Source organism: Corapipo altera, unplaced genomic scaffold (genome assembly GCF_003945725.1).
Source record: "Corapipo altera isolate COAL_440 unplaced genomic scaffold, ASM394572v1 61281, whole genome shotgun sequence".
In the NCBI taxonomy this organism is placed as follows: Eukaryota; Metazoa; Chordata; class Aves; order Passeriformes; family Pipridae; genus Corapipo; species Corapipo altera.
This window is the reverse complement of record NW_020884921.1, coordinates 42,568-114,656: the sequence shown is the minus strand read 5'-3', so window position 1 is coordinate 114,656 and position 72,089 is coordinate 42,568. Positions and strand designations below refer to the sequence as shown.

The following is a 72,089-nucleotide window of genomic DNA, read 5'->3' as shown; positions in this document are numbered from 1 at the left end:
GAGCAAGAGGGAGGCGGTGGTCCTTCATCCTGGAGACGTGCCCTGCCCAGCGCAGTTGTGTTCTCAGTAACATGGCCACAGTACTTGTGACTGCTGCTTGTTCTAGAACAGGTGTATTGGTCACATAATCTGACCAGTGGATGTTTAGGATTGTTTAGAGACAGCATTGATGGAAGCGTTCTAGGAGACAGGTCACCACCTGTGCGGTAAATGACCCATGATTTGGACCCATATAAGAGAGTAGACAGCACAATGGTTTTGTAAACACTGATCTTTGTACTTTTCTTCAAGTGTTTATTTTGCCAGACTCTTTTGTGGAGTCTTCCAAAAGCTCTATATGCCTTTGCTAACCTGTTGTCTATCTCTCCGTCAATCTTACCATCCAAGGAGATGAGGCTACCTAGGTAATTAAACTGCTGGCCCGATTTAAGCTCTGATTTGCCAATGGTGATATGAGGATGATGGAAGACTTCCTGAGGTGCAGGTTGATAGAGAACTTCTGTCTTCTTTAAGCTGACTTCCAGCCCAAAAAGCTCAGCAGCATCTGCAAAGCAGGATGTTAAACGCTGCAGAGCTGCTTCTGTGTGAGCGACAAGGGTGTTGTCGTTGGCGTAAAGCAGCTTCTGGATAAGATGATTTAAGGTCTTAGTGTGGGCCTTCAGTCACCTTAGGTTGAATAGGCTTCCATCAGAACAATATCGAACGTAGATACCATCTTCTTCATCGAGGTCTGCCGTGGCCCTTTGGAGTATCATGCTGAAAAAGATTGTGAATAAGGTTGGAGCAAGAACGCAACCTTGTTTCACACCACTGGATATTAGAAAGGGCTCAGAAAGTGCATCACCATATCTGACTTGGCCGTGCTGATCCTCATGGAGTAAGATGATCGTTTTAAGGAACTCAGGAGGACATCCTAAATGTTCCAGAATCTGCCACAGACCTTTTCTGTTCACAGTATTGAAAGCCTTTGTAAGACCAACAAAGGTTATATAGAGACCTTTGTTCTGTTCCCTTACACTTCTCTTTCAGTTGTCTAAGAACAAATACCATGTCTGTGGTACTCCTGTTGGCTCTGAAACCACATTGGCTTTCAGGAAGAAGTTCTTCTGCTATAGTGGGTATTAGTCTGTTTAAAAGTATTCTTGCCAGGATCTTGCCAGCAATGGAGAGCAGAGTAATACCTCGGTAGTTTAAGCAGTCTGATTTATCTCCCTTCTTCTTATACAAGGTGATGATGACTGCATCACAAAGGTCTGATGGTAGTTTGCCTAGTTCCCAACCTCGCACCACAAACTCGTGGAATTTAGCATGGAGTGCTAGGCCCCCTGAGGTGGTGAATAAGGCATGAACGTCGCTCAGACACGAACGAGTGCCAGAGCAGAATTAAGGTTTATTACAAAACACTTTGGTTTAAATACAGCACTTAAACATGTCACATGATCTTCCAACCAATGACAATCAAGTATTGATTGAGCATGTGTGAGAATGCAGAAAACTACAACTCCCATGATTCCTTGCTACAGCCCCCATGCTTTCAGGCTTCAGGTGGAGTTTCATCAACCCCAGCTGTCTTGCCAGTTTTCACCTGCTGTATGGCCTTAAGAGTTTCTTCCGTAGTAGGGGCAGTATCCAATTCATTCTTCAGTGGTTGTTCTGTAATGTACTGAATTGCTGAGTCTTGGACTACACAGTTGGTAATCTGAAAAGAGTCTGAAAGTGTTCAGACCATCGATTCAGAATGGAGGTTTTATCTGTCAGAAGCATTTGACCATCTGCACTGAATAGAGGGCTTTGGACCTGGTATGTAGGCCCGTATGCTGTTTTCAGGGCCTCATAGAATCCTCTGTAATCACTCGTATCTGTGCATAGTTGAACTTTTCCTGCTAGACTGATCCACCACTTGTTCTGTATGTCACAGAGTTTCTGTTGGAGCTTGCTGCACGCGAGATGAAAGGCTGCCTTTCTTACAGGACAAGATGGCTGAGCAAGGTGTGCTTGGTGAGCAGTTCTCTTCTTCCTCAACAATTCCTGGATCTCTTGATTGTTTTCATCAAACCAGCCCTTGTTCTTCTTGAAGGACAACCCTAAGGATTCTTCAGAGGATTGCAGTATGCTATTTTTAATATGCTGCCAAAGCGATCCAGGAGAGGGATCTATGGAATGATCCTCAAGCCTAGTTTGAAGGTTTGCCTAAAAGCTGTCTCTCACTTTAGCTGATTTAAGATCGTTCAGTTGGAGTCTCCTCCTTGGGATACTGCCCCTTTTAGGTTTGAACTTAAGGCTGAAGTTAAGTTTACAGCGCACAAGCCGATGGTCTGTTTGGCATTCTGCACCAGGCATCACGCGGGTATGGTGGACATCGCGAACATCTGTTGCACCAAGACGTAATCAATGAGGTGCCAGTGCTTGGATCTAGGATGCATCCAGGTTGTTTTCAAGCTATTTTTCTGCTGAAAGACAGTGTTAGTGATGTTTAGCTGATGCTCCGCACAAAACTCTAGCAGACGGGGACCATTATTGTTGCAGTTTCCAACACCATGCTTGCCTCCTTTCCAGGCTTCAAAGTTCTTTCCTACTCAGGTGTTGAAATCGCCAGGGATAATGATCTTATACTGCATTATGAATACCAAGTCCAGTTCTTGTTCCCTCATCTGAAAAAAACAGACAGATGGGAAAAGAAAAGATGATAGAGTCTCTGTAAAAGAAGCTCTTCCACCACCAAGATACAACTGTGGATGTATCCAAGGGACGGGCAAAGGGGTGACTAGGGAATTTTTACTTATGACAAAAGGCACATGACACTCTCAGGCATCAGATTTAACACAGAAAATGGAAGCGTTTTTCTAGTCAAACCGTAGTCAACCTCTGGCATAAATCACCTTAGGAGGCATGAAAATGAAGGAATGGAATCAGGCAGGGCTTAGAGCAGGTCCGCTGAGGGCTATTAAACGTCACTAACTGAAAGCTGTCCCTGGCTGAGGAAGTCCTTGAACCACTGATGTCAGAAACTGGGTTAGTAAGCCAAGGCAGCATCCATTTTCTACACAACCTGTTTCTAGTACTCTTTTCCAAAGTATTAATCACTTGAGACAGGATAATAGAATAATTGCAGCATTATGGACCTTGATCTTGATCTTCTGTTCGTCTGGGTCTGTTTCAGGCCCATGCTGACCCAAAGCAGAGATTAGGTTTGGTCTTGGCCCCTTTGCTACCCCTCATCAAATGTGGGAGGCTGCCAGTGAGTCTTTTGACAGTTTAGCTCATGATAGATGTAGTGGGATTATTTCTGGGGATCTTATTTCTGTCCTTCCACCTCCACAACTTCTCTGGAGCTCTTCTCATTACAGGAATTTTCCCTCCCCAGCTTCTCCAGCTTGGCAGGTATATGTCTTTTCTAAGTCAGGACCAGGCAATCTATACTCTCCAAATGTTCAAGAATCCCAGGACTTTTCACCAGGAAGCACAAAGCCTGGCTTTGTGCCTTTACAAAGTAAAGGCTTTAAGCCTTTACTTTGAGTAAGTGTGTACAACCCAAGGAACACATTCCTGAAATGGGGGTTTTCCCTGCTACACCAAGTAAACTCTCAAAGGGATGAGACGACACACAAAAGGGTTAATCCAAGAAAGAAGCAAAGCAGCTCTTGGGAATAAGCTCAGAATTCAGTCATTCATTCCCAAGCAGCTCTTGGGAATAAGCTCAGCCATATAAATTCAGTCCATTCCCTAAGCATGCTATAGAACATGATTTAAAAGTGTATAATCATAACTTAGGAATGTCAACATCATAGAACATCATTTTCACACATAACTTCTCTTGAACATTCACTTCACACACTCCTTACTGTTTGAGTCTTGTATTTCTAAGCATTATGTTTCTTCTCAGACTCTTTGAGGACATTCATAAATTTGCCTTTCTTGTCAATTCTTCTTAAACTTTCAGTTTAATTATGTAATTATTTTAATTTTGAAGACTAAAATGTCAAATCAAGCACCCATTTTGAAAATCATAGAATGATAGAACTGTTTAGGTTGGAAAAGACCTCTAAGAACATCAAGTCCAACCATTAACCTAACAGTGCCAAGTCCACCTTTAAACCATGTCCCTGGTACCACATCTACAAGGTTTCTGAACACTTCCAAGGACAGTGATTCCAGCACTTCCTAGGCAGTCTGTTCCCAAACTAAATATCCCCTCATGCAACTTGAGGCCATTCCCTCTTGTCTTATCACTTGTTATCTGGGAGAAGAGACTGACACCTGCCTTACTACAACCTCCTTTTAGGTAGTTGTAGAGAGCAATAAGGTCACTCCCAGGACTCCATTTCTCCAATCTGAAAACCCCGAGCTCCCTCAGCTCCTCACAGGACTTGTGCTCCAGACCCTTCCTCAGATCCATCACCCTTCTCTGGGCATGCTCCAGAGAAAAACAGGAGAAAACCCCCCCAAGATTTAGGTGGGGATAATGTGGATAATTTCTAAAACAAAGAGAATAAATGTTTATGAAATCCCCAAAATTTATTTCTTTTTTTTCTAAGGAATTGTAACAGCTGTCCTCTAACATCCTTGGCATTGGAGGGAAGGAAAGTAATAAATAAAATATTCGCTTTTAAAGAACTCTCCAAATTAAACATCTAGCCATAGTTCAACTTTCTGGTTTTAGGACTGAAGCAAAAAATGCTATTAAAACTGAACATGACTCACCAATGTAAGATAAGGAAAAAGAAAAAGCAAATATCATAATGCAATTTAACCTCAGATGTCATTTTCAACAACAAGACTCATAATCTCTCAGCTGCAGAGTTGAGTCTAGTTTCTGTTGAAAAAAAAATGTTGACCAGGACTGATCAGAAGTCTAACTGACCTTTAAAAGTAGTTTGAACAAATTTTAGTTGTTCAATTCAAGGACAAGTACCCTGAGAGAAAATAACATCCCTCAAGAGTACAAAAAACATCTGCAAAGAGCAAAGTGTTTAGTTCTTTTTCTCCCAGGTGGGAAAGATATTGACTAATGGCCTTAAGATCTGTTATGGGTGGTATAGCACGGACACGAGTAAACACTGTTTGAATAGTAGCACTACAGAAACTTGTCTAGAGCAGTCATGTTATTTTCATAGCTTGATGTGATCAAGCACATGGTGACAGGCCCTCTGTCAGATACAGGGTAGATACAGATGATTGTGCCTTGAGGAATGGTGTAAATTATCATCTCTTGACAGCTGTTCTACCTCTGTGTATTTTTATTAATAAAGAAATATTGTCATTATTTATATTCCCTCCTGAAGTACTAAGTAAGTGTTTCCTTCCCTCATTCACTAACTGCTAATAGATTCATAGAAAGAGCTCCATTGCCCTGTCATAATCCCTGCCAGTTGGAATTAATTTGGAACCTTACATATTATTTTTTTTTTTAAGTTATCTTATTCCTTTATACTTAACCTTAGTCATGGTAAGTATTGGCTTCAGGGAGACCAGGGTAGAGTTCTTGCTATAAGTAGTACCATCAAAAAGAGGGAAGATAACCACATTACTGTCTTTACTCATCATTGACTTTTCCAGTCCAAACAGCTTCTATCCCAGCTCCCATATTAAAATCTTCCTTGACAAAAATTAACTGTCTTTTTTCTGGGAAAATATTTTATTCTCTATCAGGATTCATCAATGAAGTAAAAGGCTTTCTCAGAGTAGGATACTATTCTTTTTGGATTTTCCTGAAAATCACTCTTCTAATAGGATAAATACTCACAGAGGAAGAATATCATAAGCCAATTATCTAATTCCTTTTGGGATTTGATTATGTTTTTTGGATGCTGAAGATCACATTGGTTTAATCATGAGCAGATAGCTCATGTCAATGCTGTGTTAAATACGGCTTTGGATCTAGGCCTGTCCATAGATTTCCTCTGTTCCCAATAAATGTGGTCATTCCCCACCAGAAAACAGGATTCTCCACAGGTGAGGTGGTGTTGCCTTGGGGAGGTACATAAAATGACATTTATTGGGAAATCTGTGCCATTTGCTTTGTGATCTCCTCTTTGTTGGTCATCTTTCCTTAACATGTCATTGATAATGACCTCAGAGGCTTGTGGGGTAGACTGTCTTCTCTCCTCTTGGTACTCATCCACCATTACATAAAAAAACTGGGAGATTAGGGTAGAATAAACAAATCTGAGAATGTGGGGCTCGAGCTTTTATGACGTTTCTGTTTGTGGGCTAAAATGTTTACGCAGAAGTTAACCTGTGGTTAGAGAATGGAGAACTTTATCTCCAGGAGCAATAGTTCTTAAGCACTGCTATTTGTAATCTCAGTTATTTTAGAAGCCATCTAGTTTCCACTCCCCAAAAATACTGGAGTTTAAATGGCATGCTTTCTGGGTTTTTTTTTAATTTCTCTGCAATAGTCTATGGAATATCAGAGTATCAGTATCTGGATTCATTAGGGGCTAGTTTCACTTCTATTCCTAACAAATGACAGCTTGGGAATTGTATGCTTTCTTTTGTAATGCCTTATCTAGAAATTTTTTAAGAGTCTCTTTCCAAATATCTGATTTATTTGTTGTGTAGTGTTACCAAGTGGAGTTGAACACAGTGGAGTTGAACACAGTTGTTTGAGTGATTTAGCGGTTGGATTGTAAAATACCATGTGATTTCTATATGTATGGTGTCATCAATATTTACTTTTCCCTTCTGTGCAACTACAAAGTAACAATGTAAAAACTCCAGCTTCTTATCTGGAGTTACTCGTAAAAATGTAATTAAGTTGTCTTCACTGAAGTACATTAGTTCTCTGTTAGATTTGATCCTTAAAAATAAGAATATACAAGACTTCCTCAGAAATTGTTAACCCAACACATAGGATGCAGAATTGAAACATTAAATGTAGGAGGTTCAAACTTCTCATCCCAATTACTTTGAAAAATGGCCTCGAGTAACATTTTGTCATGGACTTATCAAGTTCACAGATGAGCTTTCTTGCCTAGGTCCAAGAGTTGTGATACTCATGATCTTATTTCCCATAAAAGCAGCCATATCTGGAAACTGATGAAAGGCAGTGTCCAGACTTTATAACTTCCTATTTATTTGTAGTATTTGGCATGATACACTTGGATGTCTGTCCCAACGGAGGAATGGAAGAATGTCTAAAAAGTTTGCCATGTGGGCTTTCTGCCCCAAATAGCTGCATTCAAGCCAGTGGTTTCTCAGGCACACCCTTTTTTCTTCAAATTTAAAAGCTAAAGGAAGATTGAGAAATTTTACTTTCAGTTAACTGCTCTTCATTCTAAAATCCAAGTAGGGAAAAGTGTCCTGGAAAATATTTTTACATCCTATCTTATCTGAAACATTCTGTGGTGAGTTACACACTAAGTGTATTTACCTACTTTCTCACAGACTCTAATTAGTGTTTCAGTATATAAACATAATCTGCACACACTTAAAGTGGTTTTGTCAACTTTTATGAAACTTGACAAAGCATTTACCAAAACCACAAAAATACTCTGTCAGAAAGGTATAATCTATAATGGAGTTCTTTCTAGAGACCAATAGAGGGTTTTAGCCATTGGAAACAGACTGGTACCTCTGATACCAGGGATTTTACCTAGTAAAATTATCATAATTTTACCTTCTAATTTCCTGCTTTACTTGTGAATTCTTGACCCGATTTATTTTAAAATGTTTGGAGTCTCAAAAACCCAAGGTTAGAAAGTTTAGCTTCATGTGATCAGATGCTCAGTTTTGGTAGCACTTACATGCTGTCCCCCCCACTCACCAGGAGAACAATTTGACTGCCTGACATTAAGTACTTTCTGAAAGCAGACCACGAAATCAGTCAAGCTCACAGTCTTGTAGCTCACATTCCCTTAGATATTTAATGCTGACTTGAAGTTGTGTTCAGCAGCACAATGCTGTGGAAGCTGTGACTAGAACCTGCCACCAGTCCAATACCAGAATTACTCAAAATGTGGTTAAATCCAACTTGCTAATCAGGCCAGCATCCAGAGCAAACAAACACGGTGGGATGACTCACCCAACTGAAGTGTTGCAATGGATGACTGAAAACTCTTCAGAAAGGATAGGCAAGAAAGGAGAGGCGGTGGGGTAGACCTATCAGTTAGTGAGGGTTTTTACTGTCTATAGCTTGGCAATGGTGATGAAGGGGTCAGTTGTCTATGGAATTCTCTAGACCTGCTCCAGCACCTCAATATCCTTCCTGAACTGAGAGGCCCAGAGCTGGACAAGGTGGCCTCATCAGCACTGAGTACAGGGGAAGAATCACTTCCCTGGTCCTGCTGGCCACATTGTTCCTGATCCAGGCCAGGATGCCATTGGCCTTCTTGGCCACCTGGGCACACTGCTGGCTCATGTTCAGCTTCCTGTCAATCCAAACTCCCGGGTCTCTTTCTGCCTGGCTGCTCTCCAGCCACTCTGTGCCCAGTCTGTAGCACTGCATGGGGTTGTTGTGGCCAAAGTGGAGGACCTGGCATTTGGCCTTGTTGAACTTCATCCTGTTGGAATCAGCCCATCTCTCCAGTCTGTCCAGGTCCCTCTGCAGAGCCCTCCTGCCTTCCAGCTGATCGACACTCCCCCCAAACTTGGTGTCATCTGCAAATTTGCTGATGGTGGACTCAATCCCCTCATCCAGATCATTAATAAAGATATTAAGCAGAACTGGGCCCAACACTGATCCCTGGGGGACATCGCTAGTGACCAGCTGCCAACTGGATGCAGCACCGTTCACCAGCACTCTCCGGGCTCAGCCCTCCAGCCAGTTCTTAACCCAGCAGAAAGTGCCTCTGTCCAAGCCATGGGCTGCCAGCTTTTTCAGGAGAATGCTGTGGGACACGGTGTCAAAGGCTTTGCTGAAGTCAAGACACACATATCCACAGCCTTCCCCTCATCCATCAGGTGGGTCACCAAATCATAAAAGGAGATCACGTTGGTCAGGCAGGACCTGTCCTTCCTAAACCTGTGCTGGATGAGTCTGATCCCTTGTTCATCCTGTAGATGTTGTGTGATTGCACCCAGGATGATCTGCTCCATAACCTTGCCAGGCACTGAGGTCAGGTTGATGGGCCTGCAGTTTCCCAGGTCCTCCTTGCTGCCCTTTTTGTGGATGGGTGTGATATTCGCCAACTTCCAATCATCTGGGACCTCCCCAGTGAGCCAGGACTGTTGGTAAATGATAGAGAGCAGCTTGATGAGCTCTTCCTCCAGCTCCCTCATCGCCCTAGGATGGATCCCATCTGGTCCCATAGACTTGTGAGGATCCAAGTGGCTCAGCAGGCCGTAACTGTTTCCCCCTGGATTACAGGGGGGCTATTCGGCTTCCTGTCTTTGTCTATCAGCTCCAGAAGCCAGTTGTCATGAGGACAACCTGTCTTTCTGTTGAAAACTGAGGCAAAGAAGGTGTTAAGTACCTCAGCCTTCTCCTCATCTTTGGTGACTATGTTCCCCCCCCCAAGTCCAACAAACAATGGAGGTTTTCCTTGCTCCTCCTTTTGCTATTGATGTATTTGGAGAAGTACTTCTTGTTATCCCTAACAGAAGTGGCTAGATTTGAGTTCAAGTTGTGCCTTTGTCTCTCTAATTTTCTTTCTATGTGACCTAACTATATTCCTAAACTCTTACTGAGTAGCCAGCCCTTTTTTCCATAGTCGATAAACTGTCTTTTTTCCATAGTCGATAAACTCTCTTTTTTCCTCTAATTTCCTTCAAAATCTCCCTGTTTAGCCAAACTGGTCGTCTTCCCCGCCAGCTCGCCTTTTGGCACACTGGGATAGCCTGCTCCTGTGCTTTCAAGACTTGCTTCTTGAAGCACGTCCATCCCTCCTGGACCCCTTTGTTTTCAGGGGCTGTTTCCCAAGGTACCCTCTGAACCAGTCCTCTGCATAGGCTGAAGTCTGCCCTGGGGAAGTCCAGGGTAGAAGTTTTTTTGATGGCCCTCTTCATGTCCCTGAGTATTGAAAACTCTATCATTTCATGGTCACTGTGCCCCAGACAGCCTCCGACCACCACATCTCCCACCAGCCCCTCTCTGTTTGTGAATAGCAGGTCTAGCAGGGCCCCACTCTGGTAGGTCCATTTAGCAGCTGGAGCAGGAAATTGTCCTCTATACACTCTAGGAATCTCCTAGACTGCCTTTTCTCTGCTGTGTTGAGTTTCCAGCAGACATCCAGTACGTTAAAGTCTCCCACAAGGACAAGGGCTGGTGATTTTGAGACATCTGCCAGCTGCTTGTAGAATAATTCATCACCCTCATCATCCTCATTAGGTGGTCTGTAACAGACTCCCACCAGGATGTCAGCCTTGTTGGCCTTCCCCTTCATTCTGATCCACAGGCACTCAACCTTATTGTTAGTGACTTCAAGTTCTACAGAGTTAAGAGATTCTCTAACATATAGAGCCACCCCTCTACCTCTCCTACCTTGTCTGTCCCTTCTGAAGAGCTTGTAGTCATCCATGACAACATTCCACTCATGACACTCATCCCACCACATTTCCATGATGGTGACTACAGCTGTGCAAGTTTCGAGCTGGCTTCCTGCCAAGTCTCCGAAAACTTGACAACAGAGTCTGCTTCCCAGACAGGGAAGAAAAAAATCAAGCAGCCAAAACTATAGCAAAAATATATATATATTAGATATAAAACAGATATATATTGTGAGAATATTATATACCTATAACCCCCGAAACCCTAAATAGCTTCAGGAAGGGAGAAGGGAAAAGGACAAAATAGGACGAAAAGGGACAAAAACAAAACAAGTCTACACAACCTAAAAACCCGGTAACCAGCAAACTGAAGAACTGGCAAAATCTCACCACTTCCCTTGAGAGAAGCAGGATGGCTGGACACGGCCCAGCACTCTCCCCTCACGCGTGGCAGATAACAGCAGTCACTGCAGGCCTCAGCTCCAGATAAGCCAGACCGAGACAGGGACCCACCGTTCTCGAACCTCGCCAGAAAGGAAGAGAGAGAGGTCCCTCCCACTGGCTTTATTTATACCTCAAGTATAAAGGAATAGCATGGAATACTTCTGTGGTCACCTTCCTAGTTCCTTCCTGGTTACAAGCTGGTCTCCAGGAAGGCCTAGAGTGAAACCATCACAACAGCACAGCTTTCCGGCTGCACGATGGCTTCCAGCTCCTTTTGTTTGTCACCCACACTGCGTGCATTGGTGTACAGTCACCTCAGCCGGGCTGCTGGTTTCACATCTAACTCTGGCTTTCCACCCTTAGGCTCATCTCTGGAGAGCCTGGTTTCAACTCCTTCCCCCTTCAAACCTAGTTTAAAGCCCTCTTGATCAGCCCTGACAACTTATGAGCTAGAGTCCTTTTGCCCTTGCTAGATAGATGAAGCCCATCTCTAGCAGGCTAGGTACCATAGAATTTGCTCCATGGTTAAAAAAACAAAAATTCTGCTGGTGGTATCAATCCTTTAGCCACCTATTGATAAGATGGGTTTTCCTACTCCTCATTCATCCCCGCTACTGTAGGAACTCACGTGAACACCACTTGTGCTCCTGTCCCATTAACTAATCGACCCAGTGCCTTGAAGTTCTTTTCAGTTAGCCTGGTACCTCTTTCATTAATGTCATCACTGCCAGCCTGGACCACCAGCAGTGGATAATAATCTGAGGGCCAGATTAGCTCAGATTACTAATGTCCCTCACCTGGACCCCGGGAAGGCAGCAGACCTCACTGTGGGATGGGTCCAGTTGGCACATAGAGCCTTCAGTTCCCCTCAGAAGGGAGTCACCTACTACAACTACCCTTCTTTTCTTCTATATAGCTGTGGTTGTAATCCATCTGGTAGATAGGGTGCAACCTGCAGACCCTCCAGACAAATCCTCTTCTTGACTGCCCTCTGCCTGACTCTCTGTGTCCAGGGCTTCATACCTGTTCTTTAAGGGCACTGTGGGAGGTGATGGGGGGGCAGGAGGGGATTCTTTTACCTTACCGGTCAGGGACCTGTCTCCATTCCTCCCCATCTACTTGGTTTGCTCCATCTGCCCGATGACAGGAGGAGCAGGGCTTCACCATCTCCTGCTAGACTTCTTTGGGGGGAAGGGGTGTGACTCCAACAGTCTATTTCCCTTTCATGCTCCCTAATACTTTTTAGCCTCTCCACCTCTTCCCTCAGCTCTGCCACCATTCACAGCAAATCATTCACCTGCTCACATCGTACACAGGCGTCTCTCACTCTATCCTCTGGTACTAATGCCAGGCTCAGACAGCCGGTGCAGCCACTGACCTGAACAGCCCCGTCCTTCCTGGGGCGTTCTGTCTGGGTTAGCACACTCCCCCTGAGAGCAGCAGCAACGGCTTTCGCTCGTTTGGAAACCATTGCTAGGTCGAGCTGACTTACAGGAAAAAAAACCAAAAAACAAACAAACAAAAAACCCCACGAAAACAAAACAACAACAAACCACAGCCACACACCTACCTCACAACCCACCACAGAGAGCTGGGAGGGGGGCTGTGCCCTTCCTGCTCCCCCTGACTGCGCGAACTGCCGTGCCACGCTCCAGGTCGCTTGCGCTCCCTGGAGCAGTTTAAATCTTCCGGCAACGACCTCGGCTCCACCTCCCGGTCAGCTGATTAGGCCGGCAGGGCAGTTGGGCTAAGCTGGTCAATGCTCTTAAGGGTCCTTTTCAACCTGTATGGTTCTGTGTTTCTGTGATTCTATGTTATTACCATTAACATATAGTAATTTCTACCACAGAGCTGGTTCTTAGTGCAAAACCAGGAGGAGACCTGCTAGAGCATCTTTCTCTGAGATTCAAGAGAAATAAAAGGAAGTTCTGAAACAGATGGAAATATAGGCTTATGCTCTGAACCCTATCATGAGATAAGAGCATTGGCACAAGCACTTATTTCCTTCATTCTGCACCACCTTTCACAGCCTCCAGGAAAATGAGATTGTATATACATTCCTTGGAATTAAATAGAACTGCACAGAAGGAGTAATTAATTCATACTGCCTGTGTTTTGTCTCCTAAGAGAAACAAATCTTGCCATTCAGGCAACTGTTAATATATAAATGAGAAATATTGAATTACAATATGCAAAGTATCTGTTTTAAACATTTCTTCACAATGAACACCTAAATATTTTCATCTAAATAGTATGGATTTCTGAGCCACCTGGTCTGGTAAAAGTTGCCCTTACCCACAGTATGGGGGTTGAAACTAGATAATGTTTAAAGTCCCATCTAACCCAGGCCATTCTATGATTCTGTGATGATTCCATACACTGTTCAGCTCCAGCACAAAGATAATAACTTGTAAACTGAGAAATTAGAAAATACTCATAGATAATGACGGTTTGTCCTTCAAAGAAAACTTTTTAAAAAATATATTTATCTGAAAAGATTGCCACATCTAAACTCCCTAATGTCTCCTAGTTGTTGGGGTTTTTCCTTGTAATTATATATATAATTTTATTTTACTGGAAACAGTGTATTTACATTTATACTCTGCAGTCTATTCTTCTTAGCAAAACATGTTACTTACTAGACAACATTTGTTAACATTTCTAGTTTCTCTTGCCTTTAAGTAATTTTATTAAATCTATATGCTATACTTCTATTTATTAATGTTTCCCTTAAGTTATTTCACCCTTTACAACATGATGCTAAACTTTGCATTAATCTTCCCAAAGACCATAGTCACAAATACTTCTGCCAGTTTTTCAGTAGCTCTTTATTTCAAGGCCATGTGTGCACATAAAATATAACAAGATCAGAGTGAATTTAAAATTCCATGATCTTTTTTTCAGATTGCTTCTTTTTTCCTTTGTACTAGCTACTTTTAACAGAGGGGAAAAAATTAGGAAAATAGTATTTAGAACTTAAAAAGCAAAATCCTGTTCTCAACCAATCTCTGACCAAGCTATTTTTGTGTGAATGCTTGTGTGGCAAACACTGAAGACTTGCACACGGCGTGTGAAGGACATGCTTGATGTGGAGTCTTAGGCTGCAGGGTTTCCTCCAGTTCCACAAACCATGGCTTCGCTTCTTTTCTTTCTTCTTCCTACAATTAGAAAATCAGGGTGTGGCTGTCTTTAAACAGTGCTGGAATTGAAAGCAAAAGCTTTGATTTCTTTCACACTGCATAACATACAGTGAATCAAGATCCACAAAACTGGGAAATAGGTTAGCAATCCCTAAACTCATAAGCCACCAAAATGTCTGGTTTTACACAAACATCAGTGCCAGAAGGCTTTAAATTCTTTAGGGAACAGTCCTCAAATGCATGGTGAAGATACTAGTTTCCAACATATAAACAGTTATAACTTAAAAAATCCAGAGTGAGTTACCTCCAGCTGTTCATAATTTTCATCAGGAGACATTAAACAGAGATGGACTTGCATGAGTAAGAAGACATTTCCAGTCACAACGCTTTTGAACCTGGTCATCCAGGCTGTAAGAACAACGTCTCCTAGTTCAGTTTAACCTACCAGACCGCACTTCCATTTGCAGCAGCAACTGGCTCCCAGTTTCCTCTAAATTCCCACTGCCTATGAAAGGACACAGAGCAGCTGCAGTTGAGCAAATATTTGGGTTTTAATTCCCTGCAGGTCATGACCCTACTGTCCAAGTGCAATTCCCAGTAAGGCATTCCACATCTCCTGTGCCACAGGGAAGGAGATGGAAAAAATCCCCATGATTTACATTTCCTCTCCCTATGACCTTCCTCTTTCCTGCTTAATGTTGAGTGAAACAGGCACCTTGCTTTGATATCAGAGGATATAGGTTTACTCACTGTTACATTTTTGTTATGTGGCCACCTGTCAGGCTGTGTGCAGTCAGTCATGCTGCTACGTGGCTCCTGTCATGCTGCTACGTGGCTCCTGTCATGCTTCACATGACAGGACATTCTGGGGGCATGGACATAAGATTTCTGTCTCTCTATAGGGGAGAACTGCTTAAGTACATATCTAAATTCAAACTCTTATTTTCTTGTCCATCCACTTACTTCACACCCTGCTTTGAATGTCAGACAGCTCCACCTTGCAGCTGTCAAGACTATGCACAGACTTGAGCTCTTCATTCCCTGAGCTCAGGGTACACCCCCTCCGGAAAATTAAATTCATCATGGTTCAAACTCTATACTGATGCCTCTACCACATACACTTGTGGGAAACATTTTGCTCCAGTCAAGTCGTGATTTCAACCAACACCAACAGCAGGTCTGAACTTGTGCTTCCTACTTGGGAATGGGTGCCAAGAGACACAGCATTCCCTACCCTCTGCCCTTCACCCAGCCTGGCTGCTAATAAGAGGCATTAGCATGTAAGAGGGAAATTAAAGACAGATACATAGGTGGCATTTGGGTTATCTGAAAGCAGACTTCTGGAGGGAGCAAGAAGGGGTGGCAGCAAGGTTGAGAGAGCATGTGGCTGCCTGCAGCCAGGCTGGGGCAGAGAGCGTAGCTCAGGGACTGCAGCCAGGGACTGTGCAGAGGTATGATGTGTACACAGCAATTGAAAGGACACGAAACTTGGAACGGGACATAATATGTGAACGAGATGAAATGGATATGCACATTTTACCTGAACTTCAGCTTTGTTAGTCTCACACAAGCTGCAGATTACCTTATCCAACGGAATCCAGTGGCTTTTGGCAATAGATGTATCTTGAAGCACAGCATCAGGCCAACTAGTGAAAAAAGTATCAGCAGGAGGGAGGGTCCTGCCGGGAGGTAAAATCCCCATTTTCAGGCTCCAGTCCCCCCAGGAGTGATGCCAAAGAAGCTGCAATCTCTAGAGGGGAAGCAGCAGCTCCTTGCATTGCTGGTCTGGGCTCTAGAGTGAGTGGGAAATACCACTGTCCTCCCCATGCACAGGACAGGCAGAGACAGCCTGTCTCTGCTGTTGGGCTGGCAAGGGTGGGAGCCATGAATGTAGGAACAAAAGCGAACTACTGTGCTGTCAGTGCAGATTTTCCTCCAGCTCTCTCAGGCTGACAAGCAGGACAGTCCAAAGCAGTGATCTATAAGGTGCTGCCATGTGCTGTATCTTCCCTGGCCTGTCTTGAAACTCTGGGTCATTTGCAGTGATGCAAACCCAAGACCATGAGACGTGTCCTTGAGGGGTCCATATTGGAAGCAGAGCTATTCAGTGTCTTTATTAATGACACAGATGAAGGGATCAAGTGAACCCTGAGCAAATTTGCGATGACTCTCTACGCTGAGTGGTGCTATTGACACACCTGAAGGATGGATGCCATCCAGAGGGACCTGGACAAGCTCAGGAAATGGGCCCATGGAAGTCCCATGAGGTTTTACAAGACCAAGTGCAAGGAGCTGCACCTGGGTCTGGGCAACCCCCCCTGTATCAGCACAGGCTGGATGATGAATAGATCAAGAGCAGCCCTGTTGAGAAGGACTTGGGGGAGCAGGTGGGTGAGAGGCTGGACATGAGCCATCAGTGTGCACTCACAGCCCAGAAAGCCAAACATATCCTGGGCTACATCCAAAGCAGTGGGGGCAGCAGGTTGAGGGAGAGGATTCTGCCCCTCTGCTCTGCTCTGCTGAGACCCACCTGCAGTGCTGCAGTGAGACCCAGCTCTGGAATTCCCAGCACAGGGAGGACATAGACCTGTTAGAGTGAGTTCAGAGAAGGCCACCAAAATGATTAGGAGGATGGGGCTCCTTTCCTACAAGGAAAGGCTGAGGAAGTTGGAATTGCTGAGACTGGGAAAGAGAAGGCTCTTAGGGTGACCTAACTGTAGCCTTCCAGTACCTGAAGAGAGCCCACAGAAAAGATGGAGAGGGACTTTTTACATGAACATGTAGTGACAGGACAAGGGGGAATGGCTTCAAATTGAAAGAAGGTAGGTTTAGATTAAATATTGGAAAAAATTCTTTACTGTGAGGGTGGTGAGGCACTGGAACAAGCTGCCCAGAGAAGCTGTGGATGTCCCACCCCTGGAAGTGTTCAAGGCTAAGTTGGATGGGGTTTGGAGGAAGCTGGTCTAGTAAAAGGTTTCCTTGCCCACCGTAGGGGGGTTGGAACCAAATGATCTTTAAGGTCCCGTCCAACCAAAGCCATTCTATAATTCTGTAACTATTCAGAATGTCATTAAGGAAGAGTTAAAAAGCCTGGGTAGAGGGTTTCCTATAGGGAGTATTGCTGGGATATTCAACAGCTGAGAATCATAGCTCTGAGTGAAGATACTTTAAACCAGGAGTAGAGTGAGAGTTGGATGTCCTCTTGGTTCCAGTTACCAGGAATCTCCATTTGCTTTCTCTGGGGCTGCACTACATCTGTGTCTTACTCTACTTGGTAGACTTTCTTGGCTAGATATAATTCTGCATTATTTACATACAGCAGATTTCTGTCGTATTGCCTTTTTTGAGATCAGAAGGAGAGAAAATTCACCTAATGCCATGTTCCTTTAATGAAAAATAAAGCATGTTGTGGTTGGATCATGTGAAATGGATCCAGTGATTATGAAGAAGCTTAATTATAATTATTTCTGCAGCCCTAGAAATACAACAGCATAATCCCTTTTTTGATCTGAACCTTCCAGTATTGGCTAGACTCCCTTCAAATTTTTACTGAATTAGTACAAAGGCACAAGCTTATCAACACTGAGCTTCAGTCAGGAATGGCAAGATAAGAAGCTGTTTGGTTGCAAGTTGTTTGTAATATTAAGGTTGTGTTGCCCTCCATAGTGAACGATGTATCAGTAGTATTAACACTTAATGTAGAATTTATCCTCTCATTCAGCCATGTGTCAGTTAAATAATTTACTCACTTTACTAATACCTGTGAGAAAAAACATTATTTCAAATCTTTCTTTTCTTTACAGTACTCTTCCATTACACTGATAATATTAAAGCAGTGCTAGTCTAATTATATTTCTTTTGAACAGTGGGTAACCAAAAGGTTCAGAAACATTTTATAAAATCATCATTGTTCAAAGTTAAAGTAAGCAACAAATTGTATAGAAGAGCAAATATAGGAGAAGGAACAAGCTACTGTTGAGTTTTAAATATTTTGTATCAGAAAAATGAAATGTTATTTAGCAATCAACATTTCCAGTTGTATATAGGTCATTCCTCCACTTCTCTAGAAGTTGTAGATCCTGTGACTGATCGAAGTAATGATGTCCTTTCAGTTTCAGTGCTCTCAATAACACCGAGTTTGGCTTTGTCAAGACTTCAGAGTCTTTAATTCACCTTGCTGAATAAGTGCCTCAGGGTTTCTCCCTTGACAAACCACATCAATAGTTCAGCTGGATTTCTACTGAAATAATTCTTGGATGAAACAAACCCCACATATTTGGTGAAATATTTCAAACGTAGGAAACTGATTTTTCCTTATCTTTGCTAGCTTGAAAATCTTTGATCCACCTAGCTAAATGTGGTGGCTTCAAAGCTAGGAAAAACTGAAACAGAATTCTTTTAACAAAAACTTAGGAAAAAGTGTAAGGCCATTGAACTTTTTACTCCCATGGTCTAGGCGTGAAGGTTATCTGTAGGATTATCATTGTAGTCTTTCTCCCCACCTCTCCTTTCCAAGTACATAATTTCATAATTTAAATAATTCCCAAATCCTACATGTCCTAAGCATAATATGTTAAGCATCCTGGATACAATGGCATTTCTGCAGCAGTGCGATACTTTAGGAAACAATATATTGCTCATGTTTACAAAAAAGAAAAAAAAATACACACACGCACACACACATATATATATATACACATATACATACATGGAAGTGTCTACCAAAGTCAAAAACTCTGTGTTGGCTTTGAATGCTTCTTTTCCTGGTGAGGGCTGGCAGCAGTCCCTCCCACACAGATAACCACCTCAACCTGCAGTAAAATAGCAAAAGCTATTTCTTAATCCCATCTTCCAGATGCTCAAGTACCATCACAAATGTGAGATGTTCAGTGCAATCAGGAAACAGGAATTAAGGAACAAAGTAGGTGTACTGTAAGTATAAGGCCCATCAAAAGAAATGCCTCTTGTTACAACTTATTAGTCTTAATGTAAACCACTTACAAGTCCCTTGAATTTGGCCAACTGCTCAGGTCAAAAGCTGCTGTCAGAAGTATGGGTGCAGCATTCTTATGGCTGGAGTGAGTAAAAGTTTTGACTTGCTATAGTAATACAAATGAACTGATTTTTTCTAAATTTCTCTTTTACCCCTGCCTCTCTGGCTCATATATCGATAATTGAACCTTTATCTCCAAAGAAGTTAAAATAGAAAGCAAATTTGAACACGTATTTATCATAATTTGCCATTTCTGAGGTCACTGTTGAATGCAAATTAGAGAGGAACAAAGACAGATACTATTTTTTATGGAACTTTCCCATACAAGAAAAGGGATTAAAGAAAAAGTAAGTAAATTCCTTTTCTTCTTAATAGACTTTGAGTTGAATTTACTTAGAAGCATGTTTTAAATGCCAAATTGTCTTTTATTGCCACATACAAATTTGCTTCCTTTAAAAACACGTTTTTTTCATTTGCTAATTTGATTATATTGCCAGTGTCTTTTCTAACCTTTGTCTACTACTAACTTCAGAGATACAGCTTCAAAAATAAAAGCATGTGCATATTAATAGTAATGGAAAAGAATTTCAATCCAGTGTTATTTGTATTAAAACAAAGTTTTACCTTTTACCTACATGAGATTACTATGTTGTGTTTAGTAAGGACAAATAAACACCTTTATTTGACTATTCACAGGGGCATGTATCCCATTCAGTAAAGAGAAATGAACAATGAAAGGTAAAAATTTACATGTTCCTGGTCCTTAGATCAGTATTAAATATATTCCTGGCATGAATAGGCTTTTCATTAGTTATAATGCTGTTTTTCAGGTGTACAATAAAACTCACCTAAGGTGACCTTCTTTAGGTTGGGTGTACCGTTGATTATGAAGCTGTAAGAGTAGAAACACAAAGCTATTTAGAACACTCCCATTTTTATCAGCTTACTAACTTTTATGAATGCGTTATTAGCAACTTCAGACAGAAAGCTCTGGAGAAAGATGAAGTCACATGACTCTGCAAGTTAAGAAACCCCCTTCTGGAATATGAGAAAAATACATTCTTTAGGAAGCAGGGATTTGTTTGGGAACACTGTAAAAGCGATGAAGGTAAGTAATCTGATAGGATTCTTCAAGTGCTCTGAAGCCCCATCCGAGCTCCGCTGCAGCTCCTTGCATCTGCTGTGCAGCCGCATCGGCGTTAGTGCAACAGCCCTTAAGGCATCGATTTTGAAACATCGATTTTGGCTGGATCTCACACACACACACACAAGACCAGACACACGCACACATTCAGAGAGTCACAGGGCTGCGGTCACGCTTTGAACCAGAGACCGAAATGCTCTGCGGTCCCTCCTGCCGTCCCGCTCGGAGCTCGGGAGCAGCGGCAGGCAGCTCCCGGCTGGGCTGCGAGACGCAGGACGGGAAGAAATAAAGGCAGAGAGCAGGGAGAGATCCAGGAGGAGAGCGGGGAGGGAACTCACTCAAGCGGATAGGCACGCACTGATGACTGACGCGCCTTGGCTCGTCCCCAGCTCAGCGGGTCAGACACGCATGTTGTCCCGCTGTGGCCGCGGCAGCCTTCCAGGGTTTCCCTCACGATTCATGCCGGACGAGCATTCCCCGAAAACAAGCACGTCCCCGGACGGGGCTTCCGCAGAGGCTCCCGGGGCACTTCTCGTGAAACACTTCTGCGGGACCAGAGAATAGCTGGTGCAGACCGTGGCAGAGGGGTCGGTGCCGGCCACCCTCGGAGAAGGGGCTCCTAGAAGAGAGGGAGCCAGCAGGGTCCTTTCAGCCCGGCATCCCAGGCATCCTAGTTGGCAGTGCCCCTGGCAGACTGTCCCCCGGCGTCCCTCTCATGCCGATCCCCAATGCCAGGAGGACCAGTCTGTTCCTCGATTTCTCTGACATCCCGATCCATAGTGCCTGAGGCAGCCTGTCCTCCGTCGTCCTGAGCATCCCCGTCCCCAGCGCCCAAGGCAGCCTGCTCATCGATGTCTCCCACATCCCAGTCCCCAGTGCCCGGGGCAGCCTCTCCTCCGAGGTCCCTCGCATGCCGATCCCCAGTGTCCGAGGCAGCCAGCTATCCCGTCAGCTAACGCTGTCAGGAGCAAGCGCTCCTCGCCTGCACTCCCCGCAGCCTGCGCAAGCCAAGGGGCTCCCCGGGAGAGTGGTTTGCAAGGTAAAACGTTCATCTTCGAGAGAAAAAAAACCCCACAACAACTGTAGACGGCGTGGGGAAATAACCACTACCCTCCACCCGCTCCCATGCTACCGTGTTAAAATGATCCACTAGAGATACCCCTGCAACCTCCATGTGGGAAGTAGGGGCGCCTACCCCCTGGCAGTCCCTCTGCAAGGTGCCCCGAAGCATTTCTTCTCGTCTTTGAGAGAAAATCGTGTGTTATTGCAACGGTCCACGCTGCAGGTGCACTCCACGTAGTTATGAGTGCTATTCTCACTTGTTTGATGCAATATTGCCTATTGCAGAGCTTCTGTGTTTGCTTTTGTTTGGGTTTGGGTTTAGATACTGCCTTTGATTATTATTCGTTATCCCAGTTTTCTTTTCGAATAAGTGACACAATCTCAAGACTGAGTAATTATTACTTACGGTTCTGGAAAGAGGTGCATGAGATATTCAAATGAGCCTGGTTATGGAATTGGAAACCTTTATTTCCGTAGGCGTACAGGTACATATATGAAGCCAGCAACGATCTGAAGCCTGGGAGGAGAAAAACAACGTGTAAAGACACCATGGATAATCACAAGGGTAACCAAACAGTTTCTCTAGTGCTTCCAAAGCACGGGCATCTCTGTCTTCAGATCTGTCTTCGTGCCTTGTTGGGTCACGTAGCGGTGCAGGAGAATTAACCTTTGGCTTTTTCTTACACAGTTCTTTGTGGCTTGATCATCTTTATTCAAATCGCCTTCTTTCCACGGGGATCCACTTACAATTTCAGCCTTTGTAACCACGAGGAGATACAAGAGGATCTACTAAACGTTTTGGATCCAGACAAGACCTTTACACAAGAGGTTGGTGCTTTCTCTAGTGGCATCGGAGGGAAACGGTCGGGACGGCACTGCCTCCACGTTTTTATTCCTGACCACCGGCAGCTACTTTCTGAAAATCTCCATTAGCAAGCCGGGAGTTGGCTAGTTTAGTAAATCGGTGCCTGTGAAACAGGACCTTGAGGTTACACCCAACTGTCCTCCTGCGACCTTCCTAAAATGCGCTTCAGTGTATCTGGGACTGTCAGGGACGGAGAGCACGAGCCCGGGTGGCCGCTGGGAGAGCGCTACCCGACGCTTCCCAGCGCCTTGCAGACTCGTAGGACTGAAAGTCGCTTGTATAATGAATGCTCCACCGGCGCTGAAGATGGTGTCACGGTTGCAAAGGTGATCAGTGGTTTTAGAAGCTACGAGGATGGTTCACACACATCTTTCCTTAGCGAAAAGACAGGGCGGTGTCTTTGGGGGCGAGTAAGCCCCGCCGCTGTGTTGGGCACCACAGCCCGGAGCCGCCCAGCGCAGCCCAGCACCAGCTGCCCCGCACCGCCGCTGCCCGACTCTCGCAGCCGCCCAAGCATCCCGAGGCCCCGATGGGATGGTGCAGAGGGCAGTAGGGATGTCTATAGTGGGGTGACCAAAGGGTTGGCAGCAAGGGGCCGTGTCTTTAACGAGCATCCACCCTGTTGTTTCCCTCCAGGAGCTACAACTCGATTTTCACACCTGCGAGGACGCGCCCTCCCAGCAGACGGGCATGCAGCAGTCTGAGGTTCGCCCAGGTGCAAGCACTCCCCGGCGGCTAGGTGGCTTTCCCTTTCCATAAAACAAACAAACAAACAAACAAACAAACAAACAACCCCCCTAAAACACAAACAAACAAAAAAAAAACCAAAGAAAAGGGTGGGAAGGAGAGGGTAAGAAAGGGGGAAAGGGTGGAAAGAGAGGAGGGAAAGGGAGAAAGAGGAAAAAGGGGGAAGGGGGGGGGGGGGAAAGGCCGGGAGAGAGGAAAGTAGAAAAAGAAGGAAAAGTAGGGAGAAGGGGGCAAGGGTGAGGAGCGAAGAGGGAGAAAGGGTGGATAGGTAACATCTTTCTAAGGATGCATGCGGAAGCGCTTGAGGGAAAGGGGGTTGAGGGCCGGGGTCGTGACCAGCCGTCTTTCTGCAGGATTCCCGGCGGGCGGAGCGAGCGGGTCGGCTGCTGGAGTGCCTCTTGGAGCGGGCTCGGGGATGCGGGAAGCGGCCGCAGCTGTGGCGAGACATCCTGACCATCCTACGGCGCCGCTGCCCCGGCTATTGCCTGGCGGGGGAGGGTGCAGGGACAGCGCGGCGGGGCCACCCCAGCGCGAGGAGGTCCGGGAGCAGCGCCGGGAACGCCGACGGGGCGGGGCGGTGGCGGGGTGCATGGAGCCCAGCCCCGTGCGACAGGAGCAAGGCCCGGGAGCTGATGGCGGTGTGGAGAAGCTACAACAACTTGGGATAGGTGGCCCTGGGGAAAACTTCACTTTTTTTGTCTGCCGTATTGACTCTTTTATTGTTGCAACGGAGTCATCCTGCGGGGTGGTTTGGATTTTTTTTTTTTTTTAACATGCATTATTTATTTAAAACCACACACACACAAACAAAGAAAAAAAAAACCCCAACAAAACCCCAGAACATCTTGGGAAGCGCAGCGGCTGCTGGAGCGGGCACCCCGCAGTCCCGCCGGGACGTACGCACCGTCGGGAGCTCAGCTCACCCCCGCGCTCCGCTGCTGCGGTATCACCTGCAGCCAGACCCTATGCTTTGTGAGGAGAAAGGGGATAACAAAGTGAAGAATAAAAGGGGATTAAAAAACCTGAAAAATAAAAGGGGGTTAACACCCCCCCCCCCGAATAATAAAAGGGCATTAAAAATCCCGAAGAATAAAAGGAAAGGACGCGCAGTGGTGGCTGCGGGGAATGTATGTAGCGCAGTGCGCGGCTGACGGGCCTCTGCGTGCCCCAGTGCGGCTGCGGGGTTGCGGGTCCTAGGATGCGGTTGCGGTGCGGGGACCGCTTTCGGCGGCGCACGGCGGGGCGGGGCGGGCCGGCGGAAAGGGGGGCGGGCGCTTCCTGCGGGAGGATGGGCGGGAGGCGGATGCGGACGCAGATCGGGTTCGGACACGTGCGGTGCCATGTCGCGGGAGGGTATGGGGCTGTTCTCAGGGTTCCGAGTGCTGGGCCGCTTCAGCGGGCACGTCCCTCACGTTCTCCGTTACCACGGCCGGCACCGCGAGTTCTATGTGGCCACCGCCGTCGGGCGCAGCGTCCACACCTACAACGTGAGTACATCCCGGCCCCCCCTCGCCGCCTCCCCGGCATCCTGCCTCCTCCGGCCGTGCGGGGCGACCTGCTTCTTCCTCGCCTTCCTCCCCCCCCCGACCTCGCCATAGTGATGCGGGAGCGTGTGCGAGGCTGCGACGCCCCGGGTACCACGGCCCGGAGGGAGGGGTGGAGGCTGCTGGCTAAACAGGCCGGGAATGGGCTTGTTCAGCCATGTGAGGCAGCATTGGCCACTACAGCATAGAGCATTCGGTTGCCTAAAAGCGGCGCTTAAAATGAAACTTCTAAGATTCAAATTTGTGAGTTTTAGAAATCAGGCATTGTTTATTACGACGCACTACATGGTTACAGCGCGACGGGTGCTCTGGGAATCGTTTCGCCAGAATGCACACAGAGGTATTTTTCACTGCAGCTTGTATGTCTGCATTGCATGATTATTTATTTTGCATTCCTTGCATTCCTCTTGTATATTCATGGCATTCCCAACACTTATTAGCATATATACGTGTCTTTGTAAGGTCGTCAGGGGTCTCTGGGTCTCTTCTCTGTGTTTGGAGCCCCCAAAACTTCAAATGGCCACCTTGTGAAATTCTTCAAGACAACGCACCTGGTTATGTGGTAACTGAGTGTTGCAACTGGCTGCCTCAGTTCTTCTCCTCATTGTTTCTTTAAATCATTTGGCTTGGCTATCTGTAGTTTCTGTGTTGTAAATACTATCAATCCTTCCAGAGGAGCACCCAGATGCTGAGGCTTTTCCTTGTTACAAAATAAACCAAAGCTTACCTGCAGCAGGGATAGTTGTGGGTTAGTGGCTGCACACTTATTTTTTGAAAGGGTGGGAGGCAGGCAGTTAGATCTTATTAAAACTCCTGTATGGAAGCAGATGAGCAAAATTGAGTTCTGCCAGATGAAAACCTGTGATATAGGCTCATTTCTTGCAGTGCAGAGTCACAGGGTTAGTGCAGAGTTAGAGTTAGAAGGGACCTCTGGACATCATCCAGTCTCACCACCCTGCCAGGGCAGGGTCGCTTGGAGCAGGTGACACAGGAACACGTCCAGGTGGGTTTTGAACGTGTCCAGAGAAGGAAACTTCATGACCTCCCTGGGCACAGTCAAAGCATAATCAGTGTATAGAAACAGTAACTAAACAGAAAGGAATTGAATTGAGTGGTTATAGTGAACAGTAGAGTGCAGACAGCATGGATCTTCCTCCACCTTTGTGCTGCCTTTTAGTGTTCACTTCTGCCATTCTCTTCACAGACTTTGAACTGAAAGAGTAATGATCATCAGTGGGAAAAGACACTTGCAACTAAAGCAAATTATATGTGAGCAGATATAAAATTAGAATACAGTGTGTTTGCAGTTAAAATAAACTCAAAACAGAGGTGATGTGGAAATTAAATTGCCCAAGCTCTGCAAGGTGTTTTAACATGTCTTTAGTTTCCTATGCATTAGGGTAGAATACATCAGGAAGCACAACTTAATTTTACTGAGTGGCTTTCTTTTTGCAAATGTATTGTCCCATTCCTTTTGACCTGCTGTCTACACGTTTTCCAGTAGATGCTGTTGTAAACTAAGATGAATAGTTTTTCTGTTTTGTGAGGTATGCAAATTAATCTCATTTGGTATCATTCCTAGAATTTTTAATTTCTGTTTGTAGCATATTCATTACAACCAGTCACTAAAAATGCCTTTTTAACATTTTCATTACAGGTGAAGAAGCTTGGTATTGTTTCTGTGAGTAAGTATGCACAGATTGTTCATTCCTATCATTTGTGGGTTTTTTAACATGTTTGACATCTGCACTTGATTCTCAACTCAGAAGCAAAAAATAAATTGCATGTACTAATATTTACAATCAAATATGTTGAGAGGAGTCTCAGAAATATAAGATACCAATTTGGAAATAAGACTGCTGTTGAAATTGTAACTTAGTTCTCTTAGAAACATACTTTTTGAACCTTCTGTTCTTGTCATCTTGGTCTTCCAAGAACACCCCTAGGCCCTAGTAATTGAACAGTGAATAAAAGTCAAGTATTAATTTATTGAATTAATTTCAGATTCCTTATTTTGATTGTTGGTTTTGTGGTTATTAGAAGACTTATAGGAGTTATATAAAATAATTACAGGAAGAAAATATGTGTGGATGAGAATAGAAGTCTTCAGGAATGTTAAGATTGGTTGTGCTGCTGGATACAAAGGATATGAATTGATGGCCTGATATTCCCTTGGCTGTTGGGAACAAAGCACTCTGGGTGTCAGCAACAGGGCCCATCTTCTTCAGCACCATCACCAGCAGCCTGAGTGATGAGGCTACATTAGGATAAGTTTGCAGATGATGCTGTATTAGGAGGAGTAGCTGACACCCAGAATGGTAGTTTCACTCCAGGGAGCTGATACAAAACACTGAGCCTAGGTCAAATAGAACCTCGCCAAGCTCAGCAAGTGCAAGTGCAGAATCCTGCACCTGGGACAGAACAAGCTGAGAAATGACTGGCTGCATGGCATCTTACTGAAAAGGAGCTGGGGCTGTGCTGGTGCCAGATTGAATGTGGACCAACAACACAGTAGCTGGGAATAGGGCAAGCTGTGTATCAGGGTACATTAGGAACGCAGCCAGCTGATAAGGGGAGGCTGTTATTCTCCTGTACTTCCTGCTGGTGAGGCTGTAGTACCCAGTCAATGTGGACTGCAGCACCCAGTCAGTGTGGTTCTCTTCCTTCCACCACTCCCCTTTCTCCTGCAGGAGGGATGCTGAGGAGCTGGAGAGTGTCAGGGCCTACAGCATGCAGTATGAAAAGAGACCTTGAAGTAACTGGATCTGTTTAGTCTTAAGAAAGAACAGATATGGGGTGACCTAGAGGCAGCCTGTTACCTTACAGGTAATTAGATGGCAGGGCTGAATTTGTAGTGGTGATGGTAGACAAAGTAAAAAGAGGCAGCAAACACAGGTTGCAGCTTGAGAGGGTCACAGTGGTGCTTAGGAAAAATGGCCCTAAGAGGTAACTGTAGTCTGGTGTAGAGCTTGAGCAGAACTCCTTCCCCAGAAATGTTCAAGACTCAGCTGGGCAGTTAACCCACCCTAGTACTGGTGATAGTCTAGCTTTGGGGGGAGCTGGTGGGATGCTGAACTGATTAATTTCCAGAGGTCCTTTTCAACTGATGTTTAGATAATTCAAAGGGGTGCATGCTATCTTGAAAACTAGGGGCTTCTGTCTACCATCAGGTTTTTACAGAGACCTCATAAACAAAATATTTTTCATTAAAAGAGCACCTGTAAATGAGAGAATAAATGCCACACAACCAGGACTAGATTTAGAAGACCAGCTGTGCAGAATTAACAGTTGTAAACACATTAATGTAACTTCTGTGTTCAGCTTTCCAAATCATAAAAGCATTGCATATTCTGTTCAGTGAGCTACATCTTTTTACAGAAGTAATAATCTAAGCTTTTTGAGAAATTGAAATGTTTATGTACAGTATTGTGATTGAAAAAATTAATACTGTACCTCTGTCTGTGTGGTGGTGTTGGTTGGTTGATGTTATGTGGTTGGTGCTCTGAACTTCTTAACTGGAGTCTGCCTAAAACTGTGTTAGCCTAAGCAGACTTCATACAGCTCATGTGGAGTACCTATAACCTGACTGTAAGCCTAAGTCACTTCAGAGGTGCTGTGGGAAGGTGTGTAATATGTTCGAACAAATTAAACCCAAAGTGCAACCTTTTTTATTTTCTTAGTCCTTAGTTTTATCCTTTTGAAGCTGTGCTGCAGTATAGCAAAGGTACTGGTTTCTTTGTGTCTGATAATAATTCATAGTACAAAGCAACATTGTGGGGAAGGCTGGTATGTGATCGTGCAAGTTTTTTATCATAAGTGTACTCACACACTTATTTTTAATCTGATGTTTCTCTATACAGTTGTTAAGTGCTGTAATTTGCATTTTTATGTTTCCCTGGATTGAGAGTATTTTTTCCTACAGTATATTTTTCAGTTTTCTACCATTTGAGACCGCACCAGCAGTTTGTCAGTGTGGTCTGGAACTTTGACTCATTTCCCTTTTGAGCTAGTAAAGTAACAGATCCCAATAGTAGGTACTCCTTCTGAACCAGTCACAAGGTGGTGAGTGAGATGTATTCTTAGAGCAGTAAATTTCCGGTTTCTTTACCTGTGATCAGGAAACAGATGCAGGAGTTATTATTAAACTAATAAGCATTGCTAATGCTGAGATGTGGATTTATCATCTGTGTTTCCAGCCTTCACAAAGATAACACTTACCTTCACTTACAGTGGAAGTTCAGTAGTTTTACTGTTAAGTGTTTTTCAAAAGAACCACCTTGTGATCTACCAATCTGACGTTACTTATGATGTTGTCACCTTTTTATTGTAACGTTTTATTGTAATATTGTAATATTGTAATATTTGCATTCATCTGAAATGTGTACATTTCTCTAAAATTCAACGTACTATTCAACAGAAGAGCTTTCTTGGTGAGTCACCATGCCAGAGAAATATGCTGTGAGGCTTTCTCTTTCATTATGAGCCTGAGATTTGTTTATCTTTTCTTTTGTTTGATTAACAGGTAATGCTTTGCCACAAGACATTACATGTTTGGCAGCAGATCGCATGCTGATATTTGCTTCATACGACAATATTCTCCACGCTTTTGCCAGGAACAAAGAGGTTTTTATTAGTTTACTTATTGCTTAGTACAAGACAGCTGTGTAGTGTTTGTGGTATCAAGACAGTTAGTTTTCTACAGATGTTTATTTCTGTAGATGTTTAGTACCTTCAATTTTAGGGAAACAAACTGTAGAATAAAGAATAAAAAGCTTAAAGCTGGAGGATGTAAATGCAAATTCTGTAATGGCTGACCTGTGTTTTATGTATTAATTATAATAGTTAAATAGTTAGTTAAAGATAAAAAAAATAAGTTTCTTAATTCACATAAGTGAACTGAAATTAAATAATGAAAAATATTTAGGTAGAATATTTTTGCCAGCAGTTTTAAATGTCAGATATAGTTATCTATCTTCCACTTCAGGTTGTGTGGCCTTTCCACGTGTTCTATTTAAACTTAGTTGCTTTTAGTCTGTTAGCTGTCCTCAGGTATTACATTAGCTTAATATCCTGCCCTAACAGCTTATATTGAAAGCATTTCTATTTTGAATTTATAGGTGGTTCATACCTATGAAGGTCACAAGGCAAAGATACACCTTCTACAGCCTTTTGGTGATCACATCATCTCTGTGGATGTTGATAATGTTCTTATTGTTTGGAATATACAGTCAGAAGGTGAGAGACTTTTTTTTTACTACTTTTTAGGGTAAGATTGTTAAACATTCATTAGTTTAAAAAGGAGTTTTGTTAAATGCACATATTCAGAAGTAGTTCATTCTTAAAAAAGAAAATTCCTAAATGGTAGTGCTACTTGTTAGTCTGAAGTCCTAATCCTGCAATAATATTTCAAGAATGGATTCTGCATCACATACAGAGACCCAGTAGGTTTCCATGTAGGTGTAAAGAGATAATGGTTATATGGAAATTACATTTTAGTTTTCCATTTTCTGGTAAAGACTGCGATACAGCGGCTTTAACTCTATCTGAAATTGTATGATTTCTTGATATTTACCAGACTGGGTAAGACTAAATTCTAATGAATAATCTTCTGATTGCATCAGCATCTTCTCGTGCCATTGTCAAGTGCTTTATGAAATTGTGCTTCAGTGCCCCAAACTTTTCCTTTAGAAGGCATTGCCATTGGTGTGACCAGTGTTATTCCCTGGATCTTGGGCCTCAAAAGTGTCTGTAAACAGGCTTAGAATTTGAAGTTGCTAGGACGAACAAAAGGCATGCTAATTAGATTAGGTGTTTTGCTCAGGCAGGAGCAGGAATCCCTCAGAAAGATATAAATTGCTACAGTTCTGTAGTAGGTAGGCTTATAGGGAAAACATGTACCTTGGAGCCAACAGATGTTACAGTGTAAAGCTGAGACTGTCCTGTTACACATTATCTAATCCTTTAATGTAAGAAACACCAGTTACAGGATTTGTAAAGTAAACATCAGCTCTGCTTTTACGTTTGCAAAGGGATGACAAGCCTGCAGATTTGTAGGGGTAGCCACACTAACACTGTTTCTTACCTTTTTTTTGCAGAAGAGTATCTTCAAGTGGATTTTGATAAAGCCACTTTTGTCGTTTCTGCACTTCTGCATCCCAGCACCTATTTGAATAAAATTCTCCTTGGGAGTGAACAAGGAAGCTTGCAGCTGTGGAATATAAGATCCAAGTAAGATGCTTAATAACTTGGCTACACTTCACACCCCAAGTAGCTTGATATGCTACAAATAATACTTTTAAGTATTATAGGTTTTGAACATGGAATCTTTTACCAAATATTGGCAAAAGTTTTCAATTAGTCTTTCTACAGGAACAGAGAATGCTGCTGCCTCCTGAATGCTGACACCTTTCAGGTTGCATGTTGTTTACTCTCCTCGCAAAATGTCAGAGGTTGTTCAGGACTTTTTTTTTTCAAATTTCTTGAAATCACATAGCTTTCCCGTGAAAGCAAATTAAGATAATAGTAAAAGCATATTCAGGCCTTCTGCCTCCCTTGTAAGCTTAATTTTTTGGTTGTTGTGGATACAAGGAAGTGTTGACAGGTATTGTGGACGTAATTACTAGCATTTGACCCTTACACTCAAATAAGAGATGTGTAGACATGCCATTGTCTCTGAACATGTCCGAGTAGATCATCATTCATAATGTCAATATTTCCTGTCTACCAAGATCACCTGCTTTTCTGACTCGTGAAAGTTACAAGTACAGTGAGTTTCCCTGCATGTTGATGTACACACTGCAAATAGATGTTAAGTCAGCTTGCTTAATTCAGTGTTTTATTCTCATAACCACTGCATACTTTAAATTGTATTACTGTTATTTCTTTTTGTTTCATATTCTAATGTTTTAGAGATACCTTATATGCTATATAAATCAGGAAATAGGAATAACCTAAAAATACAGAAAAGTTAATGTCTCTACTCATAGTATTTTTACATCTATTCAATGCCTGTCACAGCATCTTGAGATGCAGTACATCCTAGATGACAAAAAGTCTACCTTAGATGGCTTAATTTCTCTGTTAATTGTGTAAAAACTTATGGCATGTTACTGCTCTTTTAGCAGTATTGCTGGGTTAAGCACTCTATATTTTTGCCTTTTTGTTCCCTCCATAGATTGTTTTGTAGATAGAAATGGAAAAGCTAGACCAAAAAAAAAAATGTAAAGAATTGAGGGGAAAGTTTGATTGTATCTGGCAAGAAAGGAAAGTGAGAGGTGGTAACATGACTGGTAGCAGTCTTTTAAGAATGTCAACCTATGCCTGTGGTGATAGAACAGATTTTAATCGTGTCCTTAAATAACATCTTCACAATTTTACCCTTAATAAGTGCTGGATGACTGCCTTGTCTTTGAGCGGTCCTGCTTCATATTTTGGCTGTTACCGTGTCTGAAAGGAACAAGATAGGGTGTGCTTGTAATACATACTAGTGTCTTAATTTAGGGAAGTTACTCTGCACATGAAAGATTTGATTCTATTAGAAGTTGAATCAAGACTGGCTTTTTATGTTGATGTTGAGAATTCTGCAGAGGTGTGATCGTGACAGAAATGCATGGAACAACTGGCATAGAAGGGTCTTCCTCTCTGTTCATGGCATATAATTATGCCACTGTTGTGGGATTAATGCATGACACTAAATTTTTCAGTAAAAATGAATCATAAGTTTTATTCTTAACCCTACTTATTAGTGTCACAGTTTTTTTTTTCTTTTATCTGATTTATAGAAACAGAAAGCTGATTACTTTTCCATGTAAGTGCATATAAAGCAGCCATTTTGTCATGGAAGATCCCCAAGGGTTAATTGGTTTATAGATTTTGTGTGTTTGTTTTCCAGCAAACTCTTATACTCATTTCCAGGATGGGGCTTCGCGGTCACAACTCTTGCACAAGTTAGTACTTTTGTTGCCTTTTATTTTTGTGCATAACTGGTCAGCTGGCAAAATATAATTGTTAAAAATTACAGCAGTAAAGATGGCTTGTATTCTCTCAGGTATTGTAATAACCTTCTCTTTAGTGAAGGTTTATTATCTGCTCTTTCTCTAGTCCTAGTTATGTTGCATTTACGATCTTAGTTGTTTTGTGTTTATCACACCTATAGTCCTTCACTAAATTATATCAATTCACAGAAACAGTTTGCATTACACCGGTAGTTTTTTGCTAAATTTATTTTGCTTTGGAGGTTGATAAAAGGTAGATTTTGCTGATTCAAGAAGAGATTTTGTAATTGTATTTGCTGTATTTTTTTTAGATATAAAAATTAATTTAAACTTATTGGTAGCATTGATGACAGCTTTGAAAAAGGTCAGCAGTTGTCCAGGATAAAACTTGTACACATGGAGGTGTGTGGCACGGTATATAATGAATAATAACCAGAGCTACTGGGCACTAAAGTGATGTGTTTTTCAAAGGATTCAAAGCTTCTGGAAACCAATAGAGACTAAGCACAAAATCTTGCATCTCTTTTGGTTTTTTTTGTCATATCTTCAGTTTTGCGTTACAGTGATATAGATAGAAAATCTCATGCAAGATGCCTTATTTTTTTTTCTTTACTCTTTGTCCCAGACTTAGATACATTATCTTGAATGTATTGGCATTACCAGTGTAGCAGCAAGCTTTTCCTTTTTCATTTTAGTTGCTGTTCAATTTTTCTTGCAGGCGCCAGCAGTGGATGTTGTTGCAGTCGGTCTTGTATCTGGTCATATCATTGTACATAATATTAAGTTTGATGAAACTCTGATGAAATTTCAACAAGACTGGGGTCCCATCACAGCAGTATCTTTTCGTACAGGTAGGTCTTAGCAATTTTTTAGTGAAAATATGTATAAAATCACTAAAACTAAATGGGACACAGGAAAATATTTTTTGATAAAACATTTCAGAATCAAAATTTGTGCTGAGAGTTCTAGTTTTCAAAGGCTGAAGGTAATATAGAGAAGTTACCAATAAGTAAGGGAGATCATGCATTTTCATCATGATTTATAGTGATATTTTATAGCATTTTCTTGTATTCTGACTCAGTGCACAGGAAGTGTGACATACAGCATTTTTGGAAAGAAAAGTTTGTTTACAGTGTGCCAAGAGCTAGCACAGTACAGTTATCAGAGTTAGTGCAGAGTAACCAGTGCACCTTAGTTTACTGTCCAAACCTACTTCTCAGCAATGTCTTCCCCCCAAATAAAGTTAGAATGTTAATGGTTGTGTGACTATTGAATGGATGTAACTGGGGAACACAGTTTATTTTCACAGCTTTTTCTTGTCTAACAAGTATGTACTAATTACTAAAGGTAGTTAGTTTGATGTTGATCCTTCCAACGAGCTGTTGATACTGAATCTAGTCTCTCATTCAAAAAGAGAAATTCGCAAATCTTATCAGGATATAGATTGGTGTAGACCCTGTTGAGGATGAGTGGTACTGGAGAAAACTGTGAAAAGACTTTTGAGAAGTAGAATGTGTCAATATCTCTCGTACTTTCAAGCAAAACTTCTAGCACTTACTAGAAGTAAAGTGCTAGATTTAGATATTTTGTTGTTATCTGATATGAAAAAAATCCTGGTTTTATTATTAGTGAGCTTTGTTTCTTTTCTGATTGAAATACTGGAGTGTTATGGTTAAAACATATTTATAGCATCAACTTGAGATTTTTTTTCTTGTGGTTTTAGCTTTTTCTTCATCAGTTCTGCATCAGTTTAAAGATGTGAGAAGTCAATAAGGATGTGCTGATAGCAACAAACAAACCTTTTTTTACTTTTTTTTGAACAGATGGACACCCAGTAATGGCAGCTGGCAGCCCCGTTGGACACATTGCTTTGTGGGATCTAGAAGACAAGAAGCTGATGTGTCAGATGCAAGATGCCCATTCCACAGCAATAGCTGGCATGTCGTTTGTCCCTGGAGAGCCACTTCTTATTACTAATGGTGCTGATAATGCTCTACGGGTGAGTTACAGGAGCTGCTGCTGTCTGCTGTTACCTTTTTCTTCTCTGGGAGACCTGCAAAGTGTAAATGTTTAGTTTGGATTTGAAGTAGCAGTTCTCAAATAAAACAAATACAGCAAAACTCAAGTTGCTGGTTCCTCAACTGGACTGTAGTTTAAAGATTTGCTACCATGATGCCATTACTTCATTTACTGCTTTGTGGTAGCGTTAAAGAACAAAGCTTAAGATCCACTTTTCCAGAACCATACTTTGTATCCTGGTACACTATCTTAAATCTTGATCTATTTTTATAACATTTTGGATCACAAGCAATTGCTGTTGATGAAACTCCCTTGTGCTGCATGTCTTCTGGTGCCGTCAGCCTTTGGTGGAGGGGTGGAATGAACAGCAGGAAACAATTAGTTTCTGTGACAGAAACTTCAAGAGTTTTAGGGTGAAGGATGAAAGCCAGCATGTGAAGTTTGCTGCACCAGCTCCCAGCTAAACCTGTTCCACTGACTGGAGGTGCACTTACTGACAGAGCAATGTTTATCAACCTTGTTTCTCTGCTTATTTTGGGATGCAGGTGTGGATTTTTGATGGACCTGGTGGTACAGGTCGTGTATTGAGAAGCCGAATGGGACACAGTGCACCACCAACAAAAATCAGATACCATGGGCAAAATGGAGAGCAAATTCTTAGTGCAGGTATGAGTTCTCATTTTTGTTTATCAGCCTGATTTCTTGCTGTGATAAAGAAAATGCACACAACTAAGTGTCTCTGTTTTATTAGTAAACTAGATCATATTTCATGTGTTGTGTATATGTATTTATGAAACATAGTAAGTAGTTAATGTAGACAGTGTCATTATTACTGTAGCAAACTGTTTCACTTAAGCTGAAAAGTTCGAAGCAGAATAACATCGGAGCTGCTTTTATTATCTGTATTTATGTATTTGATAAATAAAAATCGATCCATTATCTCCTGAGAAACTATCAGCTGGTCAAAATGAAAACCTGTAACAGCTAGGGAAATATAGTTGTGACAGGAAAAAAATAAACAGCATAATGCATTTAGTAACTGAGAGGAGCCACACTGCTTTTCCCACTAGTTTGAGCAAGCTTTGTTGCTTGTACTGTCTTTGTAATTTATTATGACTCAGTTGTGTCTGTATTATATATATTCAAGGCTGCTTCTTACCGAGGTATTAATCTAGAAGTGTAAAAATGCATAAGTGACTACCCTTCCTTAGAAACTAGCATATTTAAAAATCTCTTAAAGGACCCCTTAGGAAATGATGTGCTAGATCAGACTTTTGTACTCCAGTGCACTTAAGTAAGGGAATGGTAGAGACTCTTCACCTAGTCGTCACTTACTGTTAAGCGGTGAATTGTTTACGTGGGCAACATTTGACAATGTTACACTATGTTTTGATGAAATGTTACATCCAGTATGGCACAGCAATACATGGTGCTAAAACTACATACTGAAATCTCTTGCTGGCCATCCAACTAGTAACTTGGATTCAAGTAACAAGTTCCTTGACAGTAATTCAGCTCACAGAAGATAAACCACAGTATCAGTTAAATCTTACTTAACCAATCTTCACGTTTGCTTTTGCAGTTTACTGCAAAACATATGGAGAGGACACAGAGGCAACCACTAAAATGAAAAGGATCTCAAGCTCTGAGATCTGATGTGTCTGCAGTGTAAAGAGATTGTCTCTCTACATTCCTTTCTGAAACAGTGGTAAAACTTTGTGCAGGAGAAATGAGGTAGCAATGCTGTGAGGTGTCTTTCAGGTGCTAGTGGTTTTCTTAGAACAGACATCTCTACAAATTAACCTTGTAAAATTTCACTGTTGTCACAGAATTACCTCATGCTTAACCTTTCTCCCAGTTCCGAATACACAGATCTTGACTTCCGTCTCCATCACAGCAGCAAGGAAAGGTTGCTAGAATAGTATAATTGTTCAATTGTCTTTCAGATTCTTTAAGTTCACTTTGACTAATTTGCTGTTTCTTTACTTATTTGGAGTAGTAAAAGTGTTTTGTGATTCTTGTGATTTTTAAGAATCATCTCAATGCCTTTAATTTTGCATGTGTTGTGCAGTTTTGTTTTCTGTTGGGTTTTGGTTCTGCCTTGTCTATGTCTCCCCCACCAAGTGGACCTGTTTGATAGTTTCAAATTTGAGCTTTCTGTCTCTATATTAAATTCCTATCAGTTCTGTGAACACTGGTCACTGGGTAGAGTAGGAGAGTCCCATTAGTGTCCTGGTTACAGGAAAGATGGACAACCCAGCTTTTACCATTTTCATTTGGGTTAGCTTGCTGAGTAACCTGGATGTAGTTCTTAATCAGTCACAGCATGTATTGGTTAGAAAAATAAAGGAAGGAATGTTGTAGTTATTGAAGGGAGTATATAACGTCATGAGAAAGCTTTGGAAGTATTATGGAGGTATTTGAAGGATGAAACACTTTATTTAATGTTCTTATTGTTGAAAGCTGGATACAGGTAGATATTGTGGTAGAGAAAGGAGCAGGGACAGAGGAATTAACATGGAAAAGATGTCTATAAAGAGGTGTCATTCTGGTCATGTGTGGGGCAAAACTGTAGGAATGGAATGTAGGCCGTAGAAAACTAGGCTTCGTTAGTTATGCTGCTTATAGTGTATCTATTTTTTCTTGGACCAGAATTTTTAGTTGCTTATTACTTATCCTTTTATTTTCATTTCTCAAATAGATTATGCCTAAGTTGATTTTTGCCCTTCTCAATTCTCCTAATTTTTTGTCAGGTCAAGATGGAACATTGCAGTCCTTTTCAACAGTGCATGACAGGTTCAATAAAAGTTTAGGACGTGGTGAGTATTTCAGTCAAAGTACAAGTATTGGTGAAAAAAAGCTCTGAAAAGTGTTTATGTAAATGTTAAGCAGGCTTTATTTTCCCTTTAACTGTTGTATAAAAATTAGTTGCCTCAGTTGTTCTGTAAATTCAGTCCTTCCTGCAAAGTGTACTTCCAGATTTGTTTGTACTTAAAAAAAGTAATTTCCATAGCCTGGCACTATATACTCCTTCACCATGGGAAATGTTGGGCATGACTTCTGTATTTAAAATGTATAAGGCATTAGCTGACATTAAGTATGTGTAATTACAACTTTTTACCATATTCCCCTTCTATTCAGTTGACTAAATTGATATTTCATAGCTTGAGTTCCTTTGATCTAATGTAGAGTTTAACTCAAAACACATCTTGCACACAGTGCCATGATATAGTTTGGAGAGCAAGGATCAGAAAGACTAAAATAATTCTTAGTTTTAAGTGTTTATCTATATGGTTGTATATGTATTTAGATCTGTTTGAAAAGACATATGCAGATTAATTGGTTTTGTATATATATCCTTTGGGTATAAATTTGAAATTCCCAATTCTTTGGTTATTGAAGGGGCTGGGTGTTACATATTGCTTTGTATAGTCATGTCTGTATGACCATGTTTTTAGCTGTAATGGGGGAACTTCTGCCTCAAGACTTCAGCACAAGATCCTGGAACAAACAGACTGAGTAGTACATCTGTGTAAAAGGCTGGTGATTTGTTCAGCATCACATGAATGTTGACAGGAACTCTGATACTATTCTTACCTCTTCAAACCCTAGGGAACAGCACTGCTGTGTTTATATAGGCCAGATTTTTCTGTTTAATAGGAACGTTATGTTTTGTTAACAATCCTTTTTAAACCATTATTCTCATTTCTCATCATGAGACTGAGACACTTATCTTCTATTTCTAAGGTTCGATTAACAAAAAGAAATCAAAAAAGAAAGGTCTTAAGCTTGACACGATGGCACTTCCACCAATTACAGCCTTTGCTTCAGGTAAGTGGTCTTTCACATACATTACAGAGTAAATGTTAATACAGTATCATCATATATTCTTTAACCCTCAAGACACTACTGTTTTGAAAGCTCATGATATAATAACATGAGATTATTAAGCATCTGTGGCCTTTCATGAGTTGTTGTCAGGTTAAAATTACATTTTATTTTGTAAAGTTTTCCAATATTTCTAAAAGAGCATTTTCTTTTGAACGTCTGTCTTGCTCTTTGGCTTGAAAATCTCCTGCCAGAATCTTTTGGTGTATATATTATTCCAGCTGGAGAACCAGCAATTAGAGGGGGGATAAAGATCATTTTCAGCTGAGGAAATCTTAGGAACAATGTCTGATTTTGATTCCTCAGCTCTTTCATTTGAGTGACTTTTCAATGTCAAAGTTCAAGTAATCTGTTAATTTGCAATTCAGTATGCAGATAAGGAGCCTAACTTTTTTGAAGCAGAATTACAATTATCTTTGCTTCATCAAAATGTGCTTCCTTAAAATAATGACCTCCTCTTGAAGTCTGTTTTGTCTCAAGTATAAATATTTTCTTTTCTGAGGGTGGTTTATTGTTTCCTGTGTTGAAAGATCTGGATTTACAGTTTTGTGTAGCCATTTGACACATATGACATTCATATTTGTAGTGATACAGACATTTATACTTCAGTGATACAGACTGTCTGTACATACTAGTTGCAAATATCTCTGTGTATTTTTAAAATTTCTATTTAAATATAATTAATTTTGAATTAATTATTTTTAAATTAATATTATACCTTCCTGTATTTGGAGACATAAAACCCCCATTTATTTAAATATGTTATGGAGTTGTTTCCTTTTTGCTGTCTTGTCTTTGGTAAAATGAACCTGTTTGTATCTCCTTTTAGTCTTTGAAGTTCAAGAAATATCCAGTTTCAAACTCTCTATTTTTTTTATGTATATATTATGGAAAAAAGGCAAAGTTGCTTATTATTTAGACTTTTATATATAATATTTGACTGCAAAGTTTGGATACTGACCTTTGGAGAAATAAATTTTCCTGAAAATGCAAAAAAAGCGTTTTGCTGTGTGGAGCAGATTTAGCTCTTAATCCCAGCTTTAATTTGTTATATAGTGGCTTCTGCTGCTTCAACAACTGAAGAAACAGCTAACAGACTCAGCTGGAAGTGTGTACAGATGGAGCAATTTAAGCCACTTGCATTGGAATACGCTTTTCAAACTCCATAGGCTAAAACATACAAAGACATAAGACATCCAAAAAAATGCTTGTGTTTCTGTTAGCAATTTATTTGCACTACCACATGCACAACATTTTGCCAGGTGTTTTTTTCTCTATGGCAGCCTTTCAACTGTGCAACAAGAACAATAAATATGAATTGTTCTGTCTAAAGTTATTTCAAAATACTCTTTCCTAAGATATCAGAAAGGCTTGTTTGACTTTAGAATTATTGTTTGTAAAAGGACTATATGTTGCATTTGCAGAAGTGGCACATCAGAGTGACTGGGATGCTATTATTGCCTGCCATCAAGGGTATATAACCTGTACAACTTGGAACTATCAGAAAACTTCCATGGGAGCTCATAAACTGAGACCTGAAGAATTTAACAAGTACAAACCTATTGATATATATGCAACAGTAAGTTTATTTCTTATAATGTTTCTTCAGCATTATGTAAAATGTTTTACAACTTGAGTTGGACACAATGACATTGTGTTGAACCCACAATGAGGGCAATACAGTACTAAGCTTTACCTGCTTCGTAGACAAGTAGTTACTGTGGCACACTTCATGTGCTAGGCATTGAGCAACTCCTATATCTTGTGATAAATTGTTTTTCTGACCTTGTGTGTAGTAGTTAAGTGGTAGTAAGTAAAGTTAAGTAAAATAAAGATAATTTTAAGTACCTGGTTTTCTTTTGGCTACTGGATTGCTTTGGATTGTATTTTTCCAAAGACAGCTAGACCGTTGTTTCTTTGTTTCTTGCTATTTAAACTCTGTGTGAACTTACCTTATTTTAGGGTGCCACGGACAATATGGACATTCAAAGAGGCATGCAGTCACCATGCTTACACTTTATCTTAGGGATTAAATTTGTGGATGTCTTGATTTTTTGGGTTACAGTGTTGATATTATTACGTATGGCTTCGTTGGATGTCACTAAACTTTCATCATCAAGCAGTGGCCTTCGTATTACATGTTGACTATTTGCTTATTTTAAGAGTTCCTCCCTCTACTTTTCTGAGATGTAAGTTGTTGGTTCTGTACAGGTTTCCTTGAAGAAGTCTAATAAAAATATATTAGTATTTTGTATTTCTACATATTTTGTATGCTACGTATCATCTAGCAACTTTGCTAATTGATATGCACTCAGAGAATCTTTTTTCATAGGTTCTTTGTTTTGTTGTTTTTTTTTTTTATTCCCTTGAAAGGCAGTTGATATTACCTCATGTGGTAACTTTGCTGTAATTGGGATGTCAACTGGACAGGTGGATGTGTATAACATGCAGTCTGGCATTCACAGAGGGCGTTATGGCAAAGAAAAAGGTAAGGATTGCTAGACTTTTAAAATACTCGCTCAGAAAAGAACAGCAGTAACCTGTTGTTCTGTCAGCTAAGATATTTAACATAGGTTCTGAGGTGAATTTGGGATTTTTTTTCAGTGTCTCTGATTACCATACTGTCCTATGTTGCACTGCAGTCAGAAACCTCATTTGAAGGACGGGATCCTTGCTAGTTTTAACAGGTCTGATGTTAGCAAATCCTTGGTTTTAATTAACACAAAATTGTCAGTTCCAAAATGGTTAACACCAAAATGAAATCCTCTGGCCTCCGCTCTTTTTGAGATAAGCACATTTCTTGGCTGCTTGTTACAAGGTTCTATCTCTTGAGATAAATTTTCCCATCTGTTTTATGCTCCCTGCTTAAAAATTAAACAGTATTTTACGTGAGTGGGAAATTAAAATCCTAAACAAGTATTTCTTTGCATATGGTATTATTTTTAATTATCCAGCTGCAAAATTATGACGTAATGTGGCAGTGTTCTGTCGTTTCCTTTTAATGGTTGCATACATATATATTTCACGTCATATATCCTCATGCATGTGTTTTGGTCCTCAAGATCTGAATGTTTTGTTGTAGAAACAAGGAAAGAACCTTTAAATGTTACTGGATTTTTAAAAGCATAGGAAACATGAAGTGTTCTCCTAATAAAATAATTGGTTGATAACAGGATGAGTTTTCTAATTTTATTTACTGGCCAGTAGCTCTAGGCATAGATAAAGAAATAAAATTGATCCAAACCCAGAGGAGCTATGTCTTGTCTTTACACTGCAGTGTAAAGTGGCCTAGGAAAACTTCCAGACTTTGTGCTGGAACCAAAGCTGGAAATTTTTTCTGGAGTGGTCTGGCCTCCTGGAGGCATTCCCCTAAGTGATTCAAAAAGTCTCTCAAATCTCACACTCACAAAAAGCTCCCCAAAACTGAAAACAGAAGTATGAACAGCTTCAGCTGCTCACAAATTTTTACTTGTATTCCAGGTGTTTACTTGAAAGCAGTTTGATTTCTGTACAGGTTAAAAAAATATGATATTGGAGCAATCCTGTCAGGTGGCTTTAGAATTCTTTGTCACTTGCTTACTGCTCATTCAGTGTAGTTTGGCAAAGACATACAGAATAGTTTTTGGCATTCAGTTGATTTCTACGCTAAGTTTAAATTCTGAAATAATACTCTCTTTTCTCTTGATTTGCAGCACATGAAGGGGCCATTAGAGGGGTAGCAGTGGATGGATTAAACCAGCTGGTAATCACAGCTGGTAGTGAAGGATTAATTAAATTTTGGAAATTCAAAACTAAAGAGCTAGTTTACTCCACTGAACTTTCTTCTTCTCCAAGTGCAATTCTGCTTCACAGAGATAGGTAAGAAACTGAAGCTATTCCATGTGCATGTTGTTTTGCTGTACATATTTGTCTGAAATGGCAACCAGCATTCTAGTTAAGTTTATGTATTTGATCCTTTGAAATATAACTGACTACTAGACACAAAACAAAATTATTACAAGATATTTTATTAGACTGGAAGAGTGTAATAATGATATTATCCGAAATTATTTTAGGATAAAAGATACCTGGAGCAATGTTAGGATATTTTTTGTCTCTTGAGTATTCACTATCATATGCATTAATGTTTCTTGGCAGTGGTATTCTGGGAATTGCCTTTGAGGACTTCAGTATTAGTGTTTTGGATATAGAAACCAGGAAGATTGTCAGGACATTCTCAGGACACCATGGACGGATTAATGACATGGTAATTATTAACTCATTTTCTGTAAAGGTGACATAGATACGTAATTAATTTTAAAGATAATTAATTTCTCTGCAGGTATTAAGTCACTGAGTATTATATTCAGCTGTGAGTTGTGGAGTTGTTGTTCAGCTCTACAGCAGTTTTGGCCATGTTAGTTTTCAAGTTAAAATGTATAGTGTTGGAATGGCCATCTATTTTTAATGTACTTTGGGATTTTACTATAATTTTGCCAGAAGCTGATTTTGGGTCAAACAAAATAAAGCATTAGGAATAATGAAAAACACATTGAGAAGCAAACTTGTACAGTAGTCTCAGCTGTGTACATAGAAGAGATGAGTCAGGTGTAAACAGATCTAAGATTACACCACACAATGACCATTCCTTATTTACATCTTATGTAATAGTGTTTTGTAGAGTTCATTGCAGTAGTTTTTAATTCTAAATGCTACTAAATGAGTATTTATTTCATTTTTTCAATTTTATGCTTAGTGATTTTCATCACTAACAGTCAAAGCACTTTGGTCCTGACTTTTGTAAGTCAGATCTGTCCTTTGTCATATATTTAAACCTGTTTTGAAATAGCTTTTCTCGCTTTCAACAGTGTGTTGTCAGTTTTGGTTTATCACCTGAACATTTCATCCTGGTGTTAGACAGCAGTCTAATCTTGACAGTGCCTCTTGTAGGGATTGGCTTGTCCATTGTGCCATTAAATTGACTATTTTATTTTAGACTTTCAGTCCTGATGGTCGTTGGCTAATAACTTCATCAATGGACTGCACCATTAAGACTTGGGACCTTCCGTCTGGATGGTGAGTCACTTTAAAAACATATAGCAGAACTAATAATCTCATGTCTGATAAATGGCAAAAAGCCTTCTGGCTTGATTATCTGTCACCAGCTTGTGCTATGTGATATTCAAAGTTGCACATGGTATAACAACTCAGTTCTCAGTATTTTAGTTGTGTCCAATGCAAGACCCTTTTTCTGGGTCTGCAGAATAACAGCATCTTTAAGATCTGTTGAGGACACCTGGAGTTTTCATATAGTGTCAGTGAGTGTTAATTTGTTCTTTGTCTGGAACCAGCACTATAATCTAAAGGTCAAGAGGTTGCTTAAGCTGAACTGCATTGTGATATGCTGAAGTATTCATGGGATCATAGAGTGTTTTGAGTGGGAAGCGAGCTTCAAAGATCTAATTCAACTACCGTGATGTGGACAGACACTTCTTTCACTAGACCAGGTTACTCAAAGCCCCATCCAACCTGGCCTTGAGCACTTCCAGGAATGGGCCATCCACTTGGCAACTTGTTTGTGCAACCTGTTTCAGTGCCTCACCACCCTCATCATAAAAAATTTCTACCTTGTATCCAATATAATCCTACACCCTTTCAGTTCAACACTGTTGACCCTTATCCTTTCACCACAGGCTCTGTTAAAAAGTCTAACTCAACCTTTCTTGCAAGCCCCCTGTAAATACTGAAAGACCACAAAGTCATCTCCCCAGAGCCTTCTGTTCCCCAGGGTGGACCCATACCAACTCTCTCAGCTTCTCTTCGTAGGAAATGTGTTCCAGTCATTTTCCTGGACTTGCTCTAACTTCATATCTGTCTTGTTCTGGGAGCCCCAGAGTTGGATGCAGTACTCCAACTGGTTTTGTAAATAGAAGCCTGTTTTCACTTACATTCATTTTAGCACACAATAAGGCTTTACATCAGTTATATTTTTAATTGCAACTGCCAAAAATTCTCCTTCATGATCCGCTGTGAGTAGGCTTCTCCCAGAGTAAATTTGGCTGAGAAATATAAGAGTACACACAGGAAGTTCAGGAGCCCAGAAAAAAACAAGGTGAAAAGTAACTTAGAGTTCTGTCAGTGCATTTTTTTAGCAGCACGTCAGATAGATTTATTTTTTTTAAGTAATTTAAGGTAGTGCTATGCAGCGTGCAGTTCTGGTGATCACTAAATGGTTTCACTGGATTGATTAGTTGATGTCATGTGGTCAATAATTTTGTATACTGTTCAAGTTTTACTACCTAAAGTGTGTTGAGTATCAACAAACAAATCACATGTTCTTACATGATGAATGACACTAGTCTAAAATAGGACAGTGTGATGCTTTCACTCTAGGCCTTCCTGGAGACCAACTTGTAACCAGGAAGGAACTAGGGTAATGACTTAGGAAGTATTCCATGCTATTCCTTTCTGTAACACAACATATAAAAAGACGCAGATAAGAGGGTTGGCTCTCTTCTCTCTTCCTGTGGCTGAAGGCGACAGGTCTCTCCGTAGACGGGCTTTGCTTATATAGGCCAGGGCCTGCTACTCAGACCTGCCGTTATCTCCAGTCTCTCCGGGAGGCGTGGGGGAGTTGGCTGCTGCCTTGCACAGCTCTGCTTTCCGGATCAGGGAAGTATTGAATTTGTTTTTATATTTATTGACTAGCTCTCTATTAACAAGTATATTGAGGAGATATTTGTTTTTAGGCTTCTTTTTATCCCTGTTTCCCCCTCCCTTTTCCCTTTTTTTCCCTCCTCCTGGGAGCTCCCTGTTGTGGATAATATATTCAAATTGTATATATATAATTGTAAATATATATTTTTTATTAATAGAATCCCGTTTGGTTCAAACTTCTTTCAGTTTTTTTCCTGTGGTTTGTTTTTTCTTCCCTCTCTGGGAAGCAGACCCTATTGTCAAGTTTCGGAGACTTGGCGGGAAGCCAGCTCGAAACTTGCACAGATAGGATGGACATTAAGTGTTGTCTTTCCAGTATAAATGGGAAGAAAATTAACACTCTGTTTGGACTTCATCTTTCTAATACTCTTTCCCTTCCAAAATAATATGCCTGCAAAAAATTGCAGTATTAATTAATATCAGTTACTTCATTTCTTTGATAACATAACACTTTGCAGTAATAATCTGTTCATAATGTTTTTGAAAGTACCCTAACAATAGTTCTTGTTTACATGTAACAAAATTACATATTTTGTCTCTTCTCTCTGATGGCAAGAAATTCAGATCAAGCTGAAATCTAGGAAGATATATGACAAACCCTGGTTTTGAAAGTACTTAAGTTAAATTATTCTTCCAGAATGTAAAGGCAAGGTTTTCCCTTAACTGTAGGAAGAGGAGTGTATTGTGTTGTGGTTTGAGAGCCCCAAAATCCAGTTCTCGAGTCCAAGCCCCTCCCACCCCCCACATCTCAATCCAGTGTGAGATGAGTTTTCCAGACACCACACAAGACTCAAAATGGGGGGAAAGGAAATTATATTACAATGACTGTACAAATAAATATTACAATACATCATATACAATCATAACTATCTCTCCTATTATAAATCAGTATTTGCAATGGATCAATCTCTTCTCCCTTCAATGAAAGTCCAGAAGGGAAAAGGAAAGATCCTTTCCACTCTTAAGAGCAGCAGTGTCTCTAGGGCAGCAGTCTCTCTCTCTCTCTCTCTCTCATGCAGCAGCTGTAGCTGGACCTCTTTCCATTATACACAAGGGGGGTCTCCAAGCCCCTCTCGGCCCTTCGATTCCAAGCGAGGGTCTTTCTCTTCCGTGGGCTGTGCTCACTGGGACAAAGGTCGCTTCACCACGTCATATCACGAAGTGCAGGAGTCTTCATGGTGGTCCCTATCCTCAGGGGATTCAAGCTCCCTTGCAGAGCTCCTGTGCTCTGTCATCAGGCTGCTAGCTTAGCAGCAGCAGGGCGGGGGGCGAAGTCCTCCTCCACATTCCTTTTGGCCGTCCTGGTCCAGCTTTCCAGGATTCCTGAGCTTCTCAGCTCCCCTCCCTCTGGTGCGTGCTGCATTTTAGGACTTCCATCAAGTGGGAGTCCACCACCCTTCCTCTCTAGGAGGGATCCCCAAGGAGTTTGGGGAGTTTATTTCAGTTCTTACCCAGACTCTCTCTCTGTAGAGCTTAGTCCTGCTCTGTCTCCATCACACATTTCTCTGTGTCTCTCCTCCTCGGCTGCAATGCCGGCTTTGCTGCTTCTCCCTCATCTCTTGGCTTTCAGCCATAGCCTCCGTTCACTGCTGTTTCTGTCGCTGCTTCTGCTGCTGCTCACAGTGGAGAAACATCCCCCAGCTCTTAGCTACAGATACTTAGCCCAGTCTAACACTGTTCCAAGTCCCTGTAGCCCCTCAGCCGGGGGCTGGGGGGGGCCCAGCCCTCAGTGGGGCTTCAGGCCCCTCTCTCTTCGTGGCCTCAGAACATGGCCACCTCTCCAACAACAACTACCACATCACCTTCTTTTCTGGTCTGCTTCTGGTGATATGTTTATATTTTGCAGGAGCGCTGATTGAGTCAACCCCCTTGGGGGTTACCATTTTATAACTCCAGGGGGAAAACGTTTTTCCCCCACCACAATTGACAAGAAAGAACAGCTTTTAATAAAAAGCCTGATGCTTGCTTTACTCCTGTGAGTCATACGTAGAAGAATTGACTTACAAACTCGGTGTTCTAAAGCCTCAGCTTTGATACTGTTCTTATAAAAAGATGAAAAACATGTTTCTAGAATCCTACTTTACAAAAATTACTAACTGACTTAGATAAATTGTATGGCATCTCTTAGTTAAACATATGTTTTTACTTGGGAATGCCGCTTCACTGTCCTTATATATTGTAAGTATTCCTAGTGGATGTTTTGAATGTAGAGCTTTTTGAAAATCAGGAAAGAATTGCCAATTTATGTGAAGAAAGACGAAGCAGGAACTTGGTGTATTTTATGCTGAAAGGGATGAATCTCTTACCTGAGATTTGAAACCTGTATCTACCAACATGCCGAAGGAAATGTTGGGGAAAAAAATGCAGGGGAAAAAAGGCTTTTATTTTTAACATAGTCTGTCAAACCATCACAGGAGTGCATAGTATTTAAGAAAATACATGCCCGCAGGATTTTACATTTTAAACTGCTTTGTTACATCAGTATTTTTTCTATGGTTAGTGAGCAAAACAAGGTTGTAGAACTAGCTGCTCTCATCAGTTCTCACTTTACTTTTGATTTTGGTCCATAAGCAAGAGCAAGGTATTCCAGCTCTCCATTTTTCTTTTTGTTTCTCTCGGTAAACTAGTTGTCAAATTCAGCTTTTACTTACATTTTGAAGTAAATAAAATTTATACCTCAACAAGTGACAAGCATGCTATGAACCTGGACTGGAGTGGAAGTCTGGCAGGGCACGCATCATCCAGGACTTATGGCATCATCCAGAACTCAAGTGTCGCTCTGTTAGAATAGTCACATACTACTGAATATTTTAACCTTGGTTTTGCATGGTATTTTTTCAATTTTCTGCAATAGTGAAAGGAATGGTCAAGGAGTAGTATATCAGGCTGAAGATATGGTAATGTCAAAACTGTTGCAGTTAATCAAATTTTGCATTGTACAGTCCATTCTTTACTTGGGAAACATTAGGTGCAAGTATTACCCAGCTGTATGTGAAATGTATTGAGAAAGGGAATTATCAGTTAATGGCAGAGCATTAAAAGATGAGGTCAGAGCAACATGGGGCTGTTTGGGAGCTCAAAATTTATGGCCACTGAGAAGGTTAGCATTAGCCATAAGGAGTTAAATGTGGACAGATGGTTCATCACATTTTCCACAGAATGTGGATGTCTAAGGAGGTGCCAGTTTTAGAGAATTTTATAGCGATGAGTGGTTTGATGCACAGTACTGTTCACTTGCTAAGTTTATATAATATATTTGAATACATCTAATGCCCTGGTTTGTGTGCATACTTCCAGTGTCCTGTTTGCATTCAGCTGTAATTCAAATATGCATAGATAAACAAGTTCATCTTGCTGAGAATTTCTCTGTTGTGTTTCTTCTCCCTAGCCTTATAGATTGTTTTTTGGTGGACTCTGCAGCTGTGAGCCTTACTATGTCACCTACAGGAGATTTTCTAGCTTCAGCACATGTGGATGATCTTGGAATTTATTTGTGGTGAGTGTATAATACTTATGTTTCTACACAGATTTTCAGATGGGAAAGAATTCTTTTAATCACCTTCATTGCAAATAGAGAATTGCTCTGTGAAGTATCATCTCCACTTTTGTCTCATTGTAATTAAGGGAGATACTCTGTATTGCTGAGATTCATAAATCTTGAAATTTCCGCTGTTAAGGTATTTATTCTGATAATTAAATTATCTTTTTTTCTAAATATTTCTTTCTTATTCTTAAAAATTCCTGTTATGCCATTCCTAAAGTTTTTCTTTGTCTCTATTTTTTTTTAACCCCTTTGGAATGTCTTTATTCAAATAGTGTTTCTTTTTGAAGTGCTTTTCTTGTCCTGCTTCACACACTTTATTTGAAAGTTGTGATTATTTCTCTTTATTAGTGATAAATGAGCACAGAGGTAACGTGTTTTAGTTCAATTTCCTCCTGATAGGGTTTTGAAGCAAATGACTGCTTAGGTCAGTACTGGAGTAACATACCATTTAAGTGTTTTGGGGTTTTTCCCCTTTCATTTGATAGGTCTTTCAGGTTACATATGTTGACTGTAGTTTTGCCTGAGGCGTGTTCAACTGTTAGACCTTCCTTGTGAATAATAACAAGTATTTTTACCTAGCCCTGGTTTATATTGGCAGATAAAATAATTTGCCAGAGAAATAATTCAGCAGAATGACTTGTGTACATGTTCCTTAGTCATTATTAAATGTTCTTGGCAATAATACTTCAGCACAGCCTTTATGTTTCAGATTTTCAGGTGATATCTGTTGATGCGTTTAATTTCTTGCTTATCTGGTAGATTAGAAAAACTGATCTTGACTAGAACCTGGTGAATTGCCATAATGCAATAGTTTTAGACTGCAGTAAAAATCATGTCTAAAGTGCTTGTTCCCATTCACCTGAAGATTGTTTTTAAAATGCCTGTCTTATTTTTCAGGTCAAACCGTTCTCTGTATTCACTTGTGTCATTACGACCCCTTCCTGCAGATTATGAGCCTTCTTTGGTGACACTCCCTAGCACCTGCCCTGTGCAAGGTAATTTTCAGATGAAAGCCTATTTCATTTTGAGTTTGCTATTATATTTCAATTAGAAGATGATTTGCTTCCTCAGTAACAAACTCATTGTGTCTTACTATGCCTTCTCTGAGCTGTTCCTAATGCTTCCACCATTTTTGGCATGCTTACTCATATGCTAATACTATTTACTAAAATCTAGTCATGTTTCTATGTTCAGACATGTGGAATTACATTGTGATGATTTCAACATCTTTGAGAAGATTTTTTTTTTAGTGGAAAAACATTGTGCTATTTGCTGGCTTTCTTTAATCCCAGACTTGTGTAAATACCTTATGTTTTGACGTTTGTGGGGCCAGTTTGAAATTGACGTTACTGTCTGGCACTGGGAGGGATATTGTTCTTTATTCCACTTCCCTCGCAACTTGTTTCTCTCCTTGTGTGCCACGGTATATTCACTGCTATGTGTTGTCTTGTTGGCGAGAGAATTGGGTTCAGCTGACCCTGCCTTTCTAGATTCCTAGTGAAGGAAAGGCCTAAATGGCATTTTAGCTGCATTTAATCGAAATGATTGTGCTTCTGAGGTCCTCTAGGTGGCGATCTTGTCTGCCCAAGTTTTGCAGTGCTTGCATTTCTCCATCTGGAGGAGAAACAACTAGCCATGGGCCACTAAAAGAGCGAGGAACATGCTTGATGAAGACTGCTTTATTAAGCACATACTTATTTGAGATACTTAAATTAGGGAGACAGGATTTCATCCAAAACCTCTGAATGTTTTTAACTTGATTCTGGCTGAAAGCTTTAATCTACTTCCTGTTTTCAGCAAATGTCAAGTTCCTGTTTAGATGCTCAGAGCTCTTAATGGTTTTTACAGGTCTTGGTTGTTGTAGGCTTTTCTGTTAGATTCATTGTTTTAACCATGTAGCATTTTGCAAAAAAAAAAAAGGGAGAGTAGTAGAAATGTTTGGTCAAGACCACAAAGGAAGTCCAGAGAAAATCTTATGACAGACATTTTGTTGTGGGATGTTGTGCTTTAATGTTGAGATTTTCTTCATTTTTATGTGCCACTTCAGTCATACCTGTGAAGAGATTGTGATGAGGTTATGAATATGGTACATATTTAAATGCAAAAGTTTTACACCTTTGTAAAGTTTGTAGAACTAAAATTTCTGTGTATATATTTAAAAAGGTTAACAAAATTTTAACAGTAATACATTGTTTTTTTAGAATTCTATAAATTGTTTTGATATAATTTCAGCCGAAGTGGACAAATCTTATCAGTCTTTAAAAATTTTGTTTATCCAATTCTGCATTTTAGCTATAGGTTTTTAAAATTATTTCATAGGGTTAACAAGATTCTGTAGCTTTTCAGCTCTAAGTTATGCTAGCACTTATATCCATAACTGTTATGCATTTGTTATTCAAAAACTGCAAGATACATAATAATACTGGGTTTGATTTAAAAAAAAAAAATATGTGGAGTATGTATGTTCATAAATGATATCTGTTCCTGAAAGATGAGGAAATGTCAGGAGAAGAAGAGCCGTGTGATGAAATGATAGAATATGTCACACCTGAGCAGTTGGAAGAGCAGCTGGTGACCCTTTCCTCATTACCGGAATCAAGATGGAAAAACCTCCTCAACCTTGATGTTATCAAGGTACTGAAACTGTGGAAAAAATAGCAAACAGACAGATATATTTCCCCTTGTTCTATGAGATGCATTACTGATTTGTGAAATTTGATTCCTCTTTTCAGGTATTTTCAAGATTTTGCTGTAGAAAGCCATAAGGTGCTTTTCAGAATTCCTGGGATTTGGGAGAGGAGTTGTTTGTCTTCTAAATAGTATCTTCACATTTACTAGCAAAACTTTTACTTATGTATTACTTTTCAGTTAGTGTTTAGAGTTTTCATAGTATTTTAAAAATGAAACTCTTGACAAAAAAAAATTCCCATGTATTCTTACTATGATGATGATTATTTTAATTCAAATATCTAATTAACAGAAAAAAAATAAACCAAGAGAGCCACCAAAAGTTCCGAAGGCAGCACCTTTCTTCATACCAACAGTTCCTGGTCTTATACCCCGATACATTCCACCAGAGGAAGAAAAAGATACACAGGTAAAACCAACAAAAATTATAACTTTTTTTATCTAGTATATTTTCAAAGAAATCTTAAATGCTTTTTAGTGCTGAGTGAAATTCCTGCTGACTTTAAAGTGCCAGTTTTAACTCATTCCATTAATGCATATTTGCCAAAGTCTTTTATTCTGTCAGTAGGAAAATAATCTAAGTTGTAAAAATATATTTTCATATTCATGTACACTCTTTTAATACTTTTGTGGTCTAGTCAAAGGTGGTAAACCTTGGAGTACTGGCACAGAAATCTGATTTCTGCATTCATCTAGAAGAAGCCCTGAGCACTAATGAATGTAAGTTAATAAAATACTTAAATAAAAATGCTGATGCTGCTTATGTTTTGAAATACATGTGCTTTCTAAAGTCAGAATTGTAACACATGGGAGGAAAAAATATGCATAGTACAGTAGCAAAGAGAATGACCTGATTAATGCATAGATAGCCAATCTAGATCAAGATCCATTGGTAGTCCAGCTTACCTGCAGCATGGAATCCTTACAGAGAAATGCTGGCTAAAACCATTCTAGGAAGAGAAGGTAGTGCTTCTGAGATCATTAGCCTTTTTGGAGATGGTGGTGGTCTTGCCCAGAAAAGTGCTGTGTATTATTTGTAGGGGAAGGAAGGGATTGATTTGGTAAAGAGATAGTCTGGTGATTTACTGAAACATGAAAAACATAATGTCCCTAGCAAGTTCTCCTAAGGGCTACTTCTCTAGGCATTCAGCAAACTTACACCTTTAATTAATTGCTTTACAATTTAAAGCTTAAGAAGAAATGATATAAAAATAAGGTGTTGAATTTCTTTGGAACCTATTTTGAAATTTAATCACTTAAATTGCCTTTGACGTGTACCAGCTTAACTTGTGCTCCTACAGAATCATTGAAACTTAGTTGTTTTGAAAATGATTGCTAACATAGCTACCTTGGAAATGTAAATGGAGATTCACTGGCAGTTTGTCTACAAAGCAGTTCTGTTGGGAATTCTATTACCCCTTCTTGAACTCTTTTGAGTTGACTAGCTTACTCAACTGCACTTGAAACATTTTGTGTGCAGAACTTTGTCTGTCACAAATGAGGTGTGTTTTTATGCTGTGTTTTTAGGATTTCTATTTGATAGTATTCTATTAAACTGCTTCGGGTGAATATTTAAGAACCCTACCAAGCATCTAGAGGCTGGCTGTACCAGGGAGCAAGTGCACTCTTTCCCATATTGTATGTGTACCAATTTCATAACATGTTCCGTGCTTAGTTTTTTTAATAGCACAGAAGTTATTTAATGTATCTGTTTAGTACTGTTCATATCATAATTACATTTAAAACTAGCAAATGATTTTCATAGGAATCAAATACAGATTTATACCACCTAAAGAATCTTAGCCAGTGTCTAATACCATTAGTTACCAAGATATGAGAGTCTTTGGGAATGATATGAGAATTTGGTCTTCTTAGTAACTTCTTAAATTACATTTTTAAAAGTGTTTCAACCATCAGTTGCATTTGCAACCAAACATGTTTTTGCTTCTTCATTTTTAAAGCAAATGGGTGGGATTCTCATAGGTAATCAGGTAGGATTGTAGAAATCCTGAGGAGGAACACTTATGAAGAGGAGGAAAGAGTTTTTAAATTGCATGTATTTCTACCATGAAAAAGATTTTTCCACCACCCCCCAGGCCCCTGAAAAAGCAGGAGGAATTCACTTGACAAAAGCTGTAATTATATTAGATGCACCAGATGATCCCTAGTTTTGCTTAATGTCAATAACAGTAAAGATGCCTAGTAAAAATAGTACCTTATCACTTTCAGAGCATATTCACTGTTTTAGTAGCTTGAAATCCCAAGTGTATACATTCTTTTTACCAAGAGATATAAAATGACAGTGCTATGTGGTTAATAAGAAATTTTGTTCAGCTTAAAGGACAGAAAACGGGGAGAAAAATGAAACAAATATAAAGGTGTTCCTTGTATTTTTCAAGATGGACTTACAAATAAAGTACATGTGTCTTATTAGAAATGTACTTCTCTAGTATGTGATGGGACAGTAAATTAAAGGCAGGAAGGCATTTTGTTGTAAACAAAGTAGAAAGGAAAGAGTAGGAACTTGAAATTCATAGTCACTGCTTAAGAATTTTGGAATAAACCTGCCTTATGATGGGTTTGTAAGGTACTTGTCTGCAGAAGTTTCTGATAACATCTCATTCAATGTTTTAACACAGATGAAGTGTCACTTGACCTACTGAAAAGGTTGGGACCATCTAATACTGAGATAGAACTGCGAGGTTTGGCCCCTGAAGGTGGTGGCTCAATGGAGGTGATGCTGAGCTTTTTGAGAATGATTGGGATGATGCTAAACAAAAAGTACAACTTTGAACTTGCCCAGGCATACCTTGCATTATTTTTAAAGGTAATCATTTTCTTAAAAAATTTGATGTTAGTCCTGTTTAAAATTATGGTTGTGCAGTAAAAGGATATAACTTGTCTGCTTGAAAGAGTGTCTTAAATGATTTCGTTTGGGAATGGTTTTAAAATGTCTAACTGAATGTACTGGATGATTTGACAACTCATCTGACCATAGACAAGAAAAATCTGCAAAAAACCCCAGGTATTCTGAATAGGACCCTGGCAGCCAGGTTTTATTCTAGTATTTTTTATTTAGAATTTTTTTTATTTTTTTGTAACATATGGAATTTATTAATGGTTGTTAATTGTTAAGCTGATATATGCTATGTCTTAAGTAGGCAAAGAATTTAATGCACAGTGGTTGGGAAAGTAAATTAGAGATTTTGTTGGACTTACCGCTATACATTGCAAGCCTGACTTACTTTCCATGTCAGTGGGCTTCCTTTCCTCTGTTACCTGTTAAGCATCACAGAGCTAGTGAAATAACTCCCAGGTCTTGTAGAAGTCAGAAAGTTATTTGGATGAAGCACACTATAAGTTAATCTTAGAGAGAAAGTCATTCTGTAGAAGATTGAAACCGTTCTGATATACAAGTGCTTGAGATACTCTGATTTGTGAAACCATATGAAAGCAATTAATTACAGTTTACTGGTGAAACATTGTTATAAACATTCAGGCACCTTGTAATACTGGGGCATTCATGGCCTCCCTGGGCAACCTGTTCCAGTGCCTCTCCACTCTCACAGTAAAGAATTTCTTCCTAATATCCAAACTGAACCTACTCTCTTTTAGGCTAAAGCTGAATAGCAATACTCCCAGATTTAAATTGTAACCTGGAATACAACTATTCCATTCATAAAGTGGTAATAACTGCTACAAGATCAAAAGGTTTTTTTTCCTTCTGTTTTAACAAGGTTACTGCTTGTTACATGAAGAGATATCATCCATCTGTATCGGTATGGAGTGTGCTGGCATCATTCTTCCTGCTGTATGCAACATGGATAACTAAAATAATAATCCTGATTGACCTCAGGGCATCTGTCTAGCTTTTCTAGCCTAAAGAGGAATTTGTGATGCAAATCAGAAGAAGGAGAAAGTTATGCTCTAGAAGAGTGTGTGATTAGGATAGATTCAGCAGCTTAGGTAGAAGAAGATCTAGTAAAGCAGTAGCATATTGAAGATATTTTGCTGCCTTGTCTCATTTAGTACATATGTGGGAGTAAAATGGTTTGGGTAAAACTAGCAAAAGAGACGCAGCATGGAATAGAGGGAATTAATTCAAGGAAAAGGAATTCCTTACTTGGAAGGCAAAGTATTTCCTGAAGGCAAAGTATTGAAATTGAATTTTTTTTATTATCTGTATTTGTTTCACTAACTGCTTGTTTTCATTTTCAGTTACATCTGAAGATTCTCTCATCAGAGCCAAACCTATTGGAAGAACTATCCAAATTGTCAGTGCAACTTGAGGACACTTGGATTCGTTTGCAGACTCTCTTCAATCAGAGTCTGTGTGTTTTAACGTATATGAAAAGTGCTCTGCTGTAAAATACTAATGGTTTTGTCTGCATAAAATTTCCCTCAGAATAATAATACAATTCATTACCAAAAATACCAGATTCCAAAAGTCATACTGGGTCTTAGAAACATAGAATCATTAAGGTTGGAAAAGAGCTCCAAGATCGAGTCCAACCTTTGACTGAATACCTCCCATGTCCACTAAGCTATATCACTAAGTGCCACATTTACTCATTTTTTGGGTTCTTCCAGGGATGGTGGCTTTACCTCTTCCCTGGGGAGGCTGTTCCAGTGCTTCTTCTGATGCTGTATTTTATACATCTGCGTATGGCAGAGTATTTTAGAACATGCATAACTGCATATTTTTGTTGAGTTGGAGCAAAAATTAGTATGTCCAGCTATTCATGTTCTATTGGTTTTTGCTGTCAGTGAACAGACAGTTGAATTCAAGGCCAGGTTGGACAGAACCCTGAGCAACCTGGTCTAGTGGATGGTGTCTCTACCCATGGGAGTGAGTTAGGAACTAGATGATATTTAAGGTCCCTTCCAGCTCAAGCCATTCAATGATTCTATGATTCTGTGGCTATAAATAATGTAGCTAGTTACCGTAGGCTTTCATGACCAAAACGGTAGATCAGAATGAAAAAGTTACTTGGGGGGAAAAAAAAAGAGGTGGGAATGTAATTTCTGTGCAGGAGACCAAAATCTATGTTGTGTTTAATAAAGTTACTGTTTTTGCAAAAATAAAACAAAATGTCTGAATTATAAACATTTTATTATCATTAATTTAAAGCAATTTAATCTAAAAATTGTGCTCCTCTGCGATTAGTGCACTTTTCCTATGAAGTTTGTAAAAATCAGTCTTTTTCTGACTTTGGCAAACTGTGTTCTGTAGCTGCAGACATTTGTTTCTGAATGCAGATATTTCCAACTGTACTACAAATACTTGAAGTTTAAAAAAAAGAAACACCAAACTAAACAAACAAACAAAAACTTTCACTCATTTTTTATAATCAGGTTTTTTGGACACACTCAATTTCTTCTGAAAATTAGGTTTCCTTTCTTAAGGAGAAGAGATTACCAGAATAAAAGCCTCTGAGTTTTGGGGAATTTTAATTGAATCAGATGTGGTTTTTACAAATTAATATTTAGGTTTCAAACTATAAGATTTGGGCGTTGTTCAGGAGCTCATGAGTGAAATTATCAACTTTGCATTTTAAGACTACTTCCTCACAGCAGAAGAATCTCCTGAATGAGGCTTTTGGTATATTTCATATGCTTCAGCTACATACACAGTCTAACAGAATAACTAATACAAATGTATGCAATTTCAATGGGTAAACTTCAAAGATGGATTCATTGCGTTTGGCACAAGACTGAGACAAGGGTATGGTTTTGGCATGCTGTATGTGTAATTTTTCTTTTTTTCAATACCATCACATTATAGAACTTGTTTTAGTTATCTATACTGGAACAAATTATCTGCAAACACAGAGTAATCAGAGAATCATAGAACGGTTTGGGTTGGAAGGGACCTTAAAGATCATCTGCCATGGGCAGGGACACCTTCCTCTAGACCAGGCTGCTCACGGCCACATCCAGACTGGCCTTGGGCACTTCCAGGAATGGGTTGTCCACAAGTTCCCTGGGTAACCTGTTCCACTGTCTCACCACCCTCACTGGGAAGAATTTCTTGCTAATACCCATTCTGACCCTACTGTTGTTAAGTCTAAAGCCACCCCTCGGTCTGATCACAACAGGCCCTTGTAAATCCCCCTCCAGCAGTGCTGTAGCCCCTTTTAGCCTGCTATTAAGGTCACCCTGGAGCTTCCTCTTCTTCAGGTGGAACAATCTCAATTCTTTCAGCCTTTCCTCATAGGAGAGGCATTTCATCCCTTTAATCATCTTCATGGCCCTCCACTGGACTCTCTTCAAGAAGTTATGTTTCCCTCTCTGCAGTCAGTGGGAGCTTCAGCAGACTGCCACAGCTTCTCAAATATCATGGGTAGTGGCTTAGCCATTTCACTCATCAACTTCTCTGTGTCGTCCTGGCTGTTCTTTATCCATAACTTTGCCTCACATAAAGGCTTGAAGGGAATGGCAAAATACTATAGAAGTTTCCAGTCTGGCATTATAGCCAGTTAGGACTGAGAATGTGGAGTCAGTGGGAGTAATGTACACCTGAGGTTTTTTTATGAAGTTTACTATGGAGATTTAAGAAAATCCTTTATACCATACAATTATTAGCTGCTGGTGATATGGTCCTCAAGAAGCCATTGTTTCCAGTTTCTCGGATGCATCTGAAGCAGTCCAAAGTCCCTCAAATTTCACTGTAATATATAATAAACCTCTGAATTTACAGGCATTATTGTAACTAATCTAGATCTTAAAGAATCATTTTTGAGCCAAGACAGAATATTAAAAGTAAGTCATTGGTTGCGGACCTGTCCGAGTGGAAGAAGGAACAGTGGATAAAGAATGTTCCTCTTGGATCAGAGTGAGGGTCTGTCAAGCCTTGCACCCTGTCTCCAGCTGCAGCAAGGAATAGATGCAAAGGGTTTAGCAACCTGGTCATATATAAAGAAGTCTTTCTCAAGCACATACCACCACCTTTCAGCAAACAGCTATTTAGATACTTTGTGACCCAGCTGTAGCCCAACAGTTGTGCTTAATGCTCTGTGATGGACCTGTTTGTTCTCTCTGAGTTCATCTAATCTCTTTTAGAACCCATTTATCCTTCACTACATCCTGTAGTAATGGGACCTACAATTTAATTAACAGAAGTAATGTGTTTCTGTTTGTATACTCCAGACCTGCTGTCTTCTAATGTTACATACCCCTCCTACTTCTTGAAAGTTAGAAATATCAGTTGTGCTCTAGTCTTCATGATTTACAGCCTCTCCACCACAGAGCAGTGATGAAAGAGTTTCTATTCGTGAAGGAGATACTTTGTGTTACTCAGTGCACGTGTGTTTTTTCACTGGCATACAAGAACACTTTATGGGCACAGTTGTTTAAATCTGTTTGTACAAGATTTGTCCACAAAACTTCTATGAATTGTAGAGGAGGGAGGATTTTTTAGTTTCTTTTTTCATGGTGTACTTGACGTAATCATAAGAAAAAAGACATACTCTGCCAGACAGGCCATTCATCTGAAAGCAGAAAAATGAAGGTAATTTTTGTGAACAATGTATGCATAACACAGTTAACATAGTATTTGCAGTCTGGATGATCTCATTAAATGTGTTTGATTCAGTTTCTTATATCATACCTAGATGTGTTTTAAGTCTACCTGGAACACTTTAGTTGTTTCCTTCAGAAAACAGTGCTTAGATGTGAGTGTTGTCCCACCTCCTTTATTCTTTTGTCTTTTTCTCAGCATTCCTAGTCATCACTGCTATTTCAGGGATGTTTGGCTATTCTTAGAGCTGTAGAGTCTTACATCAGTAGCTCTGATTGCTTCTTTTTCTGGGCCTTTTATTTTGCCTTTTTACCACACGTCAAAATGATTAGCAACTTTTTGCCATTAATAAATAACTTTTTCAGTAATAAAAAATAAATTCCACCCACTAGTGGATGAAGGTGGGTGGGTATTTCACCTGCTACTTCCTGTATTATTCCTTCGCCTGAGATATCAAGGACAATATCTTATGATGTTAGTCAAAAGTTGTTGATTACAAGTGATAAGACACATGACAATTCAGTTTGATAGGTGAGGCTTTGCATTACGCATAATAACTCATTTGGTCTGGTGCTCTTGTAGTAGCATATGCAATAGGACATGGGAAAATCATTAGATGGATTAAGGGATATAGTCATTAACTCTAAGTTTTCTTCTGAACAGGATAACTACTGAAGATTTTATAATTCTTACACAATACCAAGCCCATCTTAAGCAAGCTCTGACTAGCAGCTTGCTGTTAGGATTCTGCAATATTTCTGTGTGTCACAGCACACCTTCCAGCTTTGTCTCAAGTCTGTTATTTGCCTGTGCCTGCCTCTGTCCCTGTGCTTCATTTTCACCATAGTCTTGGCTCTTATGGCTTCTGAGCGTAGCTGCTGCTCTTGGAAGCTCCTGTACCCAGCAGTCCTGTCAAGTTAGACCTCAGAATAATACATGAGTTTAGCAATTCATCCCTCCCGTTAGCACCCCAAATTTTTCTTAACAGTTAGTCAGATTCATGTCTCAGAAGGATTTTTGTAAATATAGCTCACTGAAAAAAGTGGTTATGACACTCTTTTCTTACACTCTTGTCTGATATTCCTGCTGCTTTGGAAATATTCCACCTCTTTGGCATGGCTGGAACTGAAAAGTCACCAGAGTGTTGTAATGCAACATGTCCCTTCCTGTCCTGTGGGGCAAAGGTTAAAGCCCAGATAAACGTGTTTTCAGAGTGTGTCAGGTTGCGTTTTCTGTTGAACATTGGGTTTGATCACACAGGGTTGTGCAGACGGTTGTTCTTCACCTTTTTGATTAAACTTTGTATTTGTCCATTGCTTTGGATTGATGAAAGGATGAAGGATGACTGCCCAGTTCTCTTTGAAGATTTCAATTTCAACAAAATCAAGATAAATGTAAGCTATTTCGACAGTGCTTACATCATTGAGATGGTTTATTCATGGTGCTAGAGAAAACAGCACCATCTGTACAGAAATCCCTTCTGCTCCCTTTGTGTGGGTGAGGGAGGATGACAACCCACTGGTGCATATGGAAAAGGCAGAAATATTTCATACCTTTTTTTTTGCTTGAGGCTTCACAGGCAAAGACTGCTTCCATTTTCTGTGAACACCACAGAAGGAAAGGAGTTGCCAGTAACAGGGAAGAAATGCGTTAAAAAGACTTTAAGAGCACAATCACCTTATAACCATGGGGCTCCACACATGGACTTTTGCACAAATGCTGTTTTTGCCCATCAGCTGTAACACAGTTGTAACACAGGAGGTCCCTGACAACTGGATTGAGGCTGTAGTGTCCACTTTTAAAAAAGGTGAACTGGAACATCCGGGAAACTCTGCGTTCATAAAACTTGTCTCAGTGTCCAAAACAATCAGGGAGCATGTACTGCATGTGCTTTTGGAATCCATCTCCATTACACAAATGGCAAGATGATGAACAACAACCTGCAGAGAGTCATAAGGGCAAATCATGCTTGACTAAGTTAAGTTGCCTTCTGGGATGAAATGGCTGGTTACATGGACAGAGGAAGAGCCATGAATTTAACGATAAAATTTAGTGCAAGTATAGCAGTCTGTAATTACTTTATCATAGTCAATAATACGAGAATTGCTACTCTTAAAGTCAACAGGTATCCTTTCAGTTAAGATTTTGAAAATTATGGTGCTTGTTCATTGCAGTCTATGTGCCATGAACCTTTTATATTGTGAGCTGACGTGTCATATTGGGTCTACAGCACAGAGGTATGAATTACTTTTGCAGTTCCCTAGTATAACTGGCATTACAGAAGTTAATTTGGTCATGTTCTAATTATGCCTAATGCATGATTATTTTGTTTAATATCCCGTAGCAAAGAAGCTTAATAAATCAGATGCAGAATGTTGTATAATGCTAATGGCATTGTTTTTTAACCATTTGGTAACACAATGTGTGCCTGAGCAAAGACTCTTCCTTGGGTGCATGGCATTTAGTCTGGGAATGGTGAGACGTCCAAGAAACACTGTTAAGAGAGACTGTAAAACCACGTAGCCAGCTGAGAAAGAGACACAAAGTGCAGTTGTCTTAGAGTGAAGATGGTGCCTAGAAATGTATTTCTGGTGCAAGACTGCTGCTTAGGCTATGAGACAGCAGGAATCTCAGAACTGCACAAGAAACAGACTGGGATGTATCTTCTCGGGAGCTGGGGACTTACCCTGATTAAATCTTGTTTCTTAGCAAGGAAAATGTATGAGGTGACTTAAAGAAGCTGTACAATCAAAAGAAAGCAAATTGTCAGTCCTCAGGAAGAGAATGGGAAAAAAAAATCAATGAAATATTAGAAGTAAAATAATGGAGTAAACTTTAGTCTTAAGGGATAATGATACTGAAAACAGTGTGTGCTAATGAAGGCTTACCATGTTAGGTTCTCTGCTTCATGTGTATAAGAATGTTTTTTAACTGAGCCCAGTACCTGGTGTTTAAAGAATAAATCTTGATTATAGCATACATGTGTAAACAGACTATTTTGGAATAACTGAGAAGCTGCTGTTCTTCTGTTACATGCCATTTTCCTTCATGCTGAAAAGAAAGTCTTTGATAATCTGGTAAATCTTCTTCAAGCAGAACCATAGCACAGCTTAGATACTCATTCCTTATTTATTATCTTGATATGTTGGGGGAGGAAATTCTGGAGCTACAGATCATTGCAGATGTTATCACTAGTCTTAAGGTAACTCACCTTTATCACTCCAAGTCCACTTAAGTCTCTGGACTAAGAAAGGCAGATGGAGCTCTGGGATTAGCAGAAGTTGGCCCTGTGGGTTGATATTCAACTTAAACATGGACCATGAGCTCCTTGATATGCCTGGTCAGCCTAAGCAGGGACATAATGTGGTGACTGTGGCATGAAATGAAAATGGTTCTGATAATAAAATGAATCTAATCCCATTTGAATTAATCTGTAAAGAACTGTGGGCTCATGCCTAGGAGTGGAGTGTCAAAGTTCAGCTGAACACTGATGCTGGAGAAGGAGCCAAACCCAAAACGTGGTGGTAGAAAATTCTTACCATCTCAGAGTATTCCACCAGTAAGAGAATGGTCACAGCAGCCTCTCTGAAGTTCAGCTTTAACACACTAGTCCAGATTTTTTGTTATTCTGATTTAAATACTTTTAAAATACTGGTTACAGTCCTAACAGAGATGCTATGGTCTAGGTAACTATTAAGCTGTGCTAGCTGTCTGCTTTTAATAACTGTCAGCCCTAAGTGAACTGTCAATTAAAATGACAGATTCTTGTTGATTAGAGATATCTACAGTGAATCCCTAGTCACTGACAAGAAACAGGCTTCTACGCTACAAGACAGTCTACTGAATAACAGGAAAAGTATTTTTTGTAATAAGCCATAAATTAATTATCTACTGTCTTTCAATAATGAAATATTATGTTATTTTGAAAAGAGATTGGAGTAAAAGCTTTAAATGAGACTTTTGCAAAACTTATGCGAGATTCGTAGTTAATCAGGATTGAGAACTGCATTCAGAAAAGTTGTGTAACTGTTTTCTGTGCACTGAAGAACCTTAAATGAAATAATTCACTGCCTTTAAATAGAAAAGGACAACTGACAGCTTCAAATGATGCTCCAGCCTCTGTTGTTCTGTTGAAATTAGTCTACATGACCATAGACTTCACCTCCCCCAAATATTAACCTAACTAGGTATTGGAAACACATATAGATAGCAACAGACAAATGAAAGTGATTTTAAGTCTAATAAAATATAAATTTTTGTGCTTAAGAGTATTGTGTAATTTTCCTCCTTTTCCAGTCAGCTTTTACTTTTTTTCCCAAAAGACATTTAGCTATAACTATTATCCTCCCCAAAACAGAAAAGCAAAGGTTTACTAGCATTAATTGATGATCTTTCCAATTATTTCTGTCAATCTTCTCTCAGTTTCCATGAAATTGTTATTGTAGTATTCACTCCACTGTTTCCATGTATCATCTACAGAAATGTTAAGAGCTGAGTAAAATGTTGTGGACACATCTAGTCAATTCAACATTTTCTTATCTATGTTCTACATTTCTAAACAAGATTCTCTCTTTACATTGCTTAGTTATGCTTTTCCCCTTTAACCAAAAGGGCGGGTGTCTTATTAAAATGACAAGATTGTTCCTCAGATTGTACTAAGACAAAGGAAAAATTTTATTTGTTCCATTAATCTTTTAAATTTCCAGTCTAGGATTCAAATTGTAACAATTATCCTTTGTTACAAACTTGCAACCATGATCTGAAGAGCTAATTCTCTGTCTAAGCAGCACCCACTCATTTTATAAGGTTGGTAATAATTTCCAGTTCCGCAATGGGAGGTCTTTTCATCCAAAGTCTTAAGGTGCTTGACTTGGACAAATTTAACTTGACAGCAAACCATGAACAAGTAAGCGTTATCAGAACCACACGACTTGTAGGAAAATGGACCATGTAGTACAGTACCAAGTAGAATACCTGTATGTTGTCATTTGGAGTGTTAGCTAGAGGTTCAGTTAGCAGTTGTGGCTTTCAGGCCTACATACTTTGGTTCTAGATTGTCACCTGTTGCTTTTTTCATCTTTGATATATCTATTGTTGCTGATTGTCCTCTAGAAAGTCATCAGAAGGATCAGAATTAGTACAGAGGAATTCCAATTTTTGGCTCCTTGTTCTACCACTCAGTATTAGTCCTGTCTGGAGAAAACTGGGAGTGGAAGAAAAGTGATGAGAATCAAGATTTTACACACTCATAATATGCTGCACAAGAGCAGACCCCATCTTCTAGTTTCCATGCTGTGACCTATGCTTTTGAGATCTAACCAACTGTATTTTTGTGAAGATTGCTGCTCATTTTACCCAGGAATTCCTAATGACTCAACCTCTCTTCTCCATCTCCAGCAAAAGCCTCTAGTGCTCACCTATATGAACTCCAAACAGCACTTGTAGATTTATAGGGAAAATATATGGATATATCATCATTATGCAGAATAAGTTACCCACCCAGTCAAATGCTTACAGCATTACTCTACTTCAACTCAAAACAATTTCTTCCTAGCAAGAATAAAAGAATACTAAATGGTCAAGTCTGGCTCCTAGTAAAACCAGATCATGTAATAGTTTTCATGTTCATAAGTGGAGAGATAGAAATCTCTGGGTTTTTTCTGCCCAGGAATGCAATGCATAAGGAATTGCTCTGTAAATTCAAAACATTTCACTCATGTGAGTCACTGTGTTGTCGTTTGAGTACTGATAAATCTAGCTATAATGTTATTAAAAACTCTCTCTGTCTTTCTCCTTTTTCCTACCTGAATAGCCAAAGTGATAGTAGAGAATGTGTTGATCCCACTCGGCCATTTCACTCTTTTTCCATATGATGAAAAGGAAGTTTACATATAAAGGGTGTGGACATCTGAACATGAAGTGTATACATGCATTTACAGAATCATAGAATCATCAATATTGGAAGAGACTTTCAAGATCATCTAGTCCATCTCTCAAACCAGTATTACCATAATCACCCCTAAACCATATCCCCAGGTGCCACATCCAGATGCCTCTTGAACACTTCCAGACATGGTAACTCCTTTGCCTTCCTGGGCAGCCTATTCCAATGCCTCACTATCAGTGAAATGTTTTTTCTAACATACAGTCTGATGTTAGAATCTCCCCTGCCATAATCTGAGGCCATTTCTTCTCATCCTTTCCTCCAAGAAATTCTCCTGCTGTGTGGGGACTGCTGAAGGCTGATGGGTTTGACTCACAGTAAGAAATTTGCACTGCTAATTCATTAGTTTCTAATTGTTTATGTATTTATATTGTAGTCCACAATTTAGAACTCCATATGGTGACTCACTATGGCCTAAGAGTTATGAAGAAGCCTGACACGGGGTTCTGATGCCATTCAGTATATGTGTGATTGATGTTATATGCAACTAAACCCAGAAATTCAGCTGCAATGTTAGGCTACCTTAAAAATGCCTCACGCGCAGATCCACAGATAATGAATGTCCTCAAAATCAAGTACACCAAAAAGTCAGACATATGGCAAGGGCCTGTCTTCTCATCTTTTTGTTGCTCTTTTGTGTACATCTACAAAAAATTATATGGACTTCAGGGATATGATTTGTGGGCTCTGAAGCAAATAATCAGGGTGCCACACCACAGGATGGGAAATAACTCTACAGTTCTCTACAAATACCTCAAAGGAGTTTGTGATGAGGTGAGAGTCGGTCTCTTCTGCCAAAAGCTTCAGAAGTCCCCACATAGCAGGAGATTTTCTTGGAGGAGGTTTTCTGTGTTGTGATGAACCTAAAAGTTATTTAGGAAAAGAAAGTATAGGAAAAAAGCACTTGAGTAAGATCATGTTTTTATCTGACCTGCTTTCTAAGTTTTGCTTTATGCTGACTCAACAAATGTGAAACTCCTATGTAAGAACAAATACAGCTCTGTTAGATCTGACTGAAGTGGCCAAAAAAGATGACAAGGTGAAGTGAAATGCAGCAAGAATATCTGCTACTTCTGAAATACATTCTCAGACTTTACCAATTTGAAATTAATGGACTATAAGAGGCAGTTTCTAACTGTTCTAGGATATTAAGCAGTGGATTTGTCTTCCACGAGTCTTCTTTTGGATCCATCTACATTTTTAGCACTGCAGTACCCCATGGCAAGGAGCTGCAGGGTTTACCGCTCACTGCAGAGTTTACTGCTCACAGTTACCTCCTCTTGCTTACTTGAGTCTGGCTTCTTGCTAACCCTATCTTATTTCCTTTAGTTCTGGCACTGGAAAAAAAGCAGCAAATAATTAATCCTTATCAATCCTTGGTTCCTCCCTCTCCCCCTCTTGATTTTCTAGGTCTTCAGTTTGGGTAAAATTAAAATGGAAATAGTTGCAAAAACAACCTCGTTCAGGGAAGGAAAAGATTCTACCTAAGCAATGCAGATGCAGGCATGTATAATCACTGAATGGTGTAGGTACTCTTATTTAGAAAAGGAATAATAATTTTTATAATTACTTTATATTTTGAATGCTTTCATAAAGAACCATGAAGACTGATTATTTCTCGAGTTGTGGCCAGCTTGGGATAACTGTAAACATCAGAGTCAGTCACTGGTTGCATCATTGTCTTTGTTAGCTAGCAGTGTACCAGTCTGGAAGAAAATACAGACAAACCTTTTGGAATCTCTATACTAGTTTTTAAGTATGTCTTAAAAAAAAAAAATTCATAAAGTATAAAATGAGAAGCAAAGTGAAGGTAACTGACTTAGATTGTTGTTTTCATATGCTTCATGAACTAACAATTACTGCTTCTGCAATAAAAAAAGAAAAGCTTATTATTTTGGTAGAGATATGCCATAGCTTGTCAGACTCCAAAATCTCCATTCCATTTCATTGCAGGGAAAACCATTTCACAATAGCACTGTTTTTCCTTGGAAGTTTTATATTAAACAATGTTTTAGATGAGATCTGAACCCAAGAGGACAGGTCTTCAAGTTGTGCTGACCCTCTAAAATGTGGAGACTGTGCTTTTGCAGGTTCTTTTCAGTGTATGGAGCCATTAGCAGTAACGACGGACAGCCCCATTTAGGATGTCATGACCCAAGCAGTCTTTCTCTCCTTCATTTTAGAGGACTAAGCTAGCAGCTGGGAAGTATGTTTGACCATGGATTGTTATTCTGGAGCATCTCTGTTGCAAAAGTGTAACCTGGTGTTTAACACTTAAACAGGGAGAAAAATCACTGAGAGTATAAATAGCTTATTGTGTTCTTTCTTTGGCATACACATTTAAATGTTTTTATAATTTAATGGGACCGCTTACATTATTTTCAAACTCAGTAACTTCTCTGGGCCTCTGTACAAATTTTAAAAAGCATATTCAATGTTAATGTTCAAGTACTCTAAAGTGAATGCCTGGGTATTGATGAATTATATGTGACATTATTATGCTGGATTCCGTGCTGACCCAGAGCTAATGGAAATTACAGACTATGGCCTGTATTTGTTGCCATTAAGGGTACTTTTTCTCAGTAGCACTTCAGGCTGCTTTTTATCTGTTTAGTGGTTTGAGCTGCCTGAAGTCTTTCTAATTCCCGCAATTAGGTCCACTTTTGCAAGGACAAATGCACTAGACTAGGATCACAAAAAGGAACAAATCTGAAAGAAGGTAAAAACTTGTAGTTAGGACTAGGGTTGTGGAAAAATGGAATTTCCTTTTGTCACATGCAAAACCGTAACAGAAAGATGTAAGTGCTTTTCTCAGATCTGTCACCACCTCTCAGTGTCTATAAATAAACTAGTAATGTATTCCTGAGTTCCTTCATCAATGAATCAATACTCAGTGTGTTACTGTTACCAGGAATTCAAGGGATTTTTTTTTAAAGAAATAAGCAAAACAACAGAGTAGAAGGGAACATCCTGCTCAACATGCAAGTAATTCCTTGCCACCTGCTCTGTGCCCCGGTGTCATATTGTGCTTATACGTGTGCTTATGTCTTGTTAGAACAGTTTAATTGAGCTCTCGCAAAATCTTTCCAGTGTGCGGCCTTCCATAGCTGTCAGAATGATTGAGCCATTTGAATACCTTCCAAGGCTCATTCTTTTCCCAGTAATCTAGATTGTTTCAGATTTGAGTATGTCATAGAGAAAAGTGTTCTCCAAGAATATCTGTTACAGAATTGGTGGAAGCATCACTGGACCTGACTAAGACCAGAGAAGCATATGGTTTTTTGCAAATTGATATTGGCAGCTCTTGGTCATAAGTGTCAAATTTAGTCATATCGAGATTCCTGAACAACTTTCATGTTTGACCTTTTCCATTATGGACAGGGAAATAATGTTCTGATGACAGACAGGTGGTTGAAAGACTTCATGTGGGAAGAACATGAAAGAATGTTGAAATTCTACAAAGACGTGACAATGGAAGGTGGGTGGCCAGCCCCATCTAGTGAACAGACCACTCATGGTGAGTGAGAGGTGTGAGGAGTGTAGTCATAGGCTCTGAATGGACTCAGAGGCAGAAACAAGTAACTTTGATGTTTGATGACTTGAATTAGTGGACTTATAATCAGACCAACAGTCTGCGAGGGAAATTATTTCTATCAGCACCTTTCCGGGTAGGGCTGCATTGTAACTATTGGAGACCTGGGGTGTGAAAAGTTTGGGTTACCTGGAGAGGTAGGTAGTAACCAAAAATACTCTCTGGGAAGAATCTGCAAGACTGAGACACAGTCTGTTTTGTGGCCAGGGTCATAGATGAGATCCAGACGGGAGGTAGATGTGGTAGCCATCTAGCAGCAGGTAGCAGACAGTAGGTGTGGTTTTGTTGAAAGAAGGTAGAAGTAGGACTGTTTGGAAAGTGCTTTGATGAGTAGAAATCAGGTGTTAAAAAATCACATCCAGTTCCTAAGCCATCTCCTGAAATGACTGTCCACAAGCTCCACTCTTTCTTGACAGACAAAGTGGTGGGTTGCTCTCCTGTTTCCCCATTCATTCCAAAGATTTTAGGCCTTACAGTAACAGCTTTCTATCACCTTACCCATTTCTGCTTTACATCATGATTAAAACAACCTCTTGAATATTTACCCACAGCACTCAGTCACTGTGTAGTGTCCTTACATTTAGTACCTTCAGTCCAGGAGAGCCTCTGGGACAAAATTCATGTAGAGGTGTGGTCAGACTGTTCAAGACTTGAAAAAGTCCAGACCCTTTTCCACTGTGGTAAGCATCGTCATGCTGCAGTGATGATATTTTTATTACGTGTTCTAACTATGTGAAGGAATTGTGTTTCCTTGTAAAAGCTAATGACTTCACCATTGCTGAGATACTGTCAGAGAAAGAAAAGGAAAATCTAATGTAGGATATACAGTGGACTTGAAGGTCAGACATCATCTGTGATACTGAACCCAAAAGACCTTCTCACTCATGAAGCTGACATTAAAAAGTGACTTCTTAATTGCAGAAAGAAGTCTGCAGTGCTTGAACAAGAAAATGTAGTTGCTTTAGTAGTCCTTCATGCTTGGATAGCCAATCAAAGACCCATCAGTCAATAGGATATTGCCATTCATTACAATAGGAGGTAACAGAGGGAGGAGGTGGGCACACTTCCCCAGTGAAGGCTCTTGAGATTTATAAAACAACTGTTGAATTTTCTTTTTCTTTATTCTTGCATTTAAGATGTCAACTTCTCCATTTTTTTTCCATTTTTTTCTCTCCTGTAAATGTCATCCACCACTATTAAAATTTCCTTTTTTTTTTTTTTGCACTTTTTTGAAATGGAAAGTTGTATTTGGCTACAGTCCAGTGGCAACTTCTGGGGTATAGGGACAAAATATCACAAAAGTCAGTTGTACTGGTAATTATAAATTTGTGTATCAAGTCAGTTTTTAATAATGCTCTCTATGTTATCTGCAGTGTATTAGCTGATTCTTGTTATGTGTTCACAGATTAAAATCTGTCCAAGATTTGGTTTAAACTGGAGGATAGCACCACCTATTAGATTTTACTTCGGATCCTCAAATGAAGGAACCCTCAACATAGTAACTCATACTGTTCTCTGCCTCTTTTTTAGGTTAGAAAATATTTTCAACAACTCTACTATCCCACAGCCTTAAATAACTTCAGGTAATTTCACATGGTAATTTGTTTGATGCCTTCTGGGAATAAAATTCCATTCTACCTAATGCTGTTAAAGGAGAACATGTACTATATTGGTAATAGCAATGATGTGAGCACTAAGTGTGAGTATCACAGTTTTTCAGGAAGTTAAAAAGGCTTGAGATGCAAAAGTGCAAATTCATTGAAGATTTCCATATTTTAATGATAAAACATACGTGATAATTTTATCAGGAAATTCTGGATGGAGAAGGGGGACGGTTGGGGAAAGAGCATGTTGATAGCATCTAACTTCCTTATGTTGCCAGGAGGCAACAGATATTTTTGACCTACCATTTAATGAGAGAATGAGATACCACTTGAAGATAATTTTGTTACTCACATCTATTCCTTAGTATCCTTCTGCTTTCATCTTCTAGTTTGCATTTGGTTATAAAATTCTTGGATATATTGTAAGAACTTTGAGAGCAAGTGGGGATACATACTCTCAGCCACTAGAAATTGTTTCAAGCCACTGATGCCCAAAAAGCTTAAATTTGGTCTGTCATAGTGTCTGATTAGTTTCCCAAATGAGGTCCCTACCCTGTGGAGCATCACAGCAATCTCAGCACCTGTGTCCGTCACAGCCTCTCCGTCCTCTACCAAAAAAGCTCTCCTTCCCGCTGCCAAGATTAGTGGTTTTCCACCACTGGCAATGATGTTCCTTGTGCCTTCTCAGCCAGTTTCCAATTTGTGCTGATTTATTCTTCATAGCAGTAGCCTTCTAAATTAAAATGTAGTCAACATGTGTTGGATACACCACACTAAATTTGGCATCATTGCACAGGAATCCTTATTTTCAGTAGTAAGTACAAATGACTCAGCTCCAAAAGCAGCTTTTTATTTGTCAGTTGGTTATTCTTCTCATGGAAAAATCAAACTTCCTTGTACTTCTAAGTATGTGAACTATCCTGATTGTTCATAGATGTATTTCAGTGCATTAGACTACTCTTCATGGCTAGGCTTCGCGAATGAAAATTTGGGATTAGACTACTATGAAGCCATTAATTCCTCTCATGGGGAACATCTGTCTAGCAAATGTACCATAAGTTGCAGAGCCAGTCCCTGGAGTCTTTCTTCTCTGAAATTTATATGAGCTCCTGCTGTCCTGTTTAGGGGTTGACAGTGTTTTCAGTTTAAAATCAGCATTCTTAAAGAATTCAGTAAACATGATCATGGTAGAAAATTGTGATATGTGCAGATGACTTAGGCAGAGGATTTTCTTGGCTTCTGGGTTAGTGGTTTTGTTTGCTTTTTTGGTTGGTTGGTTTGGTTTGGTTTGGGGGGTTTGTTGTTGTTTTGTTTTGTTGGGGTTTTTTTGTTTGCTTTTTGGTTTTGTTTGTTTGTTTTCTTTTCTTTTTTTTTTTTTTTTTAATGCACATATCTGATCCTTTACCCATTTTTTAAATCCAAGAAAACATGATAGAGACTGCTGGTTGTGGATGACACTTTCTTGTAGTCTACAAGAAAAGTTTGCAGTTCATGTAGCCACTGTTTTAAACAATCTGCATTTTTTAAGAAGTTGGTAGGGAAGGCTGGATGATCCAGTGGCAAGGAACTAAGGCTATTTCTTCAAAATTTGGAAATTTTACTACTAGGGTTACAACCTAAGTTTGTATTCACCAATCCACTGAATCTTTTATTTAGTTCAGTAAGGTGTACATGTGGGCTTAATTTTCAGTAAAATCAATTATGCGAATTGAAGCTCATTTTTTATGCCTTGCTAAATAAAGATACTAGATCTAGAATGAGAGCCTGGTTTCCAGAATGACTAGGCAGTGGAAGTGAACTGGAGCTGAAAAGAGGAGGACCTGCCCTATTCACAGTGTGGTACATGCTAATTAGACAGCTATAATCAGTCAGAAGGAACTGAAGCACCTAATTTCCTGATCCTGCCCTAAAGACTTCCAAGAAGCACTTCTTGGAAGAATAGCCCATGACAAAATCACCTATGACCACAAGAGAGGGGATCTGATAACCCAGGTGCACTCCCAGAATCCCCTATATTGGGTCATGATCCAACCTCAACTGAAAACAAATCATGTTGTTTGAGCAGATTAGTACAGCCTCCTGCGCTGCCCTGACCAGACTGAAAGCAGATAAGCTTGTTTACAAGAGCTGGTCACACGCACCTGTGTTTATGATCTGTGCATGGCGTATGTCATTTTGGTGTTAGTTTATGGCAACCAGTTCCACTGACATGGGTGGGACCAGCCATTCAGCCTCCT

At 40.1% G+C, this 72,089-nt stretch overlaps 1 protein-coding gene across 1 annotated transcript; it reads left to right on the top strand.

The window, feature by feature from the left end:
• The first annotated feature begins 24,114 nt into the window (after nucleotides 1-24,114).
• On the top strand, nucleotides 24,115-56,280 carry WDR36 (WD repeat domain 36). Its single transcript, XM_027656864.1, has 23 exons — nucleotides 24,115-24,307; nucleotides 26,022-26,049; nucleotides 28,887-28,987; nucleotides 29,482-29,599; nucleotides 30,460-30,592; nucleotides 32,256-32,310; nucleotides 33,077-33,209; nucleotides 34,182-34,357; nucleotides 34,923-35,043; nucleotides 37,131-37,196; nucleotides 38,125-38,208; nucleotides 39,690-39,844; nucleotides 40,639-40,753; nucleotides 41,958-42,123; nucleotides 42,403-42,511; nucleotides 43,241-43,320; nucleotides 48,350-48,457; nucleotides 49,403-49,500; nucleotides 50,997-51,139; nucleotides 51,486-51,602; nucleotides 51,832-51,913; nucleotides 53,833-54,020; nucleotides 55,412-56,280. The coding sequence occupies exons 1-23, from the start codon at nucleotides 24,161-24,163 to the stop codon at nucleotides 55,559-55,561; spliced, it is 2,673 nt and encodes an 890-aa protein (XP_027512665.1). The 5' UTR covers nucleotides 24,115-24,160; the 3' UTR covers nucleotides 55,562-56,280.
• Nucleotides 56,281-72,089: the final 15,809 nt, after the last annotated feature.

Coding starts and splice junctions, on each gene's coding strand:
- WDR36 (XM_027656864.1), top strand. CDS start 24,161: ATGTCGCGGGAGGGTATGGGGCTGTTCTCAGGGTTCCGAGTGCTGGGC. Junction 43,321..48,349: donor TGGGACCTTCCGTCTGGATG/GTGAGTCACTTT, acceptor TCTTCTCCCTAG/CCTTATAGATTGTTTTTTGG. Junction 54,021..55,411: donor ACCTTGCATTATTTTTAAAG/GTAATCATTTTC, acceptor TTTCATTTTCAG/TTACATCTGAAGATTCTCTC.